The sequence below is a fragment of the Lepidochelys olivacea genome (assembly GCF_965140295.1).
Source record: "Lepidochelys olivacea isolate rLepOli2 genome assembly, chromosome: 1".
NCBI lineage: Eukaryota > Metazoa > Chordata > Testudines > Cheloniidae > Lepidochelys > Lepidochelys olivacea.
Window position 1 is genome coordinate 348,689,943 of NC_140411.1, and position 72,089 is coordinate 348,762,031.

Below are 72,089 nucleotides of genomic sequence, written 5' to 3' on the forward strand. Positions count from 1 at the left end.
CTATCTGCGTGTGTGCATGGTATAAAGGGACCCAGGGACTCGGCTCTGTGCACTGATTAACCCCAAACATGTGCTTCTGAGCCAACTTGGGAGCCATTCCCTCTCTCCCATTTGACTATGCCACTATTTACCAACTTCCCAGCCCGTACGTCAGCTATTCTTACTAGAGACGCTGAAAAAGGTACAGAGTGGCAGAGACTGTCTATAAAAATATTTATTAGATTCAGTGGTGCAAAGCAATGTGTTAATGTATTGCACAGCATGAGGGAAAGGATTGGTGGATGAGGACGGGTCCAAGGTGGAGTAGGGGCCCATCTGAGAAGGAGCCCACAGAATATAGGTACTTGCCCTCCCTGGGAGGGAAAACAGCAATGTAAAATATTTCCATTGCATTGGCCATTGACTGGTAACATCTGTAAAAGAGCTATGCTGGTGGTGGTGTGGTCCAAAGGACATCTGTCTCTTGTCTTCTGGAAGCACCTGGAACTTACAAGCATCTGAAATCACATTCTAACATGTCTGAAAGATTCCTGAGCAAACTATCATGGCTGACCCTGAAATAGTTAGATGTGGTTCAGGGTAAGTTTTCTGAGTCTCAGACTTGCTCTTTACTCAGGATTTTGCTGGTAGCAGAAGGAAAATAAGTTGTGTTCTTCTTTTGATGGCTTCGTAGATAAATGCTGTCTGAAAGAGAGTGGATAACAGAGGTTATGGAACTGAGGGGATGAAAGATGGGAAAGACTGTAGGGTGTGTGTTCAGTCACTGCCGGACAAAGTTAAAATGTTGCTTTAATAAATGATTTAGGTCCATAGACACTGACACATGCAGGGAACAAAATGTCTTGTGTAATATTGTTGTGGGGCAGCTCCAGAGTCAGGTGGGGATTGCTGTGGGGTGAGATGCATAAAGGTTTGGGCAGCTGGAGGAGATAACATTGGACGTGCTTGTCAAAGGCATTTGGCAGGTCAGAGTAAAGATGGTGCATGGTTGTTTCATGGACAGAGCAGTGCTTACTCCACAGACTTCTTGTCTCCTCCCCTGACCATCTTACTCACCAGGCTGCAGGTCTCCAGGCCTTCTCTATCCATCTTTCCCAGCAGCACACCCCACCTCACTTGACCTGATAGTCTGGGACTCAGGGCTGAGCCTCAGTACGCTCCAAATTACTGTGCAAATCATGTTTCAGAATAAGAACTGCTCCAATACCTGGGGCTGCAAACTGGGGTCTGATTTTGATCAGTAGCCTCTAATTTTGCAGGCAAACTGGTTGCACTCAGCTACCTAACCAATTGACGGTACCCACAATAATAGAGGCTGGTTTGGGGGTCCCTCCTCAAAATGAGACTCGAATCCTGGAAAGGAAACGATTCACAGAGTCTCTGTATCTAGAAGACTCCAAGATTTTGTTATATGATAGGCATGTTCCCCAATATCAGTGGTACGAAGTAATCTGGGTCGGTGCCCTCAATAATATTGGTTACAGAGGGTTACCAGTGTATTGCTCCTCTGCATTCATCATAGTGCTTTGGCAGGAGGTTACAGATAATATTTCTCAGCTACTTGATAGTTTCCTATTTGTTCCCCTGAATAATCCTGCCTGGGGATGGTGCAGCTCAGCTTTTTCCATACTCTGGAAGCTTTTGCCACCAGCTTTATTGTTTGCTGTAGGTGGGGGGGTGAAATACCTACTGAGTGAAAGATAAAGGAACATGAGTGCTGCTATGGTGCAACAGACCAAGGTCCATCAGATTTAGCCACTATCTGAGACAGGTACTAACTCCTGGCACTACAAAGGGAAAGTGTATACCAACCAATAAGGTACCTAACTCTGCACTACTATGCCATAGGGTAAGAGAGAAACTTCCTTCTGACTGCAATCAGTGATCCGTTTATGGCCCTGAAGCATGAGGATGGTTATCCCATATCTGTCTAGAGCACCTGCAGGTGCTATGTATAAGGAGAGACAGCTTTAATTCTTTTTCCAGTTCTTACTACGCATTTTTCTTCACTATCCTGCAAGAGCAACACAAGAACTGAGAGGAAGGATGGTCTAGTGATTAGGGCACTCGTCTGGGACAGGAGAGCATCAGGGTCAATTCCTGGCTCTGCCACAGACTTCTCATGTGATCTTGAGTAAGTCACTTAGTCTCTTGGTGACTCCGTTCCCCTTCTGTAAGCTGGTGATCCCCACAGATGGTTTGGGAGAAATATATATTAAAGATTGTGAGGTGCTCAGATACTACAGATGGCGGGCAAATAAGTACTTAAGATACACCCAAATCATGTATGACAACAAAGGTTATATCCTTCCATCTGTTTTAAACTTGTGCCTTTTAATTTCATCAAGTTTCCTTTTGTTTTGGATTTATATGAAAGGGCCTAAGTGCTTGACAGACCTTCTCTGTTGTTTTAAATACCTCCATCATATCCCTTCTTATTCTGCCCCTTTCTAGACTACGGACTAGTCCTCATCTCTCTATGTAGGAAGGCAGCTTCCTCCCCTCTATGCCTCCATTCATTTTTTGTTTCTCTTCTCTGGGTCTTTCTTCTGTTCCATTTAGAGATAAGGTCACCTTGTTCATCTCTGTTTGGCAGGGCCAGATTTCTCCCAATGCCTTGTGCAGTCTAGTTTCAAATGACCGAACAGTGGGGATTCCAATACTTTCATTGGAACACTATTCCACAGATGAATGGACCTACCACTGCCAGGAAGCATCTGGACGAACTTCTAAGCTTGCTCGTCAAACTGATTTCAATTTATTTTAGGAGATGTTTTTTTAATCCTTATTTTAAACGTAAAAATGAAAATACTTCTTAAAAATCCAAGCAGATGCAGCACGTTCACTTAAATAAAATCCCATTAGGTCTGATTTTCAGAAGTTCTGACCACCCACAACTCCAAATGACATCAATGGAAGTTGCAGGAGTTCTGGGTGTCTGAAAATGAGACCTAATGTTTGTTTCTTTATGAATTAAATATATATAAAAGATGTTTTGCAGCTTACCTTTATGTTCTTTCTGTATAGGTCCTAGGTGGTCCTAAGCTGTATTCTTCACTATCAGATCACCAACTGCTTCTTCTCTGGCGTGGTCTTTACACTGCATATAAGAGGCCACCTGAAGTTTTTTCAGAACTTTCCACATGGACAGTTCTCCTTGGGCATTTAAACGCCCGTGTGACTTCTCTTTTGAAAGCAACCATTCATTAAAACAAGAATTAAGAGATATGTCCAAGTTATCTAGACACTCTCTTATGGGTACAGGATGTTCAATCTGTTCATACCTCAGCTCAAAGAACAGACCAAGTATGTAATAAGTTTTATGAGACCATTCCTATCCTCTCTTTGAAACGATGGTGGGACTGGAAATCAGATCCTCTGCATACCTGCCACATCTTAGAAATGAGGCTGTATTTCCAATCTCAAGTTGAGTAGCTGGCATGTGGTAATTGACAAGTCAGCGCCTAATGCAATTGGCCTGTTGGTCTTTGTAAGCAGTAAGGATCCCTTGGCCCCTTTCAAGTTTAATGGATGCACTGATTTCACTAAGTGTTATTATTCAACCAGTCGATATCACACAAGATGATGACATCACCTCTGTCCCTTCACTTGGTTGTTCTGGACCGTCTGAGCCATTGTCTTCTGGTGGTGTTCTGTCCCTTTGTTCTGACTCTTCTGTGGTCATGGAAATTGCTATCACAGGCATCGTGTATTGTCGCCTCATGTGGCTGCAAAAGGAAAAATTCATGCAATCAGAAAAGGTTGGCAACTGCAGGCTAAAGGAATCTGCTAGGCTGTCTGTGTACTAAAATGCTGACCAGGAATGTGAAATGTCAGTGGGGAAACACGTGAATCACAGACAGTCTCAGTCTTTGATTATTGACTAATTAGATACCAGGCCGTGCTTCTGGGCTTCTTTGTTACATTAGGGCTTTGTTACAGCTCCAGCAGCATAAAGACATCTTGAAGTGGGTGTAAGATCTGACGTTTGTGTGTTGTCAAGGAGCCCTAGTGTAAATGAGAATCAAGCCCTCAGACATTAGAGATGGAAAAGACGTACTTGAACAGTTTATTCAGGCCATCTACAGTCCCTTCAAGACAGCACGGATCTCGGTGTACTATATTTGTGAGTGCTCTACCTTGTCTAACTTTAAATGATTCATGTCGCAGGCCTTCTACCACATTCCTCTGGAGGCTATTTCACAATCTCAGTAGCTCAGTAACTTGTTGTGAGTTTCCTGATGCTATTCTGGCTAAATCTTCCCTTCTAGATATCATCATCTAGTTTCACCCCATGTACAACCCTAAACAATTCTCTTCCCTCTGTCATGTTTACACATTACAAGTAAGTCAGTGATGGTTACCATGACCCCAGCTAAGCCAACGTTTGCAATAATTACCTTTTAATGTTTGCAAACCTTCTTGTCAACTGTCTGTAATGGGCCACTCTCTTACCACTTCAAAAGTTATTTTTCCTCCCTTGGTATCCTGCTGTTAATTGATTTATCTCATTAAACTCATATCACACTTGGTAAAGCAACCCCCATCCTTTCATGTATTTATACCTGCTCCTGTATTTTCACTCCATGCATCTGATGAAGTGGGTTCTAACCCATGAAAGCTTATGCCTAAATAAATTTGTTAGTCTCTAAGGTGCCACAAGGACCCCTCGTTATTTTTGCTGATACAGGCTAACACAGCTACCATTCTGAAACCTGTCTCCAGGTTTCTGTCTCTCTAGCAGATGTAGGGCTCAATTTTGAAAAGTGACCTGCATTTTTGGGAGCACAACATTTCACTTACACGTAACTCTGTTGACTTGCCTACATATGTGACTGGGTTCACAAACTGGGCACTTAGCTGTCTCAATGACAGTGTTTATTGCCACAGTTAATTATGGATGCAGCTATTTATAGACACAAAAATGGAGGCAGGTTAAAGTCCTCTTTAAAAATGGGATCTTTGGCCTTTCTTTTCTAATGAATCCTGACTGCCCCTTAAATAAATAATTATTGCTTTTTATTGCTCTTCTGAACTCTTTCCAAGTGTTATACTAAAAACCATGCCAATGCTGTGGAAGGTCTCTTTGTAAATAGGTTTTGTTTTAAAAATTTAAATAATAAAACATAAAAGACTGACGATAGAATAGGAGAATAGTTACAAATACAAGCGATGGCCCCAGTGTTCCAGGTATCTTGCCATTTGGAAACTGTCCTAGCATCAAGGTGACTTTCACCCATGTGTAAAGGGCAAGTACAGAGCCTGTTCCCCAGTTAAATTCCAGTTAAACCCTATTTTGAGGACGTAAGCAGAATTTAAGAGCTGCCCTCAGCACCGAGGGGAATTTCACTCATCAGTGCTCATTGGCAGCTTAACTGATGTGTCCCCAGTGAAAATTTAATGACAGTCTCAGTTAGTTGGAGAAAGAGATTATGATTGAGACTGTCAAAGCTGCCTAGGGGATTTAGATACACAGTTTCACAATTCTTATGAGCGTTAATGGGAGTTGTGCATCTAAATTCCCTGCATGGTTTTGAAAAATCTCAGGCTGCTTCTTTCCTGCAACTTCGCTATACTGCATCATTATGTAATTACATTATTGGAATACTTACACTCGCTGTCTCCAGACACAACATAATACAACAGCTACAGCGATCAGCAACATGGGAAACCCTGCCAGAGAAGAAAACAAAAACTAAACTCTTCTGTATTTAAAATAAAGACCAACGATGTGACATCTATATCTCGGAGCCCCGGTGTCCTGGCCAAATTTGAGTTCTAGTAAACGCCTCTGCTCTTGAGGGAGAAGCACCAAAGGGATCTTTATTTCATTAACCAGTGAGCTGGTACCTCAATTTACATCTGATCTGCAAGATGACTCTTCCAGTAGCATAGTGCCCCTCCCCCCTTGGTCCGACCTTGGCTCAGCCATGATGCCCGGAGCCTACCATGTCCTGGCTCCTCCCCCCACCCTGCACACCAGGGAACAGCTGATCAGGAAGTGTGGGAAGGGAGGGGGAGGCACTGATTGGCGGGGCTGCTGGTGGGCGGGAGGTGCTGGGAGCGGGGGAGCTGATGCGGGGCTGCTGACGTATTAGTGTGGCTCTTTGGCAACGTACATTGGTAAATTCTGGCTCCTTCTCAGGCTCAGGTTGGCCACCCCTGTCCTAGGGAGTCTCCCATCCAGTTACCATGCAGATCCGATGCTGCCTAGCTGGAGGGATTAGATGCAATCTCAGCCTGAGCTGGATTTGGTGGCTGACGTGTAACAAACAAACCAAACCACAAACCACATCCTCTCAGATTTATAGACTATAAACCTTAATGTAGCAGAATAGTTCTTACCCACAGAAGAAAACATAACTTGGGTGGAAACTGTAAAAGAATAGGGAAGAATGTATGTTTACAGCTGGATTACCACTCCACGGAAGCATTAAGCCATACCTCCCTCCTGCCCACATTGCCAGCCCCTCCAAAAGCTGCAGAGCAACACTGGAAGCAAAGCAAACCCAAATGCAGCACTACAGTGTGTGACTGCCGGCGGCGCGTGACTCACGTGGAGGGGGGCAGGGCGGTGAGAAGAGGAAGAAGGGGGCGGGGCCTTAAATTAGTGCCTGGTGTGTCACCGTTTCTGAGAGCCTTGAATTAATGGGTTAAAGGCCAAATTAGGCCTTGGTGCAACTCCAGTGACTCCAACAAAGTTCTGACCCCAACACTAAGGCTGGATTTCGCTTTCTGATTCTGCATTAAGGAACCAATTAAAGCCAATTATGCCTGGCCCCTACGTAGGTACTCAGAAGACAGAGATGCTGGCAAGAACATTTCCACCCCATTCTCCTGCAGTTCCCCTCCCCTGAGCACAGGAGTCACGTCCTCCTAGTGGCCTTGGGCTGCTAGCACCCCAAAGGAGGTTGGGAAGGGGGCAAAGAGGTGACAGGCCCTGGCTCCCCCACTGCCCCAGAAGGATACAGGACTGGAAGGGACTTCCTGGGTCATCAGATCCATCATATAAGCCTATTCATAGTAGAGCTGGCTGGCCATGGAGGGAGAAGCATGCTGCACCTCTGGAGGTGGGGCAACAGAGAATGCACTCGCTCCAGAAGGCATGCAGCTCCTCGCTGGCCCCACTGCAGAGCTGAACGGGCACACTCTACACCTCTCTGAATGCATCCAAACTGCAGAGCACTGGGCACAGCACTTCACCTCCTTGCCCAGCATGCAGTGTGGCTCATGCGAATGACCTGGGATGAATTCTTCAGGGGCTGTTTCTCTGTTGGTTGTTTTCAAGTCCTGGTAAGGCTATGTAGGTAGAGCTCCCCAGAACATTAGAGATTTCCCTTCCCCCCACGCCCCTTTTAAGAATTTCTCAGTGAGTATTACAGCTGTTCAAAAGAATCTGTGAATTTCAAAATTGGGAAAAATTTCAATGATTTCTGTGATGTCCCCCCCCCCCCGCTGGTTTTCAATCAGTTTTGTACAGTGAGCTGAGATTTTTTGAAACTTTGACAAATGTTGAATTTTTTTGACCTTTTATTTAAAAAAGGGAAAATATGCAAATTTTTTCAATGACAAAAATGTTTCCCTTTCTTCCTCTACCAGACTGAGGTTGAGCGAATACTTAAACAGGACATTACTAAATTTTCATTTAAAACTATAGCCCAGTGCTGCCTATTTGTTTTATGTCACATTTCATTTATTTTATCATCATTTAGATTTCTAATTTCTTCAGCATTAAACTCCTGGTTTCAAACATGGGGACCTGAAGAAGAGCCTGGAACATACATACTGTGACAAAGTTCCTCCTCTGCCTTGGTGGGTCCTGCGCTTATTGGCGGATTTGCTCGCCTCAGAGATTCATGGCAGCCCTCAGTTTGGCCACTTTTGCCAGTGGCTCAAACCTGCCATTCACTCAGCTAACCTCATTACTGGCCAGCATGGGGAAAAGGAGGAGAACAATCCCCGCAGTCTCTGCTGACCCACCTAGTGTGTCAGGGGACAGGCCAGGGACCTTCCCCTCTGGTGGAACCCACAGTCCAGGTCAACTCCTCTTGTATCAAATAGGGAGTTGGGGGGGATGGGGGGAACCCGGACCCGCCCTCTACTCTGGGTTCCAGCCCAGGGCCCTGTGGATCATAGCTGTCTACAGTGTCTCTTGTAACAGCTGCATGACAGCTACAACTCCTTGGGCTATTTCCCCATGGCCTCCTCCCAACATCTTCTTTATCCTCACCGGAGGACCTTCCTCCTGATGACACCTGTACTCCTCAGTCCTCCAGCAGTACGCCTTCTCACTCTTAGCTCCTTGCACGTCTCTTGCTCCCAGCTCCTCGCATACACCTAACTGAAGTGAGGTCCTTTTTAAACCAGGTGCCCTGATTAGCTTGCCTGCCCTAATTGATTCTAGTAGCTTCTTAATTGGCTCCAGGTGTCCTAATTAGCCTGCCTGCCATAATTGGTTCCAGCAACTTCCTGATTGTTCTGGAACAGCCCATTATCTTACTCAGGGAAAAGGGACCTGCTTAATCTGGGGCTAATGTATCTACCATCAATCACTCTCTTGTAGCTGCCTGGCCTGACTACCCCCCAACTCAACACCACAGGGTTGGGCAACTTGGGATGTCAGGCAAGTGTACCAGCGACAAGCCATCTGCATTGCCATGGTGGCTTCCAGCCCGGTGTTGTATGGTGAAAGGTTGGAAAGGTTGTAGAGACAGGAACCATCTGGTCACTCTTGCGTACTTTTCTTTATTTCGCTGCTTCCACTGGGTGCATGATTGGTCACAAGGCTAAACTGTCATCCCAGTAGGTAATAACATAGTGTTTCCATGGCCCATTTCACAGCAAGGCACTCTCTCTCAACCACTACATACTTCTGCTCTCTCGGGAGGAGTTTCCTTCAGATGGCAAAGGATTGGGTGTTCTTTGTCTCCGATCATTTGCGATAGGACAGCTCCCAATCCTGCTTCAGATGTATCTGTTTGTAAAATGAACTCTTTGTTGAAGTCCAGTGCTATAAGCATAGGGTTATTGCAGAGGGCTGTCTGTAGATCTGTGAATGCTTTCTCTGCAGCATCTGTCCACTTCACCATGTCCGGACCCCGGGCTTTTATCAGGTCAGTCAGGGGACTCGCTCTGGTGGCAAAATGAGGAATAAATCACCGGTAGTACCCCACCACACCCAGGAATGCCCGGACTTGCTTTTTCTGATTCAGCTGGTGCCAATTTTGGATGGCCTCCAGTTTGTTCAGTTGGGGCTTGACCATGCCCCTTCCTACAATGTAGCCAAGGTATTTAGCCTTGGCTAGCCCTATAGCACACTTGGCTGGGTTGGCTTTGAGGTCAGCCAGTCTTAGCGTGTCCAGAACCGCTTCCACCTTTTCCAACTGGTCGGGGGTGTGAATAATCACGTCGTCCAGGTACACAGCTGTATAACTGGTATGGGGCCACAGGAGCTTGTCCATAAGACGCTGGAAGGTGGCAGGTGCCCCATGCAGTCCAAAAGGAAGAACAATATATTAAAACAGATCCTCTGGTGTAGAGAATGCCATTTTTTCTTTCGCATCTTTGGCAAGGGGGATCTGCTAGTATCCCTTTGTTAAATCAAGGGTGGTCAAAAGTTGGACATTGCCCAGGCAGTCAACTAACTCATCGATACGGGGTATGCATCGAATTTGGATATCTCATTCAGCCGGCGAAAGTCATTACAAAACCTAGTGGTGCCATCGGGTTTGGGCACCAATATAATCGGGCTCGACCATTGACTGTGGGTCAGACCATTGACCTAATCTGCCTGAGCTCTAGGGGGCCAGTCTCTGTTGCCTCTCCTGGTTCAGAGACATTAGGGTGGGGGGTCAGGCAGGGCAGCCTCCTTTTCAGCTACCTGGGCCGCCTGCCCACAAGGGTGACCTCTGTCCCTGGGTCAAGGCCTTAGCTGCCCTTCTTTCCCTTTTGGTCTTTCTACCCTGCCTGGGAGTGAAGAGCAAATCTGGGGATATTTCAGAGAAGATTGCGGGTTGAAGCTAGTGAAGCCAGTAGGTTTTCAAGGTTTCACTCTCCTGTAGCCATCTGGCCTGACCCTGTCACAATACATACAACCTTGGGGTGTGCAACACCTCCTGCAAACAGATGAAGTGTCCCACAGATGCCACACAGATAACGGATATTGCCCAAACTCACCTCCTCACGGTGGCTTCTCTTTATTCTTAATTAAATTAACACATCCCCAAAGCAGGACTTCACTTACAAACATGAGCCTTAACCCAAAATGTTTTCCGTCCATAGCAGGGTAATTAAGGGTTTTCCCTGCAGAATCTCCCTCTAGTTCTCTTTTGCACCAGGGAAGATGCTGAATCCCTTATATTCCTGAGTGGAGCTAATGAGACCAGATAGGCGGGTTGTCAGGGTGAGTCAGCCAAATAGTTCTGCATCGTCATACTTGTTCTAAAGCCTGATCCCAGTCACACCATATGTATGCGCACAACACAATTCATTCCTAGCATGAATGGATTACTATGATTGAAAGAGAGGATGGGAAGTCTTGTGATGAAGCTACTGGACTGAGACTCAGGAGATCTGGTTTCAGTGGTGCTCAGATACTGTGGTGAGGGGGTCGATATCTGGATCTCCCACGTCTCAATTTTGTTTCAAAATAAAAACTAGATCCAGCCTCCCCTTGCAGAGCCATTTTCTCTGCCTTCTATTCTTCCCTTATAAGCTAGGAAAGCTGACAGTACTCAGACACATATCAAGAAGAAGTGCTGTTTCTGAGACTTACGATTTAGAGGGACTTAGCCCATTTTTCCTACTGGCTCTAACAAGAGACATACTTTAAAAAACAAGCAGGTGTAGAGATGGGGAGGCCCACAGTGCGGTGGGTCAGCACTATGGACAGGTTTCAGAGTAGCAGCCGTGTTAGCCTGTATCCGTAAAAAAGAAAAGGAGTATTTGTGGCACCTTAGAGACTAATGAATTTATTTGAGCATAAGCTTTTGTGAGCTACAGCTCGCTTCATTGGATGCATACAGTGGAAAATATGCATCCGATGAAGTGAGCTGTCGCTCACAAAAGCTTATGCTCTAGTAAATTTGTTAGTCTCTAAGGTGCCACAAAGTACTCCTTTTCTTTTCACTATGGACAGGTGTCATAGAATCATAGAATATCAGGGTTGGAAGGGACCCCAGAAGGTCATCTAGTCCAACCCCCTGCTCGAAGCAGGACATATTCTTTGAATATGTCTTTAGATCATAGCTGCTGGACTTGAGTTTAAATCTGATCCAAAGTAACAAATGGACAGGAGCTGTTCTGATGTTTCATCCTAGTCCCCGGGGTCTGTTTATGGACCACCTCGGAGTCTGGCAGGGTTGGCTGTGGCTGCCTGAGAGGGCCAGGGCTGGAATGGCTGCAAGTCAGGGCTGAGATGAACCGACAGAGTGCAGTGGAATAGCCGGGGACCTGTGGGTTGTGACTGAGGTGAACTGGCAGAGCTGGGGAGGTGAGGGGGCAGGACTAGAACAGTAGGGAGCACTGCAGATTAGCAAACAGATGTGAAGGCGAGTTTATCGCGCTAGGTTAGCTAGCTGGGTTGGGGCTGAGGTGCCTCCGCGGGCTTTTGTGAGGTAAGATTTAGTGTGCCTCACTCCGAATCAGCCGCGGTGGCTGGGTCAGTGTGCACTGCCTAGGCCCCTTGCCCAGTGATGTGAACACAGGGCTGGAGGAGTACCGCAGCCATGACTAGGGATGGCCAGTTCCCCTTCTTCCTCTTCCTCCTCCTTTCCAGGCCTGCCTCACAACTCCCCACCCCTGAGGCCAGTGCAGGAGGTATAGATGCTGTTGTCTTCATCTATGTGATGGATTGGGAGAGACAGTAAGGGGGGCCAGAGATACAGTGTGAATTGAGAGAGCTGGAGGAGGGTGAAAGAACCAGGGGTCTAAGCAACTCAGTGGGGCTGAAGAGGCTCCAAGACACACAAGGTGTGGGGGGGCTGGGACCCACAGAGTGGGGTGGGGTGGTGAAAGACCATGGGAGAGGAGTTGGGGAGACCCAGTAGGAGAGTCTGTGGGCAGATGGGTGGGTGGGGGCAGGGCTGTCCCTAGCCATCTGGGGGCCCTACGCAGTCCCCCCCACGGGGTGGGGTGTGTGTGGGGGTCCAGGTCTCCGCGGGAGGGGTGTGGGGCTGGCCCCAGGTCTCCGTAGGGGAGGGGGGGGGCTGGCTTCAAGGGCAGTGGGGAACCGCCCCCCAACACTCACCGGCGGCGTGGCTGGGGCCGGATCGCTGCACTTCCTGCCGCCGGTGAGTGCAGGCCAGGCCCTGCTGCAGTCCTCAGGGGAGCTGGGGCAGGGCTGGGGTGGAGCAGGGCTGGGGTGGAGCAGGGTGGGGGCCATGTGGAAGGGGCGGGGCCAAGGGCTTTGGGGAAGGGGTGGAGTGGGGGCAGGGCTGGGGTGGAGCAGGGGTGGGAAGAAGCAGGGCTGGGGCGGAGCAGGGGCCGGGGTCATGGGGAAGAGGCGGAGCAGGGGCTGAGCAGCATGCAGCTGCGTTGGGCACCAGGAAATGTGGTGCCCCAAATTTCCTGATGCCCTACGCAGCTGCATACTTTGCGTATGGGTAGGGACGCCCTGGGTGGGGAGAACAGAAAGTCAAGCGGGACGTGTCGTGCCTTGGAAAGAGGAGAGGGAAAAGGTGGGAGGATGGGGAAAAACAAATAAAAGGAGAGAAAAAGAAGAAAAGAAAACGTTAAATGGCTAGAAGAGGAGACAAGAAGAGAGGAATGAGAACATGGAGGAAAGAAATGGAGGGAAGAATGAAGCAGCAAGAAATAGTGCACACGTTTAAGGACAGATTAACTGTTCTTTTCTCCCATTCTCCAAGGCCTAGACTGGGCCAAATCATTGGGCCCTCCCCATTCTTTACCTACTGGGCTTTTTCCATTAAATCTACCCCTTCCGGTCACTGGAGTTAGGCCATACTGTTCACACTTGGGTGCCTCCAGGTAGGCATCTATATCAGGGGTGGGCAAACTACGGCCCGCAGGCCAGATCCGGCCTGTCAGGGCTTTGGATCTGGCCCATCAGGGCTTTGGATCCGGCCTGTCAGGGCTTTGGATCTGGCGCAGTGGGGCTAAGGCAGGCTTCCTGCCTGCCCTGACCCTGCGCCACTCCTGGAAACAGCCGGCACCATGTCTTTGTGGCCCCTGGGGAGGGGGGTGCAGAGGGCTCCGGAACGGGGAACCGCAGCCAATGAGAGCTTCGGGGGTGGTACCCACAGGTGAGGGCAGCGTGCAGCAGAGCCGCCTGCCCCCCCCCACCCCCTGGAGCCACTGCTGAACATGCTGGCCACTTCTGGGAAGAAGCGAGGCTAGGGCATGCAGGGAGCCTGCCTTAGCCCCACTGCCACCCTGGAGCCGCTCCAGGTAAGCGGCACTGGGCCGGAGCCCACACCCCAAACCGGTCCTGCACCCCAACCCCCTGCTCTCAGCCCCTTACCCCCTGCCTTGAGCCCCCTGCTGCACCCCTTCTGCAACCCAATCCCCTGCCCTGAGCCCCCAACCTCCTGCCTGAGCCCCTGCCACACCCCTCCTGCACCCCAACCCTCTCCCTGAGTCCCCCCCGCACTCTGCACCCCCTCCTAGACCCTACCTCCCTGCCCTGAGCCCCTTCCCACACTCTGCACTCCCTCCTGCACCCCAACCCCCTGCCCTGAGTCCCTAAACTCCTGCACCCCACAACCCCTTCCGCACACCACACCCCCTGCCCCAGCCGTACATTCATGACCCTGTATACAATGGAACAGAGCTGTCTGCATGGAGAAGTTGCATCAGTTTCGTTAACCCGGTGCAAATCCCAGTGATGATATTCTTATTGTGGACTACTGAGTGGCTTATTTCATTTTAGCATAATCCAATTTTCTTTTTAACTGATTAAACAAATTGAAATAAGACATTCTGAAATCGAAATAAGAGCCACGTAAACTTGCATTGGTTTGACAGTTATTATTTCTATTGTGGCAGAGCCAAGGAACACCAGTTATAGCTCACTGATAGACCTCATTGTGCTATAAAAACACAGACCCAAAAGACGGTTCCCTACCCAGCAAGTTTAAAATTTAAGTATAAGACGAGGGCAATAGGGAACAATGAGACAATACTGGTTAGCATGACAGGTAGGGCTTTTCTACCAATTTAGTTAAACTGGTACAACTTTGTGTGTGGACATGATTTTAAAATGGGCTTAATTTAGTTTAGACTGCACCTGTAAGGGTTTGTTTATATGCAAACTACAACCAAAATAATGAAGTTGGTTTTAATTCACAGCTTTAGTTATTTCAGTGCAGATCTGTGTGTGGACACTTATTTCAAATGAAGAGTATATGATTTCAGTGTAATGTAAATTGGTATTTTTACTGAATTTAATTTATTGGAATAGGACACTTTTATTTACATCTTATGCTGATATAAACAACATTTAAACTGAGATTAGAGTGTCCACACTGGGGTTTGTATCAGTTTAACTAAATTGTTTTTTAAATCGATTTAAGTTAAACCAGTGCAACTTGTGTGTGTAGACAAAACCTGAGTTAAACTGGTGCCGTGTGTGTGTGTTTGGACAAGGCAGCAGGTGCATGTAGTCCCTGTGAATATTCTGATGTACTAGGTGATACTGAAATGGTTAAGCAGGGTGCCTAGCAGGCAGCGTTGTTAGCAGGTTAGTTTGGCCCATGCAGTTAGAATACTAGGGATCGGTTGGTGACAAACCTTTAGTGCTATGGGTGACTGCTGTGAGAAGCTGTGTTGAGTCTCCTGTGGTCACATTGGCTGGCACTGCTGTTGACCAATCTCCTTCTGTTGTAACTGTTTCCAACAATGGCTCATCAGTCCAGAGCTGGGAGGTGTGTGTGTCCTGGCTGGCTGTGCTGCGCCGTTGTGTTGTGTCTTCCGTGGTCACGCCAGCAGGCCCCTTTGATGACCTGATCTCGGTTGTTGCTGTTGCAAGTGTTCCCCATGAAGGCTTGTCAGTCCTGAGCTGAGAGACGGGGCCGGCTAGTGATGAGGTGGTCTCCCTTTCATAGGATGGTGTGGAGGCCATGACTGGGACTGTGGTAATCTCTGCAGTTACTCTGGTTACTGGTGGTTTAGCTGGTGTAAAAGTCTTTGATTCTAGCAAGTGGTTAAATATATTCTTAGGCACATTTGAAAGACAAACGAACTGTTGCTTTTATTTTAGTTCTTTACGTCCCGATTCAGGCAGGTGTATAAGCAGATGCCTAACTTTGAAATTAATGGGATTGCTCACATGCTTAATGTTAAGCATATGCTTAAGGACTGTCCTGAAATGAGACCTTAAAAACTAAACACGTGAATGTTTCTTACCCAGATTCATTCTTCCCTGGGCAGATACCTGATTTGAGCACTCTTGTCTCTGGGTTACAAGGTGAAGAGGTGTAATGACAATAAAATAGTATTTTATAATACATTCAACTATATAGTTAACTTTTTAATAGATTATTTTGTATTCTTGTTGTCAGAGGTGTTAGTAGCGGAGCTCCCTGGCAGGGTCAAGCCCCATGGTACTAGGTGTTGTATGAACACATAGTGCAAGACTGTCCCTGCCCTGAGAGCTGAGAATCTGACTTAAAATGAGGCACCACAAAGGAGTGTAGTAAACAGCAGAGAAGGGCGGAGGAGGAGGAGATAATAGACATCAGAGTCAGGCACTGCGACCAGATTTTTCAAACACGGGTGCTTAAATTAGCCACTGAAACCCATATTGAGGCACTGTGAAAAATGGCCTGGTTTTCGATTCAGCCCATGGGAGATGAAGTTGCTCAGGACCTTGGAAAATCAGGCCACTCTGATGAAGGATTTAGGTGCCTAACTTTAAACACCTGCCTTTGGCAACAACGGCTTAGGTATGTTTAAGTACCACTGCGGCCACAACCATCAAGGACAGGGGAGGAGGAGGAATAGTGAACCAGATTCTCAGCTGGCGTAAATCAGCATGGCGTGGCTGATTTCAGTGGAGCCACACTGATTTACAGCAGCTCAGGATCTGGTCCACTGTATCTAACTTAAAAATCAACACCTGAATTTCAGTCTCTCCCCCCACCACCCAAAAAATAAAATAAAATAAAATAAAAGCTTGGATTCTCTCTAGTAAAGGGAGCTTACCTTTGCTGACAGGACTGGTTGCCTCTGTCCTAGGTGCTGCTGATGTCTGTTTGGGGCTGGAAGTTAAAGGAGGTAGAGCAGGGTCCCCTGGTGAAAGAAGACACAATGGTATGCTTGTAAGGAGTGACAATACCTTGCCCTTCCATAGTGCCCCTTACCCATAGAGCTCAAAGCACTTTTACAAATAGTACTAAATGAAGCCTCAGGTAGGGAATTATTAGCTGCAACCAGGGAAAGTGAGACAGAGAGGAAGCAAGGGACTTGCCCAAGACAATTGTAAGCGTAGAACCCTGAAGTCCTGACTCCATTCCCTGCTTTATTCACTAGATCACACCGCTCCTCTACATAACAACTGGAATTATCTTTGCCCTAGCAAGGTAGAACTCATCCACCCTGTATCTCTACCTAAAAATCAAAGATAGCTAGCAGGCAGCTGGTAATGTTCTGCCAGTCAGTCTTGAGAGCAGCATGTATCACACAGACACCTTTCTTTGTAGTGTGGGGCTCCATTAAGTCAATGGAAAGACTCCAGTTATCTCCAGTAGGCTTTAGACGGGGCCCCACGTGAGTGTTAAGGAACTTGGGGGAATCAGGCGTGCAGCGACTGTGTGGAGAGGTGCAGAATAGGGATGCCACAACCTCTCAGATGGAGTCCGATTTTTCAGGTGCCTCACAAACCAGCAGTGGCTTCCCCACAGCACTGCGTAATTGGCTAGGTGCATTACTGGAGGGGTTTTTTGCCTTTCTGACATCCAGATGCAGGCCGCTGCCAGAGTCAGGACACCATACCAGACTGGCCAGTGCTTTGATTTCCATGGCAAATCCTCAACCTGCACTGGATCTCTCCTCGTGTCCCAAGCACAAACATCTGAGACCACTTCATACTGCTTAGGCATCCCTCTCACCTACTTACAGAGGGCCAGGTTCTGCAAATCCCGCTCAGGTTGAGTGCTTACTCCCCTGAGCATTGAGTTCAATGGGACTATTTGCATGAGTGGGTGCTACTCAGTGTCAATGTTGCAGAATTTGGCCCTTAGTCCATATTTTGCTGAACACAATAGGCCATACGCATCCTTGGTGTAAGTGGGCATAGCCACATCTAAATCCACACAGGGATCAACTGGACCCAGTATCATCCCAGTGCAGCACAATTATAGAATGATCATTGTCCTCTAGCTGAGGTTCACTTTTGTCTACCGTCCTGTAGATAATCTTCTGACATTGCATTCCTTACATTCAGTCATAGCATTAAGCACAGCGGCATCATACCACACTGACAGCAGTTACTTACTAATACAACGTAGATTTGGCTCTGTCCAACGGAGCGTTTTGGTGACTTTGTCCATTACACACACAATGAGGCTGGATGTCCCAGCTTTCCTTTTGTAACCGTCTCTGCACGTGTACCGCAGGCTGGCATTCAACAAATTATTATTGCCGACCTGAACATCTGCATTGTTGACCTCCTTTGGCACGCTGCATCTTTCTGAAATGAAAAAAATACAAGCTGAGAGAGAAAAATATATAACGCTAAAGATCACATCACAATATTTTAAATATTGCTGGTGAACTTGAAAAATGTCTCTGGCTAGCACTGTGTGCGTGTGTACTCCTTACTGCCTTCCACTGGGTGCAGTATATCTGAGCTGGCCTTTAGGTTTGCTCTGTTGCAGAGATGCCCAAACTTTACAATGCTAGAGGCTGACCTGAGAACTTGCTAGGAGCCTGAAGCGTGCTCTGGTGGTCAGAACATAAGTATGGAGCTCCTGAGTTCTCTTCCCAGCTCAGCCAGTTGCCATGACACCTTGGCCATGTCACTTAAAACCACTGCCTAAATCTCTCCATCTGTACAATAGGAATAATGATACTTCCCGCTTGCCCAGAGCTGCTGGGAGAAATAGTTAATTGCAATCTAATGCTTTGAAGATAATTAGGACTATGTCCACAGGTGCCAACTTTTCCCGGCACCAGTGGGCGCTGGAAAACAGCTGTTTCGCGGCGCAAGCGCAGGGAGCCAGGGGGAAAAGCGGAGAAGCGGCGCTCAGGGGGAGGCGGAGGTGAGCTGGGGCGAGGGGCAGGGCGGGGAGCTGCCGATGGGGTTGGCGCCTATGACTATGTCAACAACTCAGCTGCACAACACTATTCCGAAAAGGATTTAATTAAGCATGTGTTTCACCCATGCTTTTGTTCACTGCACTTAAGCATGTGTTTTGCTTCAAGCTGAGTACTCTGCCAAACAGGGATGGACACAAGTACGCACTTCTATACATTCCTGATGTGGGGGCCTACGTCAAATATTTATGAAATGGGCCTGTTCACCAGTAGAACGTTTGTTGTATTATTATTTGTTAAATGCCTACAACAGTGTTTCTCAATCCAGGGGTCACAACCCCCAATCAGGGCCAGAATAGGTAATTGTGGGGTGAGAGGGGGGAGTTAAGGTCATGACGTGTTGCAAATTTTATTTCTCTAAAGCAAAAGAAAATCTGACTTCCCTCATTCCCTGCAAACTCTTACCCTTCAAGGTCAAGTGTTCTCGGTCAACCTTTCGAATCACATTCACAAATAAGTTACACAGGCTAATGGTTAGCATGGATACATTTTTTTTTACTCTTGTTTTTACAGTAAACATAAGGAGGTCCAAAACCTGACTCAGAGTAAGGCATTGCCAACCTGAAAAGATTGAGAAACACTGCTCTGCAAGAGCCAGTAGAAGACATGGTCCCTGCTTTAAGTTCCTTATGGTCAAAACAGACAGACGACACAAATTGGACACAAAGCATACTGGGACCTAGACCTAGTGGAAGGTTTTGAGGATGTGTGGGTGTGGGTGCGAGTGAGAGAGGAGTGGGGTTCTTGTACCTTTCTCTGAAGCATTTGGTTTTAACAGCTGTGAAAATGCTACACTGGTGTGATGGTTCTGATTTCCTTTGATCATAGCCCAGTTTTCAAATTCTTTCCATCCTCTTGCTTAATTCTACTAACTATAGCAGAGGAACTTTGAATTGGTCTCAGACTGGAGCAGACTTGTTTCACTGCCTTGACTGTCACCACTGTTTCAATCGGCAGGTTCTGGGCCAGATTCTGATCTGGTGTAAATCAAGAGTAACTCTATAGAGGGCAATGGAGTTACATTGTTGTAATAACTGTGTGCGATCAGAACCAGGCCCTTAATGTGAGCAATAAAACACTAAAGATAGATGTAGCCATGCAGAGAGCCAATATACCCCAGCTTTGTGTGTGTATGTACTGCTAATGAACGCACATCCCAAAGTGCTATATAAGAGTTAGGTGATATTATAATTATTATATAGGTTTGCTTATAAAATGCTTAAATCTAAAAACCTAAATAATTACATTTTAGAATGAAAATATTTTAATATATCTGTGCTGCTCAAAACAGTCTTTGTTGAAAGCCCATGCTTTTAATCTGTTTGTATTTAATATAATTAATAAACAATATTTAAAAGGCTTAAATCCCTATTTTTGCTATCTTGGACGTTCAGCAAGGATGCCTTATAGTCCAAAGGAATGAAAACAACTGAACCCAGTATTGAAAGTAAAAACAAAAGCGGGTACTTTTAACAAAAGTGGGTAGTATTTTAGGCCCTGGCTTCTTTACACATGGATCTGATTGAAGTAACTGGAGCTCTGTGTGGGTACAGAGGCCCTTCTGCACGGATCCAACTGCACCATCAGGGCCTTTTACAATATCTTTTCAGACTGTACATATTTTATGCAGTGGCATAATGATCTGGTTGGTGAAGAAGCTTTGTATCCCTACTGTGTGTGTGCTCATTAGGGGATGATTTCTGGGTCGTAGAACCTCTTCCACCGCTAATATGAACAATGATACTTTGCTCATCTAGAGTGGCAGAGCTCCGAGTGATTTACAAACATGAATGAAGACTCAATGTCACTGGGTGGTAGTATTATTTACCCTATTTACAGACAGGGAAATTGACACAGAAAGACTGAGTTGCCCTAAGTCACACAGGGTGAAATTCACCCCTCTGAAGAGGACCAGCACAAGAGCTATGCACCACTTAAGTTTCATCCACATGGAGTCCATGGCAGAGCTGGGGAAAGTACTGACTCCTAGTTTGATGCCTTCACTAGAAGACCATCTTTCTTCCCCTGGAATTTTGCTTGTTATATGATATGTTTACACAAATAAAGAGATGCATCTGTTTCAAATCAGTTCAGTATTTTTGCTTTGTGACCAAAAGGAGAAGACATAGCCAAAATCACCTACTGCTATGGGGAGATCATAGAATCAGAATATCAGGGTTGGAAGGGTCCTCAGGAGGTCATCTAGTCCAACCCCCTGCTCAAAGCAGGACCAAGCCCCAACTAAATCATCCCAGCCAGGGCTTTGTCAAGCATGATCAGCATGATCAGCAGTGGTCTCTATACCAGCAGCTTAATTTTAAGGCGTCACAACAAAGGAAAGTTTTAAGGAGGGCTTTGAAGGAGGATAATGGGTTACTCTTGTGGAAAACCACACTGAGAGAGTAGTTATCAGTGGTTCAGTCAAGCTGACAGGGCATATCAAGAAGATGCCCACAGGGATGTCTCCTGAATCCAGTTCTATTCAATATCTTCATCAGTGATTTAGATAATGGCACAGAGAGTACACTTATAAAGTTTGTGGACGATGCCAAGCTGGGAAGCGTTGCAAGCACTTTGGAGCACAAGATTAGAATTCAAAATGATCTTGACAAACTAGAGGAATCGCCTCAAATAACAGGATGAAATTCAATAAGGACAAATGCAAAGAACTCCACTTAGGAAGGAACAATCAGTTGCACACATACAGAATGGGAAATGACTGCCTAGGAAGGAGGACTGCGGAAAAAGATCTCGGGGTCATAGTCGATCACAAACTAAATATGAGTCAACAATGTAATTCTGTTGCCAAAAAAAGCGAATGTCATTCTGGGATGTATAGCAGGAGTGCTGTAAGCAAGACACATGAAGTAATTCTTCTGCTCTCCTCAGCACGGATAAGGCCTCAGCTGCAGTACTCTGCCAGTTTAGGGAACCACACTTTGGGAAAGATGTGGACAAACTGAAGAAAATCCAGAGGGGAGCAACAAAAATTATTAAAGGTGTGGAAAACATGACATATGAGGAAAAATTGAAAACAACTGGGTTTGCCTATTCTGGAGAAGGGAAGACTGAGAGGGACATGTGGAGAGAATGCTTATTAGCTTTCTTCAAACCATTGTGAAGGTTTTATTCGTATTTCCATTGGCAGGCAAGATATTATTGCATGCAGTTTGTCAATCATGAACAAAGAACATGGTCAACTCTTCATTAAAGTAAATATGGAACTATATTCTAATTGTTGTATCATAGCGTTAAGCATGCTGTGTGAAATCTTGATATCCAGGGTCCTCCTTATGGGTAGCTGACACCGCTTTACACAAAGCAGTTGTGTAAGAGTTTGTCTACAGCAGTGATTTGCAACCTTTTTTCATCTGCGGACCCCTAAAAAAATTTCAAATGGAGGTGAGGTCCCCTTTGGAAATCTTAGACATGATCTGTGGATCCCCAGGGATCCGCGGGCCACAGGTTGAAAACCACTGTTCTATGGTGAGGACAACCTTTCGTGGATCCCCTTAGACATAGTCTGCAGACCTCCAGGAGTCTGCGAACCACAGGTTGAAAACCACTGGTCTACAGGACATCAGTGCATGGCGAGTAAGCACACTGTAGAGACACCCTGGTTTCACATATGTTATAAAGAGGAGGGGGATAAATTGTTCTCATCCACTGAGGACAGAACAAGAAATAATGGGCTTAAATCGCAGCAAGAGAGGTTTAGGTTAGACATTACAAAAAACTACTCAACTGTCAGGGTAATTAAGTACTGGGACAAATTACCTAGAGAAGTTGTCAATGGAGGTTTTCAAGAGCAGGTTAGACAAACACCTGTCAGGGATAGTCTAGAAGAGGGGTAGGTAACCTACGGCATGCATGCCAAAGGCAGCATGTGAGCTGATTTTCAATGGCACTTGCACTGGCGGGGTCCTGGCCACTGGTCCAGGGGGCTCTGCTGCTGGCCTGGGGTACTGGCCGCCAGCCCCCTGCCAGCTGGGGTTCCATCTGCCGGCCCCACTCAGCCTGCTGCTGGCCCTGGGTCCTGGCCACTGGCCTGGGGGGCTCTGCTGCTGGCCTGGGGCTCTGCAGCCGCCCCCAGCTGTGGCCCACTGGCCTCAACCTGGGGCAGTGAGGGGTGCAGACAGGGGCAAGAGGGGGCGCAGCTCAGCACCCCCACCTTAAAAATTGTTCCGGCGCCACTGTGCTGGGATATTTTTAAGTCCTGATTTGCTGCTTACATCACTGTCACGCCACGTGGAACAGCGCGCTGTTTGACGCTGAGATTAGAATGTACATGCAAGAACTGGAATCTGAATTTTCTGACAGATTTCAAGATTTCCAGCAATTTGGCCCAATGCTTTTCTCAGAAAAGTTCGGTGAAAGCGACTTGGATTTATCTGTATTTCAGTGGATGGATGTTGAAGATTTTGAAATGCAGCTCATCCATTATAAAGCTCAGAAATGTGGGCCTCAAAGTTTGGAGATCTGCGGAGTGCACTTGAAGCTACCGAGAGACATCATGGGGCCACTATTCTGACCTGCTGGACGTCCCTGCCAGTGAAATTTAACTATTTGAAGACAAATGCTTTCAGCATTTGGATCCACATACCTGTGTGAACAGGTATTTTCACACATGAAATCTGTCCTCTGTCCCTCTCGGAGGCGATTAACAACTGATCACTCAGAAGCCTGTTTGCAGCTTAAAGTATCCAGATATGTGGCAGACATTGGAAATCTCAGCGAGGAAAAGCAAAGGCAAGGATCACACTAAACTGATAAGATCTGCATTTTTATTTAATTTTAAATGAAGCTTCTTAAACATTTTAAAAACCTTATTTAAAATGGGATGATTTTAGTTGGGGATTCGTCCTGCTTTGAGCAGGGGTTTGGACTAGATGACCTCCTGAGGTCCCTTCCAACGTTGATATTCTAGGATTCACTTTACATACAATATTAGTTTAGTTATATATTATAGACTTATAGAAAGAAACCTTCTAAAAACGTTAAAATGTATTACTGGCACGTGAAACCTTAAATTAGAGTGAATAAATGAAGACTCGGCACACCACTTCTGAAAGGTTGCCGACCCCTGGTCTAGAAAATACTTAGACCTGCCTCAGTGCTGGGAACTGGACTAGATTCCCTATCAAGGTCCCTTCCAGTCCTATGTTTCTACGATCTCTATGTTTATGGGGAGCTCCTCCTAGGCATGAGGGGCAGTATGGGAAAAAGCATGAAGGTGTTGATTTGACAATGTAACAAGTGGGCAATGGAGGCTGGCATTATGGGCCTATCAGAGGCAGGAGTCAACATCTCCATAGTGAATGAAAGATAACAGGTAGGGTGGGGATATGCCATGAGGGGCCTGGAAAGTGAAGACCAGTAACCAGTTTGATGGAATAGACAAGGGGAAGCCAGTGGAGGGCACAAAGTGAGGGGTGACATGGTCAAAGCGACGGGTTAGGAAAATGTTCTTTGCAGCAGCATTCTGAATAGATAAGGGTGAGGCAAGATTTCATTTATCAAGGCCAGAGGGAAGGATGTTGCAGTAATCAAGACATGAGATGACAACTGAATGAGAGTTTGAACTGTGCGGATGGCTAGGAAAGAGCATATGTTAGAGATGTTAGGCAGAAAAAATTGGCCCTATAGGTTTATAGCTGGAGCTACAGTGCCAGGCCACATAAATTCTTGGCAGGTGTATGTATGTCCTATTGCAGGGATAATTGATGTGCCAGGAAGACTTCTCCTGTGCGTCAGGGGATCGCCCTGCTCGGCTCGTTCAGGTTCCCTGCGTAAGAGGGAGGTTTTAATTCTCCGTTTCTCTCAGCTTCGAGTCTGAGGAGCTCAGCTATGATCATATCATTCGGCCTACAGCAGTGCCAGAAGTGTGCCCAGTATATGGCAGAGAACCGAGGCCTGGCAGTCAAACTTGAGCAGGTGCTGGGGCATGACAGCAGGCAGTGCAGTGAGGAGCCTGACACGGAAAGAGGAGGAGCATTGAGGGGGCACGTGGCTCATGGAAACCGGAGAGCTGTCCCAAGCCCAGGAGCCTTTTCCTCTTTGCCCCTCTCCTGCTTCCTATTTCCTACTCTCATCTCCTTGCTTGGCTTTTGTCAATTCCCTCTTCTGCTCCCCCTGCTCTGTTTTGCTCGGTCCCGTGTTCACCCGTTGCCGGCCTCAAGAGATCGAAAATCAAGAGTCAGATTCCTCCAAAGTCACGAGCTTCGCCCCAGAAACCATGAGATTTTAAAAACCTCACCGAGCGATGTGTTTTTCAGTCTGTCTTTGGACTGTGAACGCCCCTCTTCTCCTCTGACTACTTGTGTGTCATAATTTCGGGTTGAAAAGTCAACCTCTACCACACCTAAAAAATGCATGTCTCCCCCTGGCTGCCCAGAGGAAGACTCTGCTTACCCTGGCCTCATCCCTAAGACAAGAAACGAGGGGCAGTTCCTCTCTCACTGTCTTGACTCCCCCACCTCTGACTTCCCCTGCCTCTGAGGCTGCTCCCCTTCCCTGGTCCAGCAGTACCACCTGCCCAACTCCCCCCACTTCTAGGCAGATCCCAGGTACAGGAGAAATCCCAAGGCAGTAGGAGGCAGAGAAGCGTTTCTGCTGGGTTTCCTCCCATCCACTGCCCCGGAACCCTCTCTCTGCTCTGGGGCCATACCCAAAGGCAGAGCTCAGTCTCAGGGCAGGTCTATGTCCTCAGCCCCAAAGCTCTCACAGAGAGCTCTGCCCTGCCTTGACAATCATGGGCTCAGAGGAACTTCTCACGTCATTGCAAGAGCTCCTCCTGAAGGCTCCAAAATCCCATGACTCATAATCAGTTCACAAAAGTTGGCAACACTACAATACAGCCTTTCCCTGGCTGCTGGGAAGGGGACTCCCCTTCCCCATCCCACCACCCCAAGGCTGGGGGAGCTACCATCTGATCCCTAAATCTCCCACCCCCTCAGTATCCTTCCCCACCCCCCTCAGCCTCCCTTCTGCCCCCCACGTTTCCCAGTAATGGGAGATGGTGGCCATTTTGAATAAGGGAAAATTCATGAGGTGGTGCCTTTCATCAGAGTTTCAGGAGACTGGAAAAAAATACCCCTAAGTCTCTTGAGTTGCAATAAAAACCACAAGACTCGGCAACACTGTAATAGTGGGGGTTCCTCCAGGCTCCTGTGTTTTCACCCTTCACCCACAGGCCACACATTGCAGCAACCCATTCATTGCCTGGGGTTGTCTGAGTCGCACTCCCTTGGGAGCCAGCAGAAGCCATTCCAGGCACAATTCCTTAGAATCAGATGTGGGCATTTTCCCGCTGCCGTGATCTGCACTAGCTTCTGTCTCTAGATGGTCCCAGTGCATGGCCCCGTGTAGAGTGCACCACACTGATCCAATCAAAAGGAGACAATGACTTGGATAATTGTAGCAACTTCCACATTTGAAAAGAGAAAAACATGCTCTTCTAGCCATGCACAGATGGGGAGATAACTATTTAGGACACAATTGCTAGCTAGACCTCTAGGTCAGCTCAGAATCTAATAATACATCCAGACTGTAAACCACTATTGGAAATAGAGAGACAAGGTGACTGAGGTAATCTCTTTTATTGGACTGGCTACTGTTGGTGAGAGAGACAAGCTTTTGCGCTTACCCAGAGCTCACTCCCACAGACCTGAAGAAGAGCTCTGTGTAAGCACAAAACTTGTCTCTCTCAACATCTGTGTTGAACTGATCCTCATCCAGCCCACAGGCTCATCTGTACGCTGAGTAAACCATGACACTGGACCAGCGTAGAACTGGGGGTCATCAGCCCATTTGAACATGACACCCCTGTCCCCACGCTAACTTCAGACTGAGCAGGTTTAGTGGGGACAGGAGGCATGCTTTGCCAGTCAGAGAGCTTTTATCATGTATTCAACGGATGCACTTATGCCCAGGAGCAGATAGTCATTGCTTTTATGTGTGTGACAATAGAGGACACAAAAAACACACTTTTATAAACTACAGAAATAAACCACTTCCTTAGCGTTTCCAAGGAATGAAATGCAGCCCCCATGAGGGTTGCAACATGCTGGACTTCCCCTTTCCTCTTCTAATTTCACAACATGTTATGGAAATTTTTAAAAATTCCCAAACAAAACGATGTCATTTCCAAGTTCACATTCCTGAGTGACAGCGCTGCAATTATGTGTCCCATTGTTTACAAAATCCTGGCACTTAACAGCCAGGGAACAAATAATTAAGGGCACCATAAAACTTCAGTGTGCCTGCATAACAACATTCACACAAACTTGATCCTCAGGTGGGTCAAGATCCTGCAGCTGGTGGAGGGGAAGTTAAAACACCACTTTGTCACCCCTGATTGAGGGAGGCTGGCTGGGGGATGAAGTGGCGGTCAGTAAAAGTTTGAGCATCCGTGGGGTAAAGGCCATGTTTGCCAGAGCAAAATGTTCTAGTCCTGCTCCATCACATGGTCATCTCAGCATTTTCGCTGCGCAGTGATTGAAGTGAATGGCTGGTTTTTACACTCTACGGGAGAATTCCCCTTCCTATGGGTAATCCCCAACTGCTTCTGATGAGACAGCTTTATGTTCCCTTTGTGCTTCTGGGCACTGACCCAAGGCTGAAGACCTAGCTCTGTTCCTCTCAAAGAAATACCTAGCTCATGGCAACAACCACCAGCTTAACTCTGACTATGGATTACTGAGACGGTTTTAAAAAGTGTTACCTTTTGAATTGTGTTCATCTGAAATATCTTTTTTCCTTTTGTTTTAATTCTTGTCAACTTGATTCCAGTATCCAAGAACTTTCTTTTAAAGACGACTGCTATCCTCGAATATATTTATCAAACAACAGTATTTTTTTAATGAGCTTATTGGTGAGAATAATGGGGTACAATTCTGTAGCCTTAAAATAACACCTGTTGTGTAGGAAGAGTGTGTCCTTATGGGGAAAAAAATGGTTATTAACTATTCTGTAACTGTTGTCCTTCGAGATGGGTTGGACCTGTCCATTCCAATGTAGGCGTGTGCAGGCCCTTAGCACAGCTCCCAACACTGTTTCCCCTTTGTTGTATCCATTGGGTCAGCTCCAGTGGCCTCTGGTGTCACACACCTATAATGCCAGTATAAAGGGCCCTGCTGACCGCACTCCCCTTCACTTTCTTCTTGCTGACCGGCTCCGAAAGAGGGGATGGAGGGTGGGTTTTGGAATGAACGTGTGCAACACATCTCGAAGAACGACAGTCACAGAAAGGTTAGTGACGATTTTTTCTTCTTCAAGGGCTTGCACGTGTCCATTGCAGCGTAGGTGATTCCCAAGCAGTTGCACAGGAGGTGGGTTCGGAGATCAGGGACAGGCAAGACTGCACGGCCGAAGCTGGCGTCATCTCTAGCCTGCTGTGTAGTGGCATAGTGTGTTGTGAACGCGTGAACGGACAACCAGGTTGCTGCCCTGCAGATCTCCTGACTCGGTACTTGCGCTAGAAAACACAAAGTGATCCACAAGGAGATTCTCTGTGCAGAAGTGGGGAGACCTTCCATTCTTTCCGCTATTGCTATGAGCAGCCTAGTGGATCTGTGGAGTTGTTTGGTCCTTTGTATGTGGAAAGTCAGGGCCGGCCAAACATCCAATGAGTGGAAGCACTGCTCCCCTCTGTTCGCAGGCAGTTTAGGGTAGAACACCGGCAGAAAGATTGCCTGACCTTTGGAAGGAACGACGCAGCGCCTTGTCAGGTGCCTGCAACTCCAATACCGCGGCCAGCCCCTCGAACGCCTGCACAGGAGTGGCCTCCAAGCAGAGAAAGCATCAGCCAGTTTGCGGTGCGGTCTGCCCCTGAGGCTTTCACAGCGGCCAGGCATGCAGGACTCATTGTGGGCGGGGAGGGGCACAGGGGCAAGTGTCCCCCCAGTAGCTGGCTGGGGCAGGGCCAGAACCAGAGAAGAAGGGGCAGGGCCAGAGCCTCTTCCAGCCACGCTGATTGAAAGAGGAAAACAAGCTTCCTGCTTTTCCATCTCCCAATCAGTTCCTCAACCTTGAATGAACTAGTCATTGAACTGAACTAATTTATACTGAAATGAAGAAACTGTTTTTCTGTATTTGCAGAAGAGGCTTATAATTAGATTGTAATTTCCTTAGGGCAGGGACTGTTGTTTTTGTTCTGTGTTTGTGAAACGCCTAGCACAATAGGATCCTGGTCCGTGACTGGGGCTCCAACATGCTACAGGTTTCAGAGTAACAGCCGTGTTAGTCTGTATTCGCAAAAAGAAAAGGAGTACTTGTGGCACCTTAGAGACTAACCAATTTATTTGAGCATAAGCTTTCGTGAGCTACAGCTCACTTCATCGGATGCATACCGTGGTGCATCCGATGAAGTGAGCTGTAGCTCACGAAAGCTTATGCTCAAATAAATTGGTTAGTCTCTAAGGTGACACAAGTACTCCTTTTCTTCTTTCAACATGCTACAGTAATACAAATAATTGCTGATCTAGGACTCCAACAAACTCTGGTTTCAGGTGCTTGGCTAATGACTTCCACCAGTTCACTAGCTTGACTTTCTTTAAAACTTCAGCAGAAAAAATGCAGCACTTAAATATTTTTAATTTAAATAATTTTAATAGATTATTGTAAATGTTTAGACCTTAATATAGGTTGTCATAATTTCACATTTAAAATAACTAGTTTTTTAAAGTACTCAAATATAACAATCTTATTGCTTTGGTCCTTTTTTTAATCCACCTTGCAGAGAGGGCAAGGACTGAGCGTGCCATCGTGTCTGAACTAACCTCATTTCTGACTGTGGTCACTGGAGAACGGTGATAAGGGTAGCGTGTAGCAAGCTTGTACTGCTGCTGTGTATGCTGTACCTATTATCCTGGACTTTGCTCGGCAGGATTATCAATCTGATATCTTCCACCAGCATTAACATCACTTCCTCTTATTATACAAAAAGGGCAGCACTGTACTACAAAGGATAGAAACTAGATCACACGTTTTGGAATTGGGATTCCTAGGTTCTGTTCCTGACTCTGCCACAGACTTCACAAACTCTGAATCAAATTGTGCTCTAGCAATGGTGTACGTTGTGACTTCATACTCAGATGCTGAGCTGTAAAGCACTGTGTGAAACAGGATGAATACAACAGGGGATAAAGCTTCTATTTGTACATGGCTATACTGTTGATAGAAAAAGGGAGGCAAAATTTTTTTGAGACACGATTTTAATGAGACTCTGATTTAAAAAATCTAAAACTTTAAAAAGTAAGAATCCAAAAGCAAGATTATCCTACTGTCATAAAACAGTATTAGAGATGTTACTGAAATGTTACAATACCAAGCTACTCTGGACCAAACCTAGAAAATATTCTTTCTACACTTGCAGAAGACTGTACTGTACTGTCAAAAGCTGAAGTGTTAACATCAATTTTTATAAGTGCTTGGCTTAATTTTTTTAACAATTAATTTGTTTTTATTTAAATCAGATTTTTAGCACTTCCCTGCCATCAAAGTTGGTCTAGCACATCGCTAGTTCATTTCAAGTTGAAAAATTGAAAAGTTTGTTTCCCTCTTTCAATCTATGAATAAAAACAAATTGGGGACAGGATGACATTTATTAGTTCTAAAATCTTGAAGTATATGGTAACTAGAAACAATGAGGTAAAATCACTTCCTACAGATTTTGATCTTTTCCTCCTTTCCCCCCAGCCCTATTAACCAGAACATTTAAGGCCGTTTTATTTTAAGTTTTAAAATGCTATTTTTGTGTATTTTAATTGAATTGCTGCTTTCCCTCCCACCAGTCTGGCACTTGTCCCCTCTGCACTTAAATTGGATGGCTTCCTCCTCCACATTCCCTTTGTGACAGCACCAGGGTCACTGAGAGCACAGGAGACAAGCTCCCTGCTCCCAGTTCTGGTACCTGGGCTGGAGTAGCTGGAGGCAGCCTTTATAGGGAAAAACTGGCTTTGACCCTGTAGCCTTGGGCTGGACCATGCTTGGTCACTCTGAAGGTGGCACAGAGAGTCTGGTCAGGGTGGGGAATTCAGTTTGTGAGGGGAATGCAGTATGCTCAGTCGATCTATGGATATGGTATATGTGTAGTCTGGACCCCACTAGGAGCTGTAAGGACTCTTTGGAGATCTTAGCAGTTGAAATCTTGATCTTTAATTCCCACCCCCGCCCTCCCTAGCTCATAAATTTGGGCAGATTTTCATGGTGATGGCAAAAAGCATATCTCTGACACAAAGGCCACTCTCTGCCACATTTCAAGTCCTTGCTCCAAAGCATGGGGGCACTAGAATTTTTCAAAGAAAAGGTCATCAGAGTTTGTTTGTTTTTTTACCATGGATACTTTTCTCTCTAGCCTTGTGCTTGGAAATAGTTGAGCCACTTTGGCTGAAATTTTCCATTCAGTTCAACTGGTTAAAAGCTGGCAAAATTATAGGTAACTGAAAATAGGGGAAATGTTGGGCAACTTTAATAATACCAGCCCTGTCTACTGCTCCTGATTATATTCCTTTTAGGAGTGGGCTTCATGAACTACCTGACCAAATATTTCCCAGTCCAAGTCAGTATTACTGATTCCCTTGCCAAGACATGGGATTGCTGAAAGCCTACAAAATGTGTAGCAGATCACATATCATGCTGTTCTTCAAACTCTTCATTACACACTATGAAAGCGACTACCTAGAGCTTACCCCAGCTCTCCACCAGAGTCTATCAGAGGCCCTCAAATTCAAATAAGAGAAAACACTGTTTACACAACTGTCCTCTGCCACTGCAGAACTTGAAATGAAGGCAGGGAAGAATTGTAACCGATGGGGTGGTGCTCACAGTAGTTTCCAGAATAAATCAGAGATAAAATAAGTTTATGCAGCATGAGCCAAATTGGGCATTCCACATTGTTTTTGTTAAGTTTTCCAAATAAATTCCAGTTGCTGATGTGTTATGGGAAACAGAAAATATACTGCAAAATGATTGCATGCTGGCAGAAGGGAGATGACTCATTACCAAGTGCTGATTCCACGCATGACCACTTCCCTACCCATCTTCCAACAGATGTTCAACCACCCCTAAGTCACAGGGAAAACTGCAAAAAAATATTTTTGATAACACAAAGAATTCATGAAGAAAGAAATAAGTGAAATGTGTTGGCCTGCATCAATTCTTGGTCGAGCTAAACAATGAGAAGCCAGAGCAGAATTCGTCTTTTTAAATTACAAGAAAACTGTGGCAAAAATCCAACATGGACAGCCAATCTCTGCAGTGACATGACTCATCAATGGGAATTGGAAGGGTCACCATGACCCACTCATCCTCGGTCTGTTGGCTGAGATTGCCAACAAAGATGCAAATTACTGACAACTATGGTGATGGTTTTCATTATATGAGGCCTTGTCCACTACTAGAGTCCATCAAACCCATTCAACGTATGTCACTGAACAGCCTGTTTCAGTGATTGCTCTCCTATTGAAGTCACTTTGTGACCTCAAAGGTGAAACTGGTCATGTTTTGGAAATAGGACTTGCTAGTGACAATAGCAGTGCCAGTCCCAGAAGACAGCATGGAATAACTTGCACATCAGCTAGGTGTGGAAAATCTTGAGGCAGTAAAAGAATTAATATCCTAAAATGTCCATTTGAAATAAATGTCTGTAGCTAAAGTTGATTATGAGAGCCTTTTATTTCTAGTGATACTCACACAGCTTAAAGAAAGGGGGCAGTTTGCCACAGGAGGAGACGCCACTGCACCGACTATGCTGAAAGCAGTGCGTGTGACACAGTAGAAGACACAGAAAACAAATAAAATCATGATCGGTGTGCAGAAAATAAAGAAGGAAGTGTTATTTACTCCTTCTCATAACACAAAAATGAGGGGTCACCAAACGAAATTAATTGGCAGCAGGTTTAAAGCAAACAAAAAGAAGTATTTCTTCACACAATGCACAGTCAATCTGTGGAACTCCTTGCCAGAGGATGTTGTGAAGGCCAAGACTATAACAGCATTCAAAAAAGAACTAGATAAATTCATAGAGAATAGATTCATCTATGGCTATTAGCTAGGATGGGCAGGGATGGTGTCCCTAGCCTCTGTTTGCCTGAAGCTGAAAATGGGTGACAGGGAATGGATTACTTGATGATTAGCTGTTCTGTGCATAGAATCCTAGAATATCAGGGTTGGAAGGTGTGATGGTGCCCCCCATAAGGCTTTATGGAAATATGCTTCTGAATATAAACATATGACATAACTGGTATATGTTTTATGCTACATATGCCATATAACATATCTACGTAAAGGTTATGATCTACTGAATATATTCATCCTATTTGTATGCATGTGTCATCATTGTATTCGAAGTTATGAATATTGGCTGTATTCTTGTTCAATTTTAAATAACCTTAGTAAGGCATTTGGTCAGCCTCTTTAGAAAGGAATTTGCAAGTTAAGTACCCAATCAAGAAGCACTTAATGCACAATGGATCTTGGAAGGTTCCAATCCACATAAGAAGTCTACCTGAGGATGTTCAAGGTAGCATGTAAACAATGGCTTCTGTCTGTAAAAACTGAGTCTTGCATGAACATGTGACTTGCCCACGTGACTCCATCTTGGAGCTGGACTTTGCATAGTAGAGAGGAGAGGGTCTCCACCCACAAGAGAAAGTCTATTTAAGCAGGGGAGACCCCTCCATTTTGTCTTCAGCTGGCTAAAGAGATAGCCTCTCCACCCCCAAGGATACCTGAAAGAAACTGGAACAAAGGACAGTAACTACAGGGGGTGTGAGTGATTGCTGGACCCAGATTAGAAGGAGACTAGTCTGTAAAAGAAAGCTTACTGGAATTCCTCTAAGAGTGAGATTTTTATCTGTATTCAGTTTTCTTAGACATAGATTTGCATGTTCTATTTTATTTTGCTTGGTAATTCAATTTGTTCTGTCCGTTACTACTTGGAACCATTTAAATCCTACTTTCTGTATTTAATAAAATCACTTTTTACTTATTAATTAACCCAGAGTATGTATTAATACCTGGGGAGGGGAGGCGCAAACAGTTGTGCATCTCTCTCTATCAGTGTTATAGAGGGCAAACAATTTATGAGTTTACCCTGTATAAGCTTTAACATGTATAAGTTTGAACCCCATTGGGAGTTGGGCATCTGAGTGTTAAAGACAGGAACACTTCTTAAGTTGCTTTCAGTTAAGTCTGCAGCTTTGGGGCACGTGGTTCAGACCGTGCGTCTGTGTTGGAGCAGACGGGCATGTCTGGCTCAACAAGACAGGGTGCTGGAGTCTCAAGCTGGCAGGGAAAGCAGGGGCAGAAGTAGTCTTGGCACATCAGACCCGTCACAGAAGGGACCTCAGGAGGTCATCTAGTCCAAACCCCTGTTCATTCCCTCTGAAGCACCTGGCAGTGGCCACTGTTGGAAGACAGAATACTGGACTAGATGGACCATTGGTCTGACCCAGTATGGCCGCCTTATGTTCTAATGTAAATCCAGATCTTGGAAAAACATTTTCAAGCAGCAAAGGCTCCAGATATGCTAACTGGCTCCAGAAGACTCCCTCAGGAGCTAGAACAACTGTATGGGAAGTCCTGACACCATAGAATATCAGGGTTGGAAGGGACCTCAGGAGGTCATCTAGTCCAACCCCCTGCTCAAAGCAGGGCCAATCCCCAATTTTTGCCCCAGATCCCTAAATGGCCCCCTCAAGGATTGAACTCACAACCCTGGGTTTAACAGGCCAATGCTCAAATCACTGAGCTATCTCTCCCCCGCACCAGCGGTGTCAGACAGCTCATTCCACTTGGTATGCACCAGAAGTTTATTCCTGCCCTCGGATAATTCATTTAAATAGCTGGTGCTGTTTATTCATGTTTAAATCTATTCATTATTATTCACTTCACATCATTCATTTATTCTGTTTATCCACAGGAGAGGGGTAGCATAGGCAGTGGCAGCTGAGGGATCTGCTGGGGTTGAGAAAGACCCATTGACCATTCAGTCCTTGGTATCACTGCTGGAACTGCTAATTCTGGTGATGTTTTTCTGGGAACTGGTCTCGGCATGGGCTGAAGCCAGTGCACCATGATGATTCATTCTTACAGATTTTAGTCTGTGTTTCTCATTGGGAACTGACTGCTTTGAGTAGCAGTGGGAGATGTGGAATGCTGTCTTTGGCATTACTTCTTCCTGCTGAAATCCTCAGCCAGCTGGTTATTTCTTCCTGACTGTGTTATTTCTAGATACTCCTCTACCTCCTCCCCAAGCCCCAACTCTCCCAATTCCAGTCTGTGCAGCTTGGAAATTAATTTGCAAAGTGCTCTCCATGGAGCAAAGACAATATACTGTGCATAATCATACTTTGTTTTTCTATGGCCCCTTCCACCCAATGATCTTAAAGTCCTTAACAAAGATTGATAAATTAAGCTTCACAAATCAACGCTATGAAGTAGGTAAACATTTTTGTTCCCGTATTGCAGACTGGGAAAATGAGGCAGAGGTAGGTCATGTAACTTAAGCCTGTGGCAGAACGCAGGTTTCTGGATTCATTTTCTAAAAGCAAGTCATTGGGCCAGATTAATTCTAAACGGTAAGCCCCCATGGGCTGGAAAGGGAGCATGGCTTCTGGAGACATGAAGTCTGCCTAGATTCATAACGTCCACAGCCTCTCCTGGCTCAACTCCTATGTTAGAATTCAAAGCTGCCCTCCCGCAGGATGAGCACATCAGTTATCTGGAAATCACTAAGGGGCATGGAAATTTGCACAAATTAACCTTCCTGAACGAGGAGAGGCCTAAATCTATCTAACTTGTTCTTATTTTAATCTTAAACACACATTACTCAACATCAGTGTGCTGTTTGGACATTTAGCATCACTCACATCAAGGCAACCCAGCTGCTAACTTCAGGAAATACAAAAGCATCTGAATTTGTTTTTTTATGTCTATGAGTAACTGATACTTGAATTCCCAAAAGGAGGCTGGGACTCCCATTGTTTTTACAGTGCTCTTGTTTTCTTCCTCTTTAACTGGCAACTATTTGTAGGTTATGAAAAGCATTTTCAGAGCTCCCCTTGACTTCAAGTAGAGTTGTGGATGCTCAGCACCTCTGAAACTTGGAGCCTCAGGTAGAGATTACCAATGCCTACTGACAGTGGGGGGAGAAGGGGCAGAGTGAGCACAGCTGGCTTCAAAAGTGTTACTGAGCATGCTCATTTTGTGTGAGCATGCTCAGTACAAGCCAAGCCGCAAATCTGATGGGGGGAGGGGCATGTGACTCCATATACCTCTCCCCACATGTCAGTTCTGGCCCCAGGTGTCTATAATAAAATACCCAAAAATCCAGGCATCCAAAATTAGAGGCCACTTTGGAAAATCTGGGTCTTGACCATGCTAAGCACTCCCCATGTCGTCATCCCAGAGAAGCTCAGCTATCTCAGTGGGTCGTGAATGTAGAGCAGGTCTCCCAAAGGGAAAGACTTGCAGTTGTGTTTCTCCCCGGATGTAAACTCACAGTTCATACAGCAGGCAGCTCAGAATCCTGGGCACAGGGAGGCATTCTTTAAGGTGTGTAAGTAATATTCGACCAAACCCAAGATGCACATATGTAAGGATATGGACTTGAAAAATAGTTCCAAGGACTATTTCATAACAGTTCCACTGATATCTTATCAGTTCCAAAGGATTCCACATAATCTCAGTGTGCTGCGTCACTGAAGTGATGGCCACTTTTTAACAATTTTCCTTTCCTTCTTGGCAGACTAAGGGCCTGATCCAATGCCCATAAATTCCAGTGGGCCTTGTATTAGGCCCAAAGAGAGAAGGAGGAATGGGAAAGGAAAGAGGACTTAGGGTGGGTCAACTGGTTCAGCTTGAAAAGGAAAACCTCACAACTCATTCCCAACCCCTGATTTAATCCAGCCAAAGCCTTCAAGGTTTGATGCTAAAGCAGTGAGATGCACCAGGGCCATGGTGGATTCTGCAGGACTGCTAGATGCATATCTAATATGCAGTGCCTTTTTAGGGGTCCCTTAAGGAGAAGCCCATGACCCCACAAATAGGAATAGAGATGCATGGAGGCCGAGCAGAGTGTCTTCTCATGTGTCTGAAGCAGAGGTGAAAGTAAGCCCGTCCAGTCCGGTCCAGCGTACTCGTAAGAAAGTGGCCACCGGTACACAGCCAACTGTACCAGCAGGGCCGCTGAAGGGGGGTGGCGGGAGGAAAGGGGGCAGTTGCCCCGGAGCCCGGTGATTTAAAGGCCTACCGGGCCTACCCCCTGGCTCTTTAAATTGCCACTGGAGCCCCAGGGCTCCCGGCTGCCGCCGCTACCCCAGGACTCCAGCGGTGATTTAAAGGGCCTGGGACTCCTGGCCACCACTGCCGCTACCGAGACAGTGGCTGGAGCCCTGGGCCCTTAAATCGCCGCCGGAGTTCCGGGCAGCGCAGGCTGGGCAGTGGTGAAGGGCTGGCTGGGGTAGTCTGGCCCCAGCCCCACCCCTTCTGCCTGAGGCCCCGCCCCTTCCAGGGGCCCAGAGCGCCCCCCTCCCCCTTGCCCAGGACCCCGGCCGCCCTGCATACCGGTCAGTTACTTTCATCCCTGGTCTGAAGTCCTGTAGCTTTATTCGCAAACAGGGGGACACTGGGTGCATGTACACTGGGAAAATCCATAGGCGTTTTTCTGCACCTGTGCAGCTGTACTGATGGAGACAGGTGTTTTTACCATGCTCATCTAACCCTGCCACAACTAGCAGAGCTGCATTCATGCAGAAAAATGCTTGTCAATATTCCTAGTGTTAATAAGGCCTCTGAGGGGAAATTGTAGAGGGGGGAACTAAAGAGATAGAGCAGTGAGTGGATCTGGCCACAATTGGGAAGCAGTGCCAGGAGCTGCCAAGATCCTCATAGACTCATAGATATTTAGGTCAGAAGGGACCATTATGATCATCTAGTCTGACCTCCTGCACAAGGCAGGCCACAGAATCTCACCCACCACTCCTGCAAAAAACCTCTCACCTATGTCTGTGCTATTGAAGTCCTCAAATCGTGGTTTAAAGACTTCAAGGAGCAGAGAATCCTCCAGCAAGTGACCCGTGCTCCATGCTACAGAGGAAGGCGAAAAACCTCCAGGGCCTCTTCCAATCTGCCCTGGAGGAAAATTCCCTCCCGACCCCAAATATGGCGATCAGCTAAACCCTGAGCATATGGGCAAGATTCATCAGCCAGATACTACAGAAAATTCTTTCCTGGGTAACTCAGATACCACCCCATCTAATATCCCATCACAGGCCATTGGGCCTATTTACCATGAATATTTAATTATCAAAACCATGTTATCCCATCATACCATCTCCTCCATAAACTTATCGAGTTTAATCTTAAAGCCAGATAGATCTTTTGCCCCCACTGCTTCCCTTGGAAGGCTGTTCCAAAACTTCACTTCTCTGATGGTTAGAAACCTTCGTCTAATTTCTAGTCTAAATTTCCTGGCGGCCAGTTTATAACCATTTGTTCTTGTGTCCACATTGGTACTGAGCTAAATAATTCCTCTCCCTCTCCGGTATTTAGCCCTCTGATATATTTATAGAGAGCAATCATATCTCCCCTCAACCTTCTTTTAGTTAGACTAAACAAGACAAGCTCCTTGAGTCTCCTTTCATAAGACAAGTTTTCCATTCCTCGGATCATCCTAGTAGCCCTTCTCTGTACCTGTTCCAGTTTGAATTCATCCTTCTTAAACATGGGAGACCAGAACTGCACACAGTATTCCAGGTGAGGTCTCACCAGTGCCTTGTATTGTTGGATCATATTAAAGAAGTTCTGAATTAAAATCACAAATGAGTTTGATTCCCCATAGTTCAAATTCCAGGGTATTACTAATTAAGAGGTCTCTTGGTTTTTGGTGCTGTTTCTCTCCCTCTATGTGTGAAACTTGCAAGCTGCTAACTGTGTTAGTACATTCTAAGACAGAGTCTGTTCTCAAAGCAGTTCACAGAGAGAGAGACCCAAAGCAATACTCTAACAACAGAAACAGCACCCAGAGACTTTCATGCCCTTTTGTTGTATTAACAATTGTGATTAAAATAGAGATAGAGGATGTATGTGGATGGATGCTTGGTGTGGATAATAACTGAATGATCAGGGAGGTGCCAGCCTAAGAATCCAGTGTCCATTGGCTGAAGAAGGCGTCAAGTGGAAATAACCAGAGGACCCCCACCCCTGGAGGGCAGACTGGAATCCACCCAACAGCCTCAAGAATGGGAGAACCAAAGAACAAGATAACATCTTGGAGCCGTCAGGAATGTGCTATCTGCTGATTGATTCAGCAACAGCATGATGAAGCAATTCCCATAGACTGGCATAGGAAGAAATTCCTATAAAAATAGACTCTAAAAAGTGAGAACTTTGGGGTCTGATTCTGAAAGCCAACTTCCAGGAGCATCAGATGAGCATCTGACAAGGCCCTGCTCCCTCCTCATGTCCAGGCCACCTGGCCAGTGGCTTGGCATGAGCAACTCTAAGGCTGGTAACTATGATAACAACCTTGCAGAACCTGTGTGTGTGGGTGTGTATGTGTGTGTTTGTATGAATGAATGTGAGAATAAATATGAGATTGAATGGAATGTTATAGCTATAACTAACTGCTTACTATGATTCTTTCTGTATTCACAATAAATGTGGTATTTTGCCTTTTTCCCTTTAATAAGATCCTGCTGGTTTTTATTTTATTGGTACAACATTTTGGTGGAGAATTGCGAAAGGGGGAATATTGGTAAAAAACCTCAGTTATTGTAAATATTGGTGTGCACACCGCCAGCTCTAGTGAGCTAGGCATTTCTATTAGGTTAACCAGACCTGCTGGCCTCCGAGAAGGTAGCAGGCGACCTGCTGGCCTCCGAGAAGGTAGCAGGAAAAACAGATTAAACCAGACCTGCTGGCCTCCGAGAAGGTAGCAGGGGACCTGCTGGCCTCCGAGAAGGTAGCAGGGAAGAACAGGTTAACCGGACCTGCTGGCCTCCGAGAAGGTAGCAGGGGACCTGCTGACCTCCGGGAAGGTAGCAGGGGAAAAACGCATAGATTAAGCTATGATTTCAGAATCTAGGCTGTGTCACTTGCTAAGTAATACCAGCAGTGACAAAGAGATTGAAATATCCATGTTAAGATGTTTAAAAGAAAACAGGGTAAGCCAGTACCAGAGGGAGGAATGGAGTCAGAAGGAACTCCAACCTCACCTTTTGTTAAAGAAATTACACCTTTTAAACAAATCCTTCAAAAATGTGGGCACAGTCCTTGGACTAAACAAGCCCTAGCTGATGTCTGCACTATTTCGGACCTAGAGGATAGATTGGCTCAGTATATCCTCATATACAAACCTTCTAGTGCTGCCAAAAGAGATGCAGCAGCAATTTGGTTGTTGTGGGAGGCATGTAAGGATTCTTCCCTCCGCTTGTCTTCATGTAAAGAGGAAAAGGCACAAACGGAAAAGGGAGCAGACAATTGGAAGGTGCTGGCTACAAATACCCAAAGCCAGATGAAAATAGTGAAAGAGGCACTCCAGGAATACAAAAAGAGTGAAAAATTTAACTCTGCAGAGGCTGGAGGGAGGCAGGTAAAGGGGGAGAAGGTCCTATGTATGGCACCCCCAGGCATAATTACAAAGAGAAAAGAGAGTAAAAAAAAAAAAAAAAGTTAACTCTGCAGAGGCTGGAGGGAATTAAGCAGTTAAACTTTGTATTTCACCCAAACAACTTTTAACCGAAAATGTTAAAAAGGATAAGTGTTTGAGCATTCTTGGTTTCTTTGCAGCCATTCTGAAAGAAAAATGGGCCCTTTTCCAAAGGAATGTCTGTAAATTAGCCAGGCAAAAATAAACTATCTGATTAAAATCATTTGACTGGACAATTTAGTCAAATTTGCTAAAAGAACATAAGAGGGTTCTATTGGAACTTAACTGCCTCAAATGTATAAAGGGAATGTAAGATGTAAAAAACAGAGCAGTGTGGAAGGGATGTTAAGGAAAAGAAAACGTGTATGTATCTGTCTGTGTGTGTGTAAATATGTAAAGTTCTAAGGACCAGTTAGTTTTGTTTTTGTTTTAAATAATGCCACTAAAAATCCATTTGACTCTTTAATTCAAAGTTGCAAAACTGACAGACCTTTTTGCTAGACACAGGTAATTAGTGTTGTTTGGCTTTGGGATTTGGCATTTAACCCTTAAAAGGTAACTCAATGCTTTACAAAATTTAAAATGTTTTTAAGTTGTGGCTGCAGCAGGGCAGTCAAAATCAGGAGAATATAAAAAAAAAAAATTGGGATTCTTTTTGTTTGTTTGTTTTTGTAACAAAACAGCAGATGAGAGTTGTAGTAAAAAAAAAAATTAAAAAAAGACAGTGCCTCTCTGAAGCAACAGCAGGGGTGAGGTGCACAAAACAAAAAGAAGCAATGTTAGAAACACTGAGTCTTAAAATGGCTCTGAGTAATCAGACTGTCACTTTGATAAAGGGACATGAAAACTCTGTAAGCAAAAAAAAAAATAGTGACACCTTATGTAAAAATGGATCTGGATAATGTTATAGAAGTTAAACTATGGAAGGAATGTGCATTTGCCCCAGAACATGTGCAGGGTATATTGTAGAAGGGGCAAAAGAAATGCAAACATGCCATGCTACTTAATTAAAATGCTATTAGGGCTCCAAAGGGAGCCACAATAGGTTGGGTTTTCTTTTTCAGATTGCTGTGTGTTTTGGAAGCAGAAGTTAAAAGTAATCAAAACTCTGGTGAAAGTTGATTGTGTCCCTTTTAAGATAGAGTCTCTGAGCTGCTGATGGCTTTAAATCCAAAAGCAGGAAGTTTCTGTGAAAATGCAAATTACCTAAATGATAAAGGAAGGAAAGAACTAGCAGCACAAAGGAGCTGCAGATAAAGGACATACCTGGTCAGCAAACAAATTGTCTAAATAAAAGGCATGGGATAACAAGATAATTTTAATAAATTTAATGATAATAAGTATCCCTGTAACAACGTATAGTGTGTATGATTTTTGGAAAAATCCTTTAAGGTCGTATGGTAATGATGCTTCTCAGTTATTACCTGTAAATAAAACTTAAAGCTTAACACAGCAGGAAAAACATTATAAACTTGGTCTGCTGTATAAGAAGGAAAACTCAGGGATTTAATGACTAAACAGTGGGATAATTTCCCCATAACCCTTAAAAGATAAAAGCCTTTGAAACCTGGCCTGCCTATAGAACAAAAACAGGAAAATATGGGGGCAATTTCTCTGTTTTGCCTGCAATCAGCAAGGGTATTTGTAAAAGAAATATTTTAAGCAATAATCTGCCACCCCAAAAGGGGTAGAAACATGTTCTTTTTGTCTTTCAGAAAATCAGGAAAAGCTGCCAGCTGAAAAGCAACCCAATACCATGAATCTACTGTCACAATAGAAATTGTGTTCTGTGTTCTATGTTTTGTCTTGTGTTTTGTGTTGTTGCTAGCACTGTTGTGTGTTTAAAAAAAAATACTGAAGACCTGCAGGAACTTAAAAATAAATTAAGCTTTCTGTCCCAGCTACAGGACAGCCTGATACAAAAACAAGTACATGCCAATGTAGACTTGGTCCAAATTGGTCTGGGTAACCTAAAAGGCCGATGGAATCTTTAGTAATGGCTTAATACTACCACATGGCTTATCCATAAAAAAAAAAAAATATATTAGAAATAGGAAACTACACAGCCATAGCTATGGGATGCACTGAAATGCAGATACTTGCACTAGCTACTTTGGAACACAAAATGTTCTGGGTCATATTGGGAAATATTAAGGGTTTGATGCATTTGTTAAAAAAGAAAGAGATCATTGTTTGACACTTATCAATATGAATGGATGCAATATGTTTCCACTATTGTAAACCAGACTTGTTAATGGGAGAAATTGTTGTCAAAATTGCACACCAACAGTCCCTGGAGGCAAAGGTATTGAAGGTTAACCCACTCCCCATATTACACATGGGATCCTTTTGGCTACCCTGGACCTTGAGCCAGTGGGCTGGGGAGGGAGGGAAGCTATTGGACACTAGAGGTTGTACCGAATGGACTCCTCAAAAGTGGGTGTGCCTCACCTTGCCTGTTGCCCCAGAACCTTATAGTAAAGATACATCACTAGGATCATGTATGTGGCATGAATTGGAATCACAAACTCAAATTGCCTCACAGTACTTTCTCTTGAATAGGCTACATAGAAAGTGACACTGATGATTATAAATCTTAGTGTCAAAAGGGGGATTATGTTGGATCATATTAAAGAAGTTCTGAATTAAAATCACAAATGAGTTTGATTCCCCATAGTTCAAATTCCAGGGTATTACTAATTAAGAGGTCTCTTGGTTTTTGGTGCTGTTTCTCTCCCTCTATGTGTGAAACTTGCAAGCTGCTAACTGTGTTAGTACATTCTAAGACAGAGTCTGTTCTCAAAGCAGTTCACAGAGAGAGAGACTCAAAACAATACTCTAACAACAGAAACAGCACCCAGAGACTTTCATGCCCTTTTGTTGTATTAACAATTGTGATTAAAATAGAGATAGAGGATGTATGTGGATGGATGCTTGGTGTGGATAATAACTGAATGATCAGCGAGGTGCCAGCCTAAGAATCCAGTGTCCATTGACTGAAGAAGGCGTCAAGTGGAAATAACCAGAGGACCCCCACCCCCGGAGGGCAGACTGGAATCCACCCAACAGCCTCAAGAATGGGAGAACCAAAGAACGAGATAACATCTTGGAGCCGTCAGGAATGTGCTATCTGCTGATTGATTCAGCAACAGCATGATGAAGCAATTCCCATAGACTGGCATAGGAAAAAATTCCTATAAAAATAGACTCTAAAAAGTGAGAACTTTGGGGTCTGATTCTGAAAGCCAACTTCCAGGAGCATCAGATGAGCATCTGACAAGGCCCTGCTCCCTCCTCATGTCCAGGCCACCTGGCCAGTGGCTTGGCATGAGCAACTCTAAGGCTGGTAACTATGATAACAACCTTGCAGAACCTGTGTGTGTGGGTGTGTATGTGTGTGTTTGTATGAATGAATGTGAGAATAAATATGAGATTGAATGGAATGTTATAGCTATAACTAACTGCTTACTATGATTCTTTCTGTATTCACAATAAATGTGGTATTTTGCCTTTTTCCCTTTAATAAGATCCTGCTGGTTTTTATTTTATTGGTACAACAGTATAACGGTACTAACACCTCCTTATCCCTACCGGCAATACCTCTCCTGATGCATCCCAAGACCGCATTAGCTTTTTTCACGGCCATATCACATTGGCGGCTCATAGTCATCCTATGATCAACCAGTACTCCAAGATCCTTCTCCTCCGTTACTTCTAATTGATGTGTCCCCAGCTTATAACTAAAATTCTTGTTATTAATCCCTAAATGCATGACCTTACACTTCTCACTATTAAATTTCATCCTATTACTATTACTTCAGTTTACAAGGTCATCCAGATCCTCCTGTAGGATATCCCTGTCCTTCTCTAAATTGGCAATACTTCCCAGCTTTATATCATCCACAAACTTTATTAGCACACTCCCACTTTTTGTGCCGAGGTCAGTAATAAAAAAATTAAATAAGATTGGTCCCAAAACCGATCCTTGAGGAACTCCACTGGTAACCTCCCTCCAGCCTGATAGTTCACCTTTCAGTAGGACCCGTCGTAGTCTCCCCTTTAACCAATTCCTTATCCACCTTTCAATTTTCCTATTGATCCCCATCTTATCCAATTTAACTAATAATTCCCCATGTGGCATGGTATCAAATGCCTTACTGAAAACTAGGTAAATTAGATCCACTGCGTTTCCTTTGTCTAAAAAATCTGTTACTTTCTCAAAGAAGGAGATCAGGTTGGTTTGGCACGATCTACCTTTTGTAAAACCATGTTGTATTCTGTCCCATTTACCATTGACTTCAACGTCCTTAACTACCTTCTCCTTCAAAATTTTTTCCAAGACCTTGCATACTACAGATGTCAAACTAACAGGCCTATAGTTACCCGGATCACTTTTTTTCCCTTTCTTAAAAATAGGAACTATGTTAGCAATTCTCGAATCATACGGTACAACCCCTGAGTTTACAGATTCATTACAAATTCTTGCTAATGGGCTTGCAATTTCATGTGCCAATTCCTTTAATATTCTTGGATGAAGATTATCTGGGCCCCCCGGTTTAGTCCCATTGAGCTGTTTGAGTTTCATTTCTACCTCAGATATGGTAATATCTACCTCCATATCCTCATTCCCATTTGTCATCCTACCATTATCCCTAAGATCCTCTTTAGTCTTATTAAAGACTGAGGCAAAGTATTTGTTTAGATATTGGGCCATGCTTAGATTATCCTTAACCTCCACTCCATCCTCAGTGTTTAGCGGTCCCACTTCTTCTTTCTTTGTTTTCTTCCTATTTATATGGCTATAGAACCTTTTACTATTGGTTTTAATTCCCTTTGCAAGGTCCAACTCTACTTGACTTTTAGCCTGTCTCACTTTATCCCTACATGTTCTGACCTCAATAAGGTAGCTTTCCTTGCTGATCCCCCCCATCCCCCATCTTCCACTCCCTGTATGCTTCTGCTTTTTCTTAATCACCTCTCTGAGATGCTTGCTCATCCAGCTGGGTCTACAACTCCTGCCTATGAATTTTTTCCCCTTTCTTGGGATGCAGGCTTCTGATAGCTTCTGCAGCTTTGATTTAAAATAATCCCAGGCCTCCTCTGCCTTTAGATCCATACGTTCTTCAGTCCAATCCACTTCCCTAACTAATTTCCTTAATTTTTGAAAGTCAGCCCTTTTGAAATCAAAACCCCTAATTGCAGATTTATTTTTGTTAATCCTTCCGTTCAGTTTGAACTGAATTAGCTCATGATCACTTGAGCCAAGATTATCCCCTACAACCATTTCTTCTATGAGGTCCTCACTATTCACCAAAATCTCTCTCAAAAGTTTAAGACGTTAGTCCTAACACATATTTGTCACACATTTCTTGTGCAGGACAAGATCTTACTTGATCTTGGAGCTACAAACAAATAGTTTTAACTGCAGTAAAACAAATACTGCAGAAAAGCATAAAGGAAAAAAATCCCATTCTCCCTGTCCAAGTGTAATGAAAAAAAAAATCACAGTGTATAATATATACCATGCAAACGCCCACTTTGCCCTCAGGCAGCGCCTTTCACCCAAGGATCTCAAACCAATTTATAAAGGTTAATGAATTAAGCCTTAACAGTCCTACAGGATAATATTATTACTGCTATTTTACAAATATGTAAATTGAAGGACAGAGAGGGTAGAGCTCAAATTTTTAAGTGGCTTCTAATTTTGGGTCTTTGTGTTTCTGAATGCCCAACTTTAGACACTTCCCAGTGTCTGATTTTCAGAGGAGATAAACACCTATCACACCACTGGGAACTGCAGATGCAACTTTCTGAAACTCGGGCCACAGGGACTCAATTCTCCACTGCTGTGCACCTTGTGAATTTTTTTGTATCTGTGCAAAATAGGTTCAAAACACTCCCATTTGTATCAGTGAGGGGAGAATTCTGAATTGGTAGTGTTTTATATCCGCTTTGCATGGGTGTGAATGATTACATGAAGTGCCAGATGGGGCGAATCAGGTCTGAGGGCTGAGATACACAAAGGAGCCCTAGAGAGCTAGGTGACTTTGGGGGGAGGGATAGCTCAGTGGTTTGAGCATTGGCGTGCTAAACCCAGGATTGTGAGTTCAATCCTTGAGGGGGCCATTTAGGGATCTGGGGCAAAAATTGGAGATTGGTCCTGCTTTGAGCAGGGGGTTGGACTAGATGACCTCCTGAGGTCCCTTCCAACCCTGATATTCTATGATTCTATGACTTTCCCTGGGAGTTAGGTGCCTAACTTCATTAGGTCCCTTTGAAAATCTAAACCTCAAAGTCTAAAGGTGGATACCCAAAATTACAAACCACTTTTGAAAAACTGACCCGTGGTGAGTTGCCCAAGGTTATTTTGTAAGTTACTGGGAGAGGAAGGACTAGAAAAAATGGTTACTTTGGTTCTTTGAGATGTTCTGTCCATGAGATCCCACTCATGGTGTGCAGGTGCCCTATGCACTGGAGATGGGGCAGGGATGGAGACTGAAGTGGCACATACATCCTTGGCTGGGTCCAAAATTTCTTCATTTATGGGCATGGCAATGCAACCTTGAGAGACTGGTTGTAAGACATCAAATTGTTTACATGCTTTCTAAAGAGGAATTTCAAGACTTCTGCCATCTTTTTGAGGTTGTCTTTAAATGCCCTACAGCCCTCAGTGACATCAGGGGCAGATTAAACCATTTCTTCATCCAGAGAGGAGGGTGAAAAATATAAAGGCATTGATGGATCCTCTTGTCAACCCATGTCCTCTCCTTCATTCTGAAGTTGCTGCTCCTCTGGAATGACATCCTCTCTGAGGCTCTTGAAGGAGGAAACTAGAAGTGGTCCAGATACTGAGTATGCCCATGAATGCTTGTGTGGCCGGGTCTAGAAGCCATAAGAATACATTATATTTGACCAATGAGGTGGGATCCAAGAATGGGAATTTCAAGTACATGACTTCTGTAGAATTGGATTGTGATGAGAATCACTTTTATAAAAGTCCCTGTCTCTAGAGCGACCAGGAGAAAAGGTTCCTGCTGGAAGAGGCCAAGGAAGAGGATGATGAAAATCCCTCAATCGGAAGATTCATTCATTCATAGATTCCAAGGCCAGAAGGGATCACTGTGGTCATCTAGTTGGACCTCCTGTATAACACAGGCCATAGAACTTCCCCAAAATAATTCCTAGAGCAGATCTTTTAGAGAATCCAACCTTGATTTAAAAATTGTCAGTCATGGAGAATCCACCACAAGGCTTGGTAAATTGTTGCAATGGTTAATTACTCTCATTGTTGAAAAATCACACCTTATTCCCAGTCTGAATTTGTCTAGCTTCAACTTCCAGCCATTGGATCATGTTAGACCTTTCTCGGCTAGATTGAAGAGCCCATTCTTAAATCTCCGTTCCCCATGTAGGCACTTACAGCCTATAATGAAGTCACCCTTTAACCTTCTCTTTGTTAAGATAAATAGGAGGAGCTGAGATCTTGGAGATTCTGAGGTGGGCTCCCAGATTTTCTCAGAGTCTCAGGTGAAGAGAGATCTGCATTACCAGTACCCAAGGTGGATTTTGAGATTGTAAACAGTGGAGAGTAGACTCCACTTCAGGTGGTCTCTGAGTTCCGCTCGGGCAGTGCTGGACACCTCCATTGAAACGGTCAGTACCAGAAATCTGTGCACTGTGGAAAGTGGTACCGAGTGAATCGGCACCGGGTGAGTCAGTGCCAGTGTGCTGGCTGGTGCCACCGGATTTTTAAATTATCGATACCCCAGATGAGACTGAAACAAACAGCCTCATGATCCTCAGTGCCAATAGTTGCTCCAAGGGAACGATTTTTGCTTGGTGAGGATTGGTGCTGAGTTCGATGACATATCATATACCGACTTCCCCGATGCAGAACTAGTCGAGTCTATAGTGATCTATGGCTTTTTCTTACTCAGTACCAGAGGTGTGGACTGGCGCTGAGAAGCAGCTGTGCTTCTGTCTTCCACAAACAACAGGGGTGCCTCACTGCTCCGAGGGCTTCTGAGATACAGTCTTTGAGCTCTTGGATGAAGCATGAGCTCTCTTCAATCCCCAAGAGCCCAGAGCAATGTCTCTTGTAGATGGAGAACTAGAAGCATGAGGTTTTAAGGAAGGGGCAGGCACCTCTTCTCTCTGGATCACTCCCAAATCAGACACTTCCCTCACAGACTTTTCCATCCCAAAAAGTCTCAGATGGGCCTCCCTTGAGTTTTGGGTGTGTTTTGGGCATAACCGATTAGTTGCACACGTTGTGGGGATAGGGATCTCCCTGAAACAAAAGGAACACTGATTGTGTCTGTCAGTCAAGGGAATTGCCGGGTCTCATGTTGGGCGACCTAGGTTTGACCATGAGGCTGATAACCCCGATACCAGTAACTCTAATCTAACTCTAATAGAAAACTATAGATACTTTTTTCCACCAGCCTAAATGAGTAAACTATAACCAGCAACAATAAAATAAGTACAGTCACAATGGTAAACACTATGTAGCAAGCCTACCTTGAGCAACTGTGGGGACACTGAGGTTGTTCCAACTTGCTGCCAGTGGTGGAAAGAGGGAACTGAGGAGCATCTGGGATCGCTCCTCTCTTTACACCCTTGGGAAGGGGAGGAGGAGGGCAGGTGGGGAACGCACACAGCCCCTACAGATAATGCTGGTGAAAACATTATCAGCTCCTGCCTGTAGGATGCCTGTGCACTATGAGTGGGATCCACACGGACAAATACTTGAAGAAGAACCTAGGAGTCTGACTAGGGTTGCCAATTTATGTTGGCTGTACTCCTGGAGATTTCATCACATGACATACTCTTTAATTAAAGAGTAAACTTTAATTCCTGGAGGCTCCAAGCCAATCATGGAGGGTTGGCAACCCTAATCCAGACTTCCAGTCCCTGATTTAGACACTCAGTTCATAGACTTTAAAGCCAGAAGGGAGCTGTGATGAGGCATATGCCCTACGCTGGCAAATGAAAGGTTAACCTGGGGTGGGGGTAGCAGTGGTGGGGTTAGGCTCAATTCAGTATCAGGCCCAGTTGAGGAGGAGGATAGGGCTCCATGAAGACAGGCCTGAATCAATGCAGGGGAAGACTCTGGAGTCAGGAGGCTGTGGGAGAGGCTGTTAGGGGCTCTCCTTAGTAGTGGACTAGGGAAGAAGCTACACATGGAGACAGAACTCCAGAGTGGGAGTAATGGAGGCTGCAGCCCTATGAGAGACACTGATAACTAGGGGGGAATGCCTGCAATGCTGTGTCTTGGCTCAAGGGGGCACCCCAGCAATGAGTTCCCCCCCATTAGAGGACCATTATGATAATTTAGTCTGATCCTGCATAACACAAGACACACACCATTGACTTTCATCCAATTGGTCCTACACTGGGTCTCATCACTTGTGGTTGAATGTTCCCACACAGTATGCAATGTAAAACGTTGGCCACTTTGAACAAGTCTGAACATCCACGACAACAGCCGGAGTTGGCCCAAATGTTTTATTCGCAGCTAAGTTTCAGGCTGGAAAGTCATTTGCTTTGGCCCCCATCCCATCCCTCTCTGCCTACCTTGGGTTTCCAGCAGCTGCTACTGTATAATAAGTCCTTTCTGTTAACATATGCCAGCAATGCTCTCTCCAACCATTCGCTCCCACAGTGTGGCAGGAAACCTATTTGTGTCTAAAGTGTTTAGTCTTGTGCCTGCAGTAGATCCTAAACACCTTAGGGCAGAGACTGTCTCTAGATATTTGTGAAGTGCTGAGCGCTCTATTGATGTTCAATAAATTACACTAATTAAGCCCAAGTGTCTTTTCAAAGCCCAACCCCCCCCCCAAAAAACAAACCACAGCCTAAGTGAGCATTAGGGCTCTGAGGGGTTTGTTTAATATTCGATAAGTTGAGTGAAACACGCACCCTGCCATGGCTAAAAGCTTGTGAACTCTGATTCCCTGGAATGCTTTCCACTATCTGACAAGGACAGGCATGAAGCTGGTGTCCCTAGTGCTCTTCTATTAGACACAACCTGGCATGCCAGGCAGTTAATGTTCTCCCAGGTGCATAGTGCAACGGAACTATTTTTGGCAGGTTAGCCCTACATCTCTACCTGTGTTTTAACTGCCAGATAAAAAGGAGGGTTGTTGTTCTTAGGAGATCATGCGTGTAAAACCATTGTGAAGACAAGGCACTGTGGTTTTACAATCAGGTCAACCCAGGGCAGGGGGCATAGTGCTGATGATGGCTGGTGACAGCATGGGAAACATTGTAAGTGCCTTGTCTCCCCTCAGGATTTAACAGCAAGATAACTAGAACACGTTTGCTATCTCCGTGTTAAAAATACCGCACTTTCTGTGTCATTGAGGACCAAGTCCCTCTCTCTCACTTTCCATGGATGCTGCTTAGCACAGGCGCCAAATCCGTGGGAGCTCTAGGGCTCAAACACCCATGGAAAAAAGACAGCGGGTACTTAGCACCCACCAGCCACAGCTTACCGCCAACCAGGTGTGCGGTGGCTGGTGGGAGGAGCCTGGGGGCGGGCTGAGAGGAAGGAGCAGTGGGGTCTCAGAAGAGGGGGCAGAACGGGAGTGGGAACAGGCGGAGTCAGGGCGGGGCTTCAAGAGCAGAGTAGCAGCAGGAGTAGGCGAAGCAAGGGCGGGGCCTCGGGGAAAGACGTGGAGTGGTGGTAGGGCCTTGGGCGGAGCACCCATGGGGGGGAAAACGTCAGTGCCTGTAATGCATAGGCACACACCAATGGGTACAAACAAGTTTAATCTGTAGAAAACTGTCAATTTTCAGGGACTTACAAGTCCGACTGCTGCTGAGACTAGTCTGAAGTTGGGATGGTTCCCAGCAGCTTTTCCGGAGCAAGTCTCACTAAGCCATTCCCCTCCGCTGCTGGAAACACTCTCTGGTCCCCTGCCTGTGCTCCCCCTTCCCTTTCCCCCCTACTAGTGCATTCCGATGCCCATGATAGATCCCAGGGATGGGCAGCGCAGGTCATACGGATGGGCTTATGGTAGCTTCTGCACAGTCACTTCATAGAGAGCAGTAGATCCATTTCGTTGTTGCCTTAAATCAATAATGCCACTGCCTCTCTGTAAGCCTAGGTTATACAGAAGTCCCTGGCGATGCTCTGAACATAAGCATTGTCCTAGCAGTGCAGGACAACTGGCCCAAACAGCAGTTCGGTGCCTATGGGCTTGTCTACACTCAAAATGCTACAGCGACATTACTTGAGCTGACCAGATGGGGTCTCCCGTTGGTGTAGGTAATCCACCTCCCTGAGAAGCAGTAGCTAGGTTAACAGAAGAATTCTTTCATTGACCTAGCGCGGTCTACTGTAGGGATTAGGTCCGTTTAACTATGTTGCTCTGGAGTGTGAATTTTTCATGACCTAAATTTTTAGTGTAGAGCAGGCCTCAGTTCCGTTTCTGCCTCTACCATCGATTCCTTTTGTTACTTAATCTCCCTGGCCTGATCAGGAATATACTTAACTTTAATGGGATTTAAGCATGGGTTTAAAATTAAGCCCATGCTTAACTGCTTTCCTGAAGAAGGGCCTTAATTCAGTCTGTAGAGAAGAGATAATAATTATGTCTTGTTTACTTTAGAGTAATAACTTCAGAACAGTGACTCACTCATATGTGCAACATGTGGCAGAATAGGGTCCTGATCTTGGTGTAGCTTCCAGTCTCTCCTGTAAACTCCAGAATCACAAAGACTGCAACCTATATGTTCATCTTCATTTAAATTGGAATTAATTGTCAAAGATGTATATGGGTGATCAACAGGCTGTACAAGCCTTTAACATTTCCAACAGAGTATGAAAGAGCCATGACTATGATGTCATAATCACAACCTCTCTTGTGTATTATTGTTGACAAAGCCCACTATATCTCAGTGCTTAAATAACAATGAGCTAAGAACACAGATGCCTCATTGGCAGTCACCTGAGATTTCCCATCAACCCACTGGTGCATTAACTCTTTCTCAGTGATATGGCGTTTCGATCAACTTGAAAATATTTATACACAACACCTCCAGATGTTTTCCTCACACACACTTAGATTCTTATGGTACAAATATACTTTGGTTTTAGTCCTTTCTCACAGTGATCTTTCAAGGGCATCGTAAGTTGGATATCAGGTTCAGGTGGGGAGAAAAAGGAGGCAGTAGCTGATCAAGACGTCTGCATTTTGTGTAGCAATTTCTTTGTATGCTGCACATAAACGATACAGTATACAGAGAAAGGAGTGTTGTTCAATAGATGTAGCACTTGGCTGGGGGGTCAGTTTTCAGTACTTTTCTCAGCAACCATGTAAGGATTCATAGGACTAGAACCCAGGTCCACAGAGCCTGGAACAACTGAGGTGCCTTTGTTGCCACCAGATCACATAGAATGCTAGCCAAGGAGCACTGAGGAATTAGGCGCCCCGGGCCATATCACTCAAACAGGCCAGAGCAACAGCACCCTGTGGCTTCTGATTGGCCAATGGTCAGTATTTAACCCTGAGGGTGGTGTAGGAAGTTGTCTGGGTAACATGCAGACTTCTGGCTAGCTGTGATGCCAGGCCGCACCTTGCTTTCTGCTCTCCAGTCTCTGGCCCCAACCCGATTCCAGCCTGATAACTATCTCTGATTCTGACTCTTTCCTGTTGATCCCAGCTTGCTGACTACTGCCTTGTGGCCATCCTTGACTTGTGGCCATCAGCCCAGCTGCAGCTGCTAGGCCAGACTGCCTGTGCCCTAGTCTCTTACAAACCATGGGCAAGTTACGTTACCTTCTCTGTGCCTCAGTTTCCCCACATGTAAAATGGTGCTAATGATACTGGCCTTCCTTGGTCAAGCACATTGAAACCTATACATGAAAAGTGCTAAGTAGTATTATTTATTAATTGACACTAGAACATACCATTTGAACATCTGTGTTGGGAGAATTTATGATCAAAGTAGTTAAGGACTCCGGAAAGTTTTCTCTAGATCTTCTAGACCTCATGATGTGTCTGTCAGGCTGAAAGTACAGGACAACCTTACACCCACAATGCTATATAACACCTACGTGTGCTTCATACATATTGATTCATCCTGGACTGAAAGGAAAGCAATAACAACACCACCTAGCTCTTATCTAGTGCTTTTCATCAGTAGATCTCACAGCATTTTACAAAGGAGGTCAGTATCATTATCGCCAATTTACAGGTGGGGAAACTGAGGCACAGAGCAATGAAGTAATTTGCCTAAGGTCACCCAGCAGGCCAGTGGAAGAGTTAAGACTAGAACACAGGTCTCCTGAGTCCTAGAGGCTGATGCTCTAGCTAAATAACACAAGCTCAACTACTGTCAAAGGCATTTTGATAGAAATTACAGAAATTAACCAGACTCTGTTTAAATAACTGTGTTTACAGCTGTGAAATCCCTGGGGCCTGATTCTGATCTCACAGTAGTTTTGTGACCGGGGTCCCAGTGGGGAGCCAGCTGTGGTCACTCAGGGTGAACTGCAAAGAATGGGGCAGACAATGCCCATAAAGCTGGTGGATATTCCAATACTTAGATTCACCATGCCAGTATAAAACAGCTTCTTTATTACTTTACTGATTACTCAGAAGTCCAAACAACACAGTTCCCTTAAAGTGATCCAGCCTCAGGCCTCCATCTAGGTACCCACGTCAAATATGATGAAAATTTCTGAAAATCTTATCTCATCATATAAAAGAAAAGGTTCTACCAATCCCAAAGGATTGGACACGTTACCTCCCAGGTTAATGAATATTCCAGATCTTACCCAAATACACGCTACAGCCAATTCTTATTAACTACACTAAAATTTATTAAAAAACAAAAAAGAGAGAGTATGGTTAAAAGATCAATATACAGACAGAAAGGAGTTCAATTCACTGAAGTTCAGATTCACAGCATAGATGGTGAGCTTTGTAGTTGCAAAGAGTTCTTTCAGAAACAGTTCATAGGTTATAGTCCAATGTCCAAATATCACATTCAGGGCATACCAGCATAACTGGGACCTCAGTCTTTGCAACTCAAGTTTTTCCGATGAAGCGTAAGCTGATCAGAGATGACAGAATCCGGACCCAAGGATCTTTTATACAATTGCATGTCCTTTGACAAGATGGAGTTCAAAAGGTAATTAGGATGACTTTTAAAGAGGTCCATCACCGGTACTTAGCTATAGAATTAACATAAGGCCATTTGCTTGTTCCTCCACCATTCACACTACATTTCAAAGACAGATGAATACTGAGATATCCCTTGTTTACAATTCATTTAAATGCTAGGATCTTCTTTTGACCTCTGAATTATCAGAATACAGCATAGACAGGGCTTGTTGATTACATTGTCCACCCTACTCATACATATGTAAATACACAAAAACACAATATTATCTCCCCACATGTCTTTTGAAGGTTATTTATTTTGCAGGATGTTTAACCTCTTCTAGCCATGCTTCACAAGTGTAAAACCACTGAAGTCAATGCAGTTACACTGGTGTAACATGAGTGCAAGTTGAGATTTGAATCAGTTCCTAAATTCCACAAGGAATCCACAGTCTCACCACAACTCTGCATGCTTGTGAGCAATCTCAGCAGAATGGGACAGTGACTGAATATGCCTGAAGCCTGGACTATTCTCATGCCATACTTGGTCCACTGCAGTCAGGACAGAGGCATGTTGCTAGGGCAACATAGGGGAAGCCTGTACTGCTGCTAGCATTCTATTGCATTGTTCAGTCACAGAGACCGTCACCTGTCACTGGTTTCTCTCATACAGCTTGTATTTATACGTTTGGCAAACTGCCAATGATCTGCCGGTGGCAGCTAGACCTAACAGCACCCCCAGTTTAAAGATGACCAACAAAGGGGAAAAATCAAGGGGGTCTTTGATCCTTTTTGATATATAAATATGGTCTGAGCAACATGTGTGTGGCAGGAGAGAAGTGGGCAGTTAAGGGTTTTAGGTGGTGTTTTTCCCCTGTGGTTTTATATATATATATATACTAGAAATTCAGAGCTGGTCTACTCTGGACAACTGAAGAACTCATAGATTTCTGACAGCAGAGATACTGTCTGCTTAAGTTAAATCTGATTAATTGAGAGGGGGACAAGGTTTTTATTTACACTATGTAAAGCTCTTTGGTTATGTTAATACTTATTTCACTAAAACACTTGGGAGAAAAGCTGGTTTGTTAATGATGCAGAACCCTCGCCCCTTCCATTAAGGGCTGAAAAAGCATTCAATACATATCTTTGTGGCTCCCAACCAGTCCTCTGTCAAAACCAGGGATGACCAGATTTAATATTTCTGGTATTTTTAAGGTTAAAAAAGCAATAAGGGAGGAAAAAATACTTTACAGGCCATTTTTATACATAAGCAAAATAGCACAAACACAATTTTTAATCCCTTGCAAGTCACCTTTGAAGGAGACACTTGAGAACTTCTCCAGGAAAGTTCCTCAGCTATAGCATTTGCTTTTCTCTTTGGTCTGACATTTCCTAGTTATTCTGAGCTCCAGGACATGCTTGAAAGGTTGATCTTGTTTTCCCCAGGATTTTCTGGGCAAGGTGGATTAAGAACTTTTATGCAGCCTGCTAGAATCATAGATCCATAAGGTTAGAAGCGACCGCTAGGGCCATCTAGTCTAACCCCCGGCCAAGATTCAGGATTTGTTGTGGGACATTTGTTTGAGTGTCGAGGGCTGTTTATATGATTATTGTACAGAGGCTCTGGCAGTAAAGGCAGTCTATTCTGGATGTTTATCTTTGATCATTTTAAATTGTGGTTTAAGTGCCTAGAGTCCAAGCAGTTGTCTTTTATAAATGGAAAGAAATGAATGAATTTATGCCAATGGCCTTGCCCAGGTGTAAGTGAGTGCTGCATTTGAGGCCCTTAAGTTTCCAAAGTATGTTTTAATTACAAATGAGTAACAAAAGTGTTTAAAATCACTTCTGGGGGGTGGGGCGTGGTGGAGTATGGAGGAGGAATGTGCAAATATTTCCTTTTGGCAAGTGGGCCCAACTTGGTTTCAGCTTACTTATGCTTCCTCCATCCCCCATGATAACAGTTTGAAACATTTATTCACAGCCAGCTGTCTGTGTCTTTCAGCAAAACGCCCTATTTCCTCCACTCTTTGCTCCCTGAATTTTTCCCTCCTCTCCCCACTCCAGTAACTAAATATCAGCGTGAGAAAGCTGCACCCACTGTTCTCCTTGGATCTATTCTATTCGGATCTACAGAGGTTCATATACTGTCCTCATCACCTGAGCAGCTGACTATCCTTCTGGTAGCGCATCATACAAGGAGATTAACAAGGCTAAAGGAAATGAGCAGGAGTCACGTTGCAGCGACAGTCCTGCCACCCTTTTGCCCAACGCCATGTGAGCTCAGCTCTGCACCAGGATGGATGACACACACTTTCCCTCTCCCTCTGCTTGGAGGAGACTAGCTGCTCTAACTTCACCCAGTCCAGTGCTGCCCACTCATACTATGGTTGGCTCTGTGCAGGGGCACAAGGACATGGAGGGAAGTAAAGACTCCTTGCATCCCTCTCCCCTTTGCGCACTCACACAGGGCCAACCGCAGTCTGACACCCCTTATTCAAAGTTTCATCCAACTCATCTCCTTTTGGGTGGGAAATTGATTACAGGGGGCTCCTAAATGTATTCCAGAAAGAGGATTCTCTTCTCCCATCAAATCCTAGAAATTCTGCAATGTGTGCAGTGCCCGGTGGCTCTGATTTCAAGCCAGGTTTCATACAGTGAGAGGCAGTACTCACCTAATTACAGCAAACGCCCCTAATTTACAGTCCACCAAAAAGCTGGTTGCACATTTAACCATGGGAATCAGCTTCCAAGTGAAAGATCTTTGTTAGGTATAGTACAAAGGTTAAAACAGCTGATGGCATCAACAGAAGCTGGCAGAGTGTCACAAAGTCTGAAAGCGAAGGATATGCAGTTAAGACGTTGTAAAGTTGTATAACTGCATACTTGTATTAGATATCCTGTGAAATTATTTGAGGACTTCAATAAGCTCAGACAAAGGTGAGAGGTTTATTGCAAGAGTGGGTGGGTGAGATTCTGTGGCCTGCATTGTGCAGGAGGTCTGACTAGATGATCATAATGGTCCCTTCTGACCTTAATATCTATGTATCTATGTATAAATGTGCTATGTTGGGTAACATATTCAAGCAATACATAATTTACTTCTATGAATTTTGTTGTTGGTTTCTTTATGAAAATTAAGTTAAAAAAAAACACACCAATAAATAAAATGTCCCGACAGGTAGTCACACAGAACAGCTGAGGTAAGTTTGAGGGGTACAAGTAGAAGTCAACAGATTGAGATGTGGATGTGCACAAACACGGGTGCTAAATCTGATGTGGAACAGAGCTCCGTGGGCAACATCAGTTCTGCTGTGTCCAGGAGCACCAGCAGCTCCGGAACGTTGCTCTTGGCAAGCGCCATCAGACGTACATCTTTACAGTAACAGAGTCAACAACAGAAAAAGAAACTAGAATCTGATTCAGAGCAGCAAATACCCTAGCTGGCCATAGGGCTGCCTGAAGTCTGAACAGACCATAGCCCCAAGCCTGCAAGTTGCATATAGGGCATGCACGAGGTCATATCAGTATGTCACCTACAGCACAAATATATGTTACAATACACTGGTCACTGGTTCAACGTCAGGTACCCAGAATTCCCCAAGGCCCCCACATCAGCACCCATATCCGAATGCACGGCATGGGGAAAAATGCAAGATAAACCTGTGGATTTTCAGTCCTTTGGGAAGCACTTTCCTGGGTGATAGCCTCCTTAAAGGGGTGGAAAAGGGCTCCCACAGAATTCCTACGAAGGGCTCCTGCTGCCACCCCTGGTGGATCCCTTTTCCACCCCACTAAGGAGTCTTCCTAAACAGACAGCCCTATCCCAGTAGGCATTTTAGAGGACAATGCCTCAGCAGGGGACAACGGTTCCCAAAGCTCCCTGGTGCACAGGAGGAGTGTTCCCACTGTACCACCCTTTGGAACGGTGTAGCGTGGGCTCCCCTTGCAGACGACCCTGTTAGGCTGGCTGGGGGGTGGGGGGGAAGGCTGATGGCTCCATCTCCTCCCCTGCCTCACACACACACACTTTTGGGGTGATCCAATGCAAGGATGGGTTGGCAACTGAGGCTGGCCCAGGTAAGGGGCTACAAGGAGGGGAACAGTCCCAGTGCCCTGTTCCTTTTGTGCACAGGGTGCAGCCATGAGCTGGTCCTTTGGTTCCCATCCCGGTGCAGCTGCCCGGAGGACCGCACACGGGGCTAAAGCAGCGACGCCAACTCTGCAGGAAGGGCCTGGGCCTCCCCTCGTCCCCAGGCTCGGAGCTGGACCTTAACAGCAGCGCACGGGATCCCCCTCTTTCGGAGGCGCGCATAGGCTCGCTCAGGAGCGCACGGCTTGGCTCCAGGTGCCCCCGGGGCTCGCCGACTCCTCCTTCCCCCAGAGCGCACGTGGCCCGAGCGTACGGAGGTGGCTCCTTCCCAGTGCGCTCCCCTTCTAGGGCGCACCGCGCACCTGAGCCCCCCATCTGCAGCCAAGCTGGGCTGGCGGTGATGGTCTCCGCTCAGGACCGCGCGCTGGTGGGGCGGGCTCGTCCCCTGCCAGGAGCAGCCCCCTTTGCCGACCCCCAGCCCCTGCGCTCCGGGGGAAGAGGAGGAGGAGCGGCTGGCAGGCTGCGCTCTCTCGCTTACCTTGCAGCGCGGCCGAGCTGGTGCCGGAGGACAGGAGCCCGATGATGCCGCAGAGCAAGAGCAGCAGCCGGGCCATGGCATGGGAAGAGCTAGGGAAGGGCGCCAGCCTCTCCAGGACGGGGGCGCAAGGTCAGATCCCCGGCGGCGGCGGCTGGGGCCGGGACGGAGGCAGCTTCATTAGGGGATCAGGCTGGGCACGTTTCAGTCCCGAAAGGCACCTGAAAGGGGGGCATGTGAGTGAGGGCGCAAAGTTCCGGCTCGGTGGATCCGCCCCAGGCGCCTGGAAAAGTCTGCAGAAGAGTTTGGGGAAACTAATTCAAGTGGACTCGGCGCCTTTCGCTTTCGGTTTCAGCATTGAAGTCGCAGCAGCTGGGTCAGGGGCATTTGTCAGCGAGGGGGGAGGGGACACTTTGGCTCTCAGCAGCCCAAGGGATAGTGACCCCTGGTTCCAGTCCTCCGGCACCCTCCCGGATAGGGCGACACGTGGTCCCAACCCTTCGGCACCTGGGTGAATCCAAGTTACCTTCCTTCCAGCACCTAGAGGGGAAGAAAAGGAAGACTTGTGGCGAAAGCTCATGCTCAAATAAATGGGTTAGTCTCTAAGGTGCCACAAGTCCTCCTTTTCTTTTTGCGAATACAGACTAACACGGCTGCTGCTCTGAAACCTAGAGGGGAAAGTGACACGTGGATCTAAGCATCTGGTGCGCAGAGGGAGGGCTCTGGCAACCCTAGCTCTCTTGCTAGCTTTTCCTAGGGTCACACTATTATTTTCTGGGTGTTGTTCTCTCACTCCCCCCCCCCCCCCCCACCCATCAAATTACCCAGTTGAACCCTCCACCCACTGGGCAGACTCTATGGGGGAATAAAAAACCCCTCTGGGTGGATCAGCTGATTCAGGCTCAGGGGATTCAGGCTTCTGCCCTGAAAAATCACTGTGTGTAGATGTTCAGGCTAGGGCTGGAGCCCAAGCTCTGGGAGTTGAGACCCTGTGAAGAGGGAGGGGCCCAGAGCTCGGCCCCAAGCCCAAATGTCTATGGAGATTTTTAGCCCTGCAGCCTGTTGATGATGGTGCCCCCAATGTGGACATGATCTGTCAACAGAGCCTCTGGGATCCTGAGTCAGCTGACTTGAGCCAGACACCGGCTGATTCTTTGGTTCAGGTGTGATCCCTTAACTGTTTATTAAAAGCATTTTCAATGGGAGGAGTCCTTCATATGTGCAATAATTTGAACAAGGTTTTAACTCAGCCCCTAAAAAGGTTTCACCCAGCTCATAACAAAACTAAAAGTTAAAGCATATGTAACCCTTCTGCCAAGTGAAGCCTGCAGCAGCCAGGGCCGGGTTCAATATCTAGAGGTTTCTTTTCAACAATACAACACAGAACCAGCTTCAGCCCCCACCCAGTAACCTGGGACAATTACACACCACCCCTTGGCACCTCTGAGAGGCAATACTTCCTCACTCATAAGCACAGTCTGAGTGTAGCAAAGAAATTTTTAATGAAAGGAGAAAAGTCATCCAACGTTAATTAGGGAAAATGCAACAAGCAGGATTCATAATCATAAAACTGTGAGCATGACACCCACCCCAGAGTGCGTTGGGCAGTGTCTTCTGCTTCAAGTTCTCGAGTTCTACAACCAGAAGCTCCTTTACTGTGCCCCTCTGCTCCTTCACCATGTCACAGTGGTTGTCCTTAGTCAGAGAGGACCCAGGGTTCAGAGATGCATCTGTGTGAGACAGCTCAGTGGTTTGAGCATTGGCCTGATAAACCCAGGGTTGTGAGTTCAATCCTTGAGGGGGCCATTTAGGGATCTTGGGCAAATATTGGGGATTGGCCCTGCTTTGAGCAGGGGATTAGACTAGATGACCTCCTGAGGTCCCTTCCAACCCTGATATTCTATGGCTCTATGAGAGTTTCATACATATAAAACCTAAAAGTGATAATATTACAGTTCACCTCCCCCACAGGAAAGAAGGCACCTTGTGTGATGCATGGCTAGAAAGGGTTAAACAGCTTGCAGGCTGAATGACCCAAAGCCCACCTTTAAAGTCATGTTAGAAAGGTATGCAAATAATAATTAGGGCCATTCATGCTAAATAGGCTAGAACTTTGAAATGCAAACCTATATTGTTAGAAGTAATACTCATTGTGTATATCTAATAAGGCCTTGTCTACACTACCAAGTTTTGTCGCCAAAAACTGCCTTTTGGCGACAAAAAAGCAAGAGCGTACACACTACAGTGGGACTTTTGTCACGAAAAATGCCCAGTTTTGGCGACAAAAAACTTCCACCCCTACGAGAGACTTTTGTCTTTTCCCTTCCCTTTATTGTCGACAAAGAGCCAGTGTAGACACTGCTGATTGTTTTGTCGACAGAACTGGCTTCCACCAGTATCCCACAATGCCTGCCCCCATTGCTCTGCTCACTCGTTTTGATCTCTGCTTCCCTGCAGGCATGCGCCCCTCCCCTTTCAAAGCTCCAGGAAGTATCTGTGTGCTGCTCCCTTTGGGGAACAAACAAAGAGCAAATCATTGGAATGCTCCTGTTCTGCCCTGCACTAGGAACACATAGGGCCGCCCAGAGGATTCAGGGGGCCTGGGGTCTTCGGCGGCGGGGGTCCTCCCACTCCGGGTCTTTGGGGCACTTCGCCGAAGACATGGAGTGGAAGGACCCCTGCCGCCAAATTGCTGCCAAAGACCCAGAGCGGAAGAAGCACCCCGAGTGTGTTCGACGGCACTGAACGACCCCCCCCACTGCTGAATTGCCACCAAAAACTCTCGTGGGGGCCCCTGCAGGGCCCAGGGCAAATTGCCCCACTTGCCCCCAGGCAGCGCTGGGAACACAGCAGCAGACAGACCGCTGCTGGAGCCGGAGGGGGACAGACTGCTGGGCTGCTTTGCCATTCCTCAGCAGGGAGAGCTCACAAAGCTACTCATGATGCTGCTCTCGGCAACCGACGGGGCTGTGGAAGATTTCGGAGAGAATCCCAAGATGCGCAACGATCAGTTCTTCCTTCCCACAACACTGCACTGTGGGATACATACCCATGGTGCATTGCTCACACTGTCGATGATGGTGCCTCCAATGTGGACATGATCTGTCAACAGAGGGAGCAGGTGTGAACACCCTTTGGCGATTTTTGTTTTGTAGACTTTTGGGTGTCAACATAGCTTTGTCAACAAAACTTGGGTAGTATAGACAAGCCCTTAGATGCTACCCCTAAAAAGACAGTTCCTGTCTGTCACTATAACTATTGATTCAGAGCTCAAAAGGGAATATTAACATTTGGATGAATATTGGGTAAAATAATGTCATTGTCTTTATGTTTCTTTGAAGTTTGTGATAAATTGCCCTCTGTTAATTTGTGTAACTAATTACTGGTGGTGTTTAAAAAGTAAAAGGTTACATCAAAAGCCTATTGTTTAACCAGGACTGCATGGTCAAGTGGATGCTAGGACGTTGTATAAAAAGACCCTTGGGTCCTGATCCTGTTCATCTCAGATCTGCTTAAGCTTCATCAGGAGAAGTTTGAGTTGCAAGACTGAGGTCCCAGTTATGCTGGTACACCCTGAATATGAGATTTGGACATTGGACTATACCCTATGCACTGAATTCTAAAGGAACTCTTTGCAACTACAAAGCTCACCATCTCTGCTATGAATCTGAACCAAAATGGATTGAACTCATGTCTGCATATATATTGATCTTTTAACCATACTTTTTCATTTGTTTTTTAATAAATTTCAGTTTAGTTAATAAGAATTGGCTGTAGCATGTATTTGGGTAAGATCTGGAATATTCATTAACCTGGGAGGTAACGTGTCCAATCCTTTGGGATTGGTAGAACCTTTTATTTTATATGATGAAATAAGATTTTCAGAAATTTTCATCATATTTGACGTGGGTACCTAGATGGAGGCCTGAGGCTGGATCACTTTAAGGGAACTGTGTTGTTTGGACTTCTGAGTAACTAGTAAGGTAATAAAGAAGCTGTTTTATGCTGGCTTGATAAATCTAAGTATTGGAATATCCACCAGCTTTTTGGGGTTTGTCTGCCCCATTCTTTGCAGTTCACCATAATTGAATGACCAAGGCCGGCCCCCACTGGAACCCCGGTCACACGTTGCTTGCTCCACCATCCGAGCACTTGCTTTGGCTCTCCCACCAGCTGCGGCACCTCATTGCCTCACCAGCCACTCTTTCCGCTCATCAGCCATTCATTCACCAGCCAACTGTCATCACCTCCTATAACCTCTGCACATCAGTCTCTTAGTACTGTAATTTTCAGGTCTTTGCAGGCTGAGTAGAAACCCTACCCCATCTCAAATTATTTTAATTCTCTGTGATTTTTAGCTCTTACTAGGTTGGGCAGAAACGCAGTCCCTCCACAACTGATTTCAGCTCTGATTGAGCATTTAAAATAACAAAGAGGCTCCTAGTGGCCACACCTTCTGCTTGGGACACCTATACACACCCCTCTTACTTTCACAGGGCTCTGGCATTCAAGCCCCTGGCTTAACGAGGTCCTTTCAGCTGAGCGTGATCCTCTCATTTGAGGCAGGTTAAGCACAGTTTTGCTCCCCTTTATTCATACAATAATGACAACAATATTGGAAACAGTCTTTCACTACCCTTGCATTCAGTACTAAAGTGATTTGTGACCCAACACCAGTCAAAGTTGATTACTTTGAGTAACACCGCTTTAGCTGCTGGATATCTAAGCAGAATAGTTGTGTTCATGTAAATACAGTTTGCTCCTGAAGTCTCCCGTCTCCCTCCCACCCAACTAGCTGTCAGGGGAGAATTCATTCAGATCCTGCTTACACATAAATAGAATAAAAGCACTGAGTTAATAGGAACACTGAGCAGTTTAACAGGAGTTTTTGTCACACTCTTTTAACAGCCCCACCCGTCCGGAAGACAGAGGGCTGGGAGCCTGGTATCACCCTACTCTCTAGGTGCTAGGAGGTTGGGTCTGTTACCTAAAGAGAGTTTGGGGCTGTAAGTTAAGAAACTGTTCCTTTTGCTCTAGGTTCCTTCTGCACTCAGAGACACAGGACTTTGTTCTTTCTTTTTAAATAAACACAACTACATCAAAGAAATATCTATCACCAGTTTAAACTCTCAACTGGAACAGCCCTAGGGACCAAAAATGTGACCAGTTGCACAGATCTAAAAAGGGTGACAGTATTGTGCCCTATATTCTTTCCTACCCACCAGCAAATATTTTAATTCGGGATGGACAAACTAGTTCAGCTACAGTAAACTAAAGATTAACCTGAACTTTTGCCTAGCACATGAATCAAAAGGATTGATAATTTTTGAGCAGTTTATGTTTAATGTGCATTTCCCTCTTAATTTCCTGTTCTCAAGAGCAGAAGTGAAGATAATGCTATATTGCAAGATAAACAGTTCTTTCCCATTTCTGACTCTGACAATCAAGAAGTGGTTAAAGCCCATGTTTCTTAGTTTACCATAGCTAGTTCATAGTGGTGTCCTTTGGATTTGAAAAGTGTGGTATGTGAAACCAAATGTTGAACAGTTACAAAACCAAGCTTATCATACCCTACATCAGCCTAGACCTAACAAGTAAACACAGAAGAGAAAATTCAGGAGTGAAACAAGAACCTGGAAGTTGACACATTAAATGCATCTGCGGTGTTTGTCTCACCAACACACATTTAAGATCACATAGCTACAATTACAAAAAGTCAGGAAATGCAAAAGATAAGTCGCAGACCAACTGCAATGCAGAAAAGACCTGCATGTTTTCCCTCCACTCACCTACCACAGAATGGGCAGTAGATTCAGTCTCCAAAACCCATGAATCTTGGTATGGCTCCTGGAAGTCCATGACCCATGCAGAGGCCCTGTCTCACAGTGCTTATGTGGTACCCTGCTCTCTCCTTGGTTCTTCTCTGAGAGTCATATTTCTAGGAACTTCTCAGTCCCTGCGTTTCCCCTCAAGGATGACTGTACAGCACAGGGAGAGTTCCTGGCAAAGCTGTGGATCCTTATGGATTTGGTGGATGGGGGGAATAATTCATATCTCTAAGATTTAGGGCTGGTCTTTTAAATTCCACCCTCTACAAATTATGACCTGATATTTGGTGATGGTGTTTAGATGGTTTTGTTTATTTTTCGCCATTTTGATTTGTAAAGAACAAGTAGGTCGCCATGTTGAACAGCCTTCTTGTTGTCTTCAGGAAAGAAAAGGCAGGAAATCTACTAGCTAGTTGCTAGGCAACAGAAGGATTGTATAGGCTGGAAACGAGCAGGAAGGCATTGCTTCTCCTTTTGCTCTTGCCTTGGAAGGAAGGGAAGTGGTCAGACACTAGTTATCATAGAATCATAGAATATCAGGGTTGGAAGGGACCCCAGAAGGTCATCTAGTCCAACCCCCTGCTCAAAGCAGGACCAATTCCCAGTTAAATCATCCCAGCCAGGGCTTTGTCAAGCCTGACCTTAAAAACCTCTAAGGAAGGAGATTCTACCACCTCCCTAGGTAACGCATTCCAGTGTTTCACCACCCTCTTAGTGAAAAAAAATATCCGCCTAGATAACAACTCACCTCGCAAGGGAAAAGATTTAGATTATTGTTTGGGTTTATTATTTGAAGGGAAGCATACATCTATCCATGGGGTTTTACCTCAAGTGGTTAGGGCTATCACCCGCAGACAGGACGTCGCAAAGGGGTGAGGGTGGGAAGTTAGTTAGGCGTCTCGGCTGAATCATCGTTGTTCGTTGCCATTCTCCACTGCAGTAGCTGTTCCAGTGGTGATCGTGGTCTGGAGAGTTGTCGTCATCTATCAAGTCCCAGTCTCAGCAGCAGCTTCTGGACAGGGTATAGAGAGCAGTTATCACTCGTCCCGTTGTAATTCCTGTGTGAAAGAGTGCATGGTTGTTAATCTGTTCAGTTATTATTAATCCTTCCTCTCATTCCTTTGTTCATCCCATTCCTTTTTCCCCTAGTTAATAAAAGTTCGGTTGTTTCAGTTGTGGTTTTCTGTAATCATTTTATATAAGCTCTGATAGATGGGCTATACTGAGGGAATCTTGGGAGACTTCTGTTGGCTCCCCGCAGTTTTCTGAAAGTAGGGTCCTGAAATAAATGACAAAAACTAACAGTCTACCCTGAAAACTTACATCAGCATAGCTACATCTCTATGGGGTAAATCCACACTCCTGAGAGATGCAGCTATGTCAACCTAATCCCTGTTGTAGACAACGCTAGGTCAACAAAGAGTTCTTCTGTCAACCTAGTTACTGCCTCCCTGGGAGATGGATTAAGTACAACAATGGGAGAACCCCTGCCATCGCTGTAGTGAGTGTCTACACTTAGAAACTCTACAGTGGCACAGCTGCCACTGTAGCACTTTAGTCTTACTCCCTGCTCACAGAAGGAAAGGATGCAGAGTGGAGGGAGGAATGCTGCACAGATGCCACGCATCCACACACACGTGGTCTATGAGCTGCGGGATTTTCATCCTTGGAGAATGATTCCAGCCTATGGTTCTGTCATAAATATAAAGGGAAAGGTAAACACCTTTAAAATTCCTCCTGGGCAGAGGAAAAACCCTTTCACCTGTAAAGGGTTAAGAAGCTAGGATAACCTCACTGGCACCTGACCAAAATGACCAATGAGGAGACAAGATACTTTCAAAAGCTGGGGGGAGGAAGAAACAAAGCCTCTCTCTCTGTCTGTGTGATACTTTTGCCGGGGACAGAACAGGAATGGAGTCTTAGAACTTAGTAAGTAATCTAGCTAGGTATGTGTTAGATTCTGATTTTTTTAAATGGCTGAGAAAAATAAGCTGTGCTGAATGGAATGGATATTCCTGCTTTTGTGTCTTTTTGTAACTTAAGGTTTTGCCTAGAGGGATTCTCTATGTTTTGAATCTAATTACTCTGTAAGGTATTTACCATCCTGATTTTACAGGGGTGATTCTTTTTACCTTTTCTTCTATTAAAATTCTTCTTTTAAGAAATTGAATGCTTTTTCATTGTTCTTAAGATCCAAGGGTTTGGGTCTGTGGTCACCTATGCAAATTGGTGAGGATTTTTATCAAGCCTTCCCCAGGAAAGGGGGGGTGTAGCATTTGGGAGGATTTGGGGGGGAAAGACGTTTCCAAACGGACTCTTTCCTAAGAATACCAGTTAGACGTTTGGTAGTGGCACGAAAGTGCAAGGGCAAAAGGTAAAATAGTTTGTTCCTTGGGGAAGTTTTAACCTAAGCTGGTAAAAGTAAGCTTAGGAGGTTTTCATGCAGGTCTCCACATCTGTACCCTAGAATTCAGAGTGGGGAAGGAACCTTGACAGGTTCCAACACTTTTATCAACTTTAAAGCCAAAATGCGGGTAATTTCTACGTCACTTATTTCTTAATCAAATAAACAAAACCTAATAAATTCAGTGAGAGTCTCATGAGGTATGACGTGCAGATTTCAGCCTGAAACAGAGGAGATCCTTTCCTAAAATTCTATGGCCCATGTGTTCCCTCTTTAAAATCAATGCATTCTTGTAGCTTTCAATACTAGTCTGTTTGCAGTGTTGTAGCTTTGTTGTTTCATGCAGGATAGGTCCATCAATCAATGGCTATTAGCCAAGATGGGCAGGAATGGTGTCCCTAGCCTCTGTTTGCCAGAAGCTGGGAATGGGCAACGGGATGGATCACTTGATGATTTACCTGTTCTGTTCATTTCGTCTGGGGCACCTGGCATTAGCCACTGTCGGTAGACAGGATACTGGGCTAGATGGACCTTTGGTGTGACCCAGTCTGGCCGTTCTTATGTTCCTGTGTTCTTATTCCCAGGGTATGAGAGAGTCAAGGTGGGTGAGGCAATATCTTTTATAGGACCAACTACTGTTGGTGAGAGAGACAAACTTTCGAGCTCCACCGAGCTCTTCTTCAGGACCTGTATGGAGCTCACAAGCTTGTCTCTCTCTCCAACAGAAGTTGGTCCAATAAAAGATATTACCTCACCCACCTTGTCTCTCTCAGTACTAGGCTGTAACATTCATGGAATATGAGCACCCTACAGTGGCCAACACATAGTATCTCCCTTAAAGTCCCACAGAGGTAAAGCAAAGTCGGATTAGCCTAATTCAGAGTGGGTATATGAAGGAGGAAGTGAATTTGACCTGTCTCCAGCATCCAGTACCTATTGGTCTTTTACAGAATGATTTATTGATAACTTTTTCATTTGATCATATGCTAGATTTGCTCATCCTATACCCAAGGTCCTTGGGTTCCATTCTCCCATACAAGTGGGTCTCTTGCACATCTGATATAATGGTACATCTCTCATGGAAATGTGTATCCAGTGTGGGTCAGACTCAGTCTCCACTCTCCAAGCCTTGAGTCTCCACTAAGCAGCCCCAAGACTAGAAACTTAAGTTTGCATAAACTTGAGCATAAACAGCGATTACCACAACTTTAGAACCAGAAAACCAGCTGCTCCCTCCATCTCTTAGAAATGACTTAGTCCTGTGGCCTATACAAGACAAAATGACAGAACAGTCATTCACCCCTGGATAACAAATTCCATGTACCACCTTTACGATAATCAACAGTCACCAGGGCAGCATTTTGTGATGATCCAGCCTCCTCTGAAGTATAGCACACACTGCTGCTCTGCATGGTACCAAGATGCACAACAGGGAAGTTGTCCATCAGAGGACTGCATTTGGCATGCCACTGAAATCAACAAGATTCACAGCAACATGCAATGAAGACCTCAGATTTGAACACCAGCATCTTGGTAGGGGGAGGGGGCATCCTGTTTGTGGCTATGAACCTTGAAGTCTCTTTCTCTGATGGGTTGATGGTATTTTTTTTTTGTTAAGATAAAATTAGAACAAAGATGTTAAATTTGACAACAAAGCCCATCAGTGTTATTAATGCTCCCTAAGTCTCCTTTATGTCTGGCTTCTAACTATCTCAGGCACTTATGTGGTCTTTACTATGTAAGCAGAGTTTGAATGAGCTCTCCCCTGATATCTACTGGTGAGCTGTGGAGAAGGACTTCAGGAGCTGATCTTGTTTGCATGGACACAACCACCCTGCCTAGGTGCTCAGCATGATGGGATTGCTTGCCTAAATGATCACTTGTGGCTGCTGTTGGATCCCCAGTCTCCTTGTTACTGGGGCAGGAGTAATAAAGCGTTGTTATCTTTGTTGTGTGAACCGAGGGCAGCAGAACTGTACCTGGCATACCCTCATGGAGGGACTCACCCTCAACTGTATGGTACTCGCTAGGCAGGGGACATGGATTCCAAAGCTCAATGAGTTGAGAGGCAGGCAGGGGTCTGGTTTAGGGGTTCTAGACATCATTTGACTCTTGCTTTTCATGGTATAATAAAAGGGCTAATTTAGGCTTAGTTGAGAGTTTTTGTTACTGCTGCAGAGTTGAAATCATTGATGTTCTGGGACAGTGTCTCTATTGCAAGAGATTGCCCAGTGTGCACCAGCGGTGAGGCTCCCCACCAACGAGCTGAAATCACTGGGAGCTGTGTTAAGTGGGAGGTCCAGAAGATGTCTTGGTGAGCGGTTGGCTAGTGGAGAGGTCTGGAGCAGAGCTCTGTGGAGAGGCACAACAGTTGGCCGTTGGGGTGATGAGTGAGTGCCTGAGCAGCGGAGTGTGTAAGGTGCCTCTCTGTGCTTGCGAGAGGGGAAGTATTGCCTCTTAGGCACGCAGGGAGTGGTGTGCAATTGTCGCAGGTCACTGAGTGGGGGCTTGAATTGGTTGTGTGTTGTATCATTGAAAAGGAACCCCATACTGAACCTGGCCCTTGTTGCTGCTTGTTCTACCTGGCAGAAGGGTTACATTTATTTAATCTTTACTACATCTATTCTCACAACACCCATATCAGGTAAGTGCTATTATTCTCATTGTACAGATGGGGAACAGAGGCACAGAGATACTAAGTGACTTGTCCAAGGTCACACAGGAAGTCTGTGGCAGAGCAGGAAATTGATGCCAAGGCTCCCAAGTCTCAAATCAGTTCCCCAACCCCTGGACTGTTCTTCCCCTCCACTTCAGCTTTGCAAAAAAATAGAGAGAGATTCCTGACTGCAATTATCTGTTATCTCTGTAACATAACCACTAACCCCATCCTCCTGGTATAACCTATCCTCATTCACTCAGTGAATATATATAATAGAGCAGGTCAAAAAACTCTCCTCCCACCCCTGCAAAAATTTTTGAATTAAAACATTGTTTTTGAATCTTCTAATATTTTCCACATAAGCGGTTGCTGTAGCTGCGATAGGGTTGTTATATGATTGCAAATGGAAGAGAAGGAGGTTCACACATAAGTGGAGGGGCAGGGAGGTGTTTGCAAAACAAATTTGTTCTCAAGATGTGGTTTATGCTTCAAAGATTCTGGTTCTTAATGGCTGCAATGATCACCAAGAGCATGATTTTACAAAAGTGGAAGAGTAGGCTTATGCCCAGAACAGAGCAGTGGTATTCAGACCTGTCTGCGATACTAGTCCAAAGAAAGAATAACTTATCGCCGTAGAGAACAAGCATCTGAATTCAAAGACATTTGGACTCAGTTTCTAAATACAGTTGGATAAAAAAATGTTGATAGCTCAAATAATGCCAGACCTCCACTGCACCTAACTCCCCTTTCCCCTACCCCCAGTCCCCCCTTTCCCTCTTCTGTCTATTCACGTATGTATTCTCCTATTTTATTACTGTTTTCCCCACCCTAACATGTTATGTCTTTGTAGCGTTGTCTGGTTTTGTAGTCTAGGCATGCAGCTTTGACTAGTTGTAAAATTGCATAATTCTATTGGATAGTGAAACATGCAGTATTTGGAAATATACATATGCTGTACTTTTCATTGTCTGTTTCCTTATGAAAACATTAATCACAAAAAAAGATGAGGCTCATACCATGAAAACATCTGAGACCATCTGGCACTAACCAGGCTGATCTATAGCACCAAAACTTGATCTACTTTCTTTTCTTCTTACCCAGTGAATTTTAGATATAGATACTCTCACACAAAAACAAACACTCATGAGAGTTAAGGTTTCTCCTGTGATTAACACAACTCCTATACAAGCTACAAAACAAGAACAGTCGAATAAAAACAAAGTATTAAAAAGTAGGGAAATGACCAGATAAGTATTATACTAAAATAACCGCAACCAACTATGGTAAAAGAACACTAAGGTTGCAAAGTCAAGTACTCAAACATTAGTTAGTGCCAGAATTAAGACTGCTTGTGCAACCGTATAAATTTGGCCACTCTGTGCATATGCATTATGACAGTCTTGAATTACACGTTTTACTAATTTTTTAACAATGGCCAAAATATCTATTTTTCACTTACCCAGTTCTCAAAAACCGCCATACGGTTTCTGCTCAAATTTATAAAAAGCAAAACCAAACCTGAGCCAGGGACTAAACATGGAATATTTCAGCCTACACAGTTGGTGTTTGTCCAAGTTATAAACAACTGAAAACAGTTATAAACTGCGATGAACAGTTCTGGGGAACTTTAACTGTAGGCATCCTTACTCTTCCACAGCTAATTCTGTTACCATTACAGGACTCAATTCAGGGCTACAGTCAGAGAAACCCTCCCACCCTCCCACCCCCCAAGTATCAGGACTGTCCCTATAAAATCGGGACATCTGGTTACCCTACCCCCAGCAGAAGTTGGAGCAGCTCTGCGACAACTGAATAAATTTAGGCTGGAAATTAGAAGGTTTTTAACCATCAGAGGAGTGATTTTCTGGAACAGCTTCCCCCTAGGAATAGTGGGGGCAAACAACCTATCTAGTTTTCAGGTGGAGCTTGATAACTTTATGAGCAGGATTACATGATGGGGTTGCCTGCCATAGTAGGGGACTGGACTTGATGACCCAGAAGGTCCCTTCCAGTCCTATAGCCTATGTTCCTAAGTCTTGTACTGTAATTCATGGCAGCCTGCCGATGACTGGCTTTTGGCTGCTCTGTAGCTCAGAATAGCCAAAGAACTGAGCACTATAGCTTTTCCCCTTTCTGCCTCAGCACATCCCTGTCCACCCAGGCATATCCTCTCTCACTACCAGGGATACACCAGTATGCCAGGAGTTGCACACAGGCCAGTATATGGTGGGGTACATTGGATGGCTGTGGTTCCTTAATGGCCCCTATAATCAGCCAAAGTGGAATACAGCAGGGGCCAGAATCTGGCTCAGTATTCACAGGTGAAATTTCACCTGGTGGCTTGCACAAACTTGAATCTGACGCATATCTGTCAACTTATTCATCATTAATGTATGATCTCTTAGTCGAGGTTAGTCCCTGGGTCACCCGGCTGCCCCACCATCTCTCACTACCCCGTGAAGTAAGGGGAAGGGTGTTAGACACTCCATAAGGTAATGAAAGCTAAATCTATCTCATCTAGCCCTTAGTAT

At 45.3% G+C, this 72,089-nt stretch overlaps 1 protein-coding gene across 1 annotated transcript; it reads right to left on the minus strand.

Moving 5' to 3' along the window:
• Window positions 1–238: 238 nt before the first annotated feature.
• Window positions 239–59,418, minus strand: LOC311515115 (uncharacterized protein). The gene is made up of 8 exons (XM_084617999.1): window positions 58,671–59,418; window positions 17,453–17,647; window positions 16,162–16,248; window positions 14,749–15,150; window positions 6,346–6,375; window positions 5,613–5,673; window positions 3,007–3,728; window positions 239–684 (listed from the first exon to the last, which is right to left on the minus strand). The coding sequence occupies exons 1-7, from the start codon at window positions 58,744–58,746 to the stop codon at window positions 3,560–3,562; spliced, it is 1,020 nt and encodes a 339-aa protein (XP_084474125.1). The 5' UTR covers window positions 58,747–59,418; the 3' UTR covers window positions 239–684; window positions 3,007–3,559.
• Between the last annotated feature and the right edge of the window lie 12,671 nt (window positions 59,419–72,089).

Excerpts from the sequence above, each read along its gene's own strand:
- LOC311515115 (XM_084617999.1), bottom strand. The coding sequence starts at position 58,746 with ATGGCCCGGCTGCTGCTCTTGCTCTGCGGCATCATCGGGCTCCTGTCC. Across the intron at positions 6,376-14,748 it reads AGTCACCCATAGCACTAAAG|TTTCCACCCAAGTTATGTTT; the intron begins GTTTGTCACCAA and ends ATTCTTTTACAG. Across the intron at positions 3,729-5,612 it reads TGTGTCTGGAGACAGCGAGT|CCACATGAGGCGACAATACA; the intron begins GTAAGTATTCCA and ends TTCCTTTTGCAG.